The sequence below is a fragment of the Electrophorus electricus genome, chromosome 21 (genome assembly GCF_013358815.1).
Source record: "Electrophorus electricus isolate fEleEle1 chromosome 21, fEleEle1.pri, whole genome shotgun sequence".
Classification (NCBI taxonomy): domain Eukaryota; kingdom Metazoa; phylum Chordata; class Actinopteri; order Gymnotiformes; family Gymnotidae; genus Electrophorus; species Electrophorus electricus.
Window position 1 is genome coordinate 3,751,851 of NC_049555.1, and position 60,517 is coordinate 3,812,367.

The 60,517-nt window shown below is 46.1% G+C and overlaps 3 protein-coding genes across 7 annotated transcripts; 2 read left to right on the forward strand and 1 right to left on the reverse strand.

Moving 5' to 3' along the window:
* The first annotated feature begins 261 nt into the window (after positions 1–261).
* gtpbp2b (GTP binding protein 2b) lies at positions 262–7,929 on the forward strand. The gene is made up of 12 exons (XM_027027702.2): positions 262–670; positions 1,292–1,318; positions 1,572–1,756; positions 2,366–2,477; positions 2,821–3,018; positions 3,218–3,392; positions 3,707–3,926; positions 4,063–4,198; positions 4,683–4,741; positions 5,219–5,390; positions 5,766–5,930; positions 6,029–7,929. Exons 1-12 carry the CDS (start codon positions 491–493, stop codon positions 6,212–6,214), a joined length of 1,815 nt encoding a protein of 604 aa, XP_026883503.1. The 5' UTR covers positions 262–490; the 3' UTR covers positions 6,215–7,929.
* Positions 7,510–28,711, reverse strand: tp53bp2b (tumor protein p53 binding protein, 2b). 3 transcript variants are annotated; one of them, XM_027027699.2, is made up of 19 exons: positions 28,058–28,711; positions 27,630–27,677; positions 21,116–21,263; positions 20,830–20,943; positions 18,823–18,893; positions 18,544–18,645; positions 18,078–18,255; positions 17,333–17,514; positions 16,730–16,894; positions 16,392–16,563; positions 15,935–16,072; positions 15,357–15,436; positions 14,569–14,959; positions 12,305–12,996; positions 10,945–11,082; positions 10,384–10,517; positions 10,015–10,181; positions 9,271–9,470; positions 7,510–9,146 (listed from the first exon to the last, which is right to left on the reverse strand). In XM_027027699.2, the coding sequence occupies exons 1-19, from the start codon at positions 28,064–28,066 to the stop codon at positions 9,105–9,107; spliced, it is 3,171 nt and encodes a 1,056-aa protein (XP_026883500.2). In that variant the 5' UTR covers positions 28,067–28,711; the 3' UTR covers positions 7,510–9,104. The 3 variants fall into 3 exon arrangements, with proteins under 3 accessions (XP_026883500.2, XP_026883499.2, XP_026883502.2); XM_027027698.2 differs by having other exon boundaries at positions 20,830–20,946; XM_027027701.2 differs by lacking the exon at positions 27,630–27,677 and having other exon boundaries at positions 20,830–20,946.
* A 15,927-nt stretch (positions 28,712–44,638) lies between these two features.
* On the forward strand, positions 44,639–60,232 carry si:dkeyp-34c12.1 (uncharacterized protein LOC570187 homolog). 3 transcript variants are annotated; one of them, XM_035520712.1, is made up of 12 exons: positions 44,639–45,083; positions 45,476–45,581; positions 46,040–46,161; positions 47,160–47,258; positions 47,515–47,756; positions 48,215–48,278; positions 48,374–48,436; positions 48,985–49,119; positions 49,733–49,819; positions 50,006–50,164; positions 50,323–50,551; positions 59,809–60,232. In XM_035520712.1, the coding sequence occupies exons 1-11, from the start codon at positions 44,862–44,864 to the stop codon at positions 50,509–50,511; spliced, it is 1,488 nt and encodes a 495-aa protein (XP_035376605.1). In that variant the 5' UTR covers positions 44,639–44,861; the 3' UTR covers positions 50,512–50,551; positions 59,809–60,232. The 3 variants fall into 3 exon arrangements, with proteins under 3 accessions (XP_035376605.1, XP_035376606.1, XP_035376607.1); XM_035520713.1 differs by having other exon boundaries at positions 49,733–49,792; XM_035520714.1 differs by having other exon boundaries at positions 44,999–45,083; positions 45,480–45,581.
* Positions 60,233–60,517: the final 285 nt, after the last annotated feature.

The following is a 60,517-nucleotide window of genomic DNA, read 5'->3' on the forward strand; positions in this document are numbered from 1 at the left end:
AACATAATAACATTGTCTATGACGTCATAATTCTCCATGGCGGGCATGTAATCAATACCGTTAAAGTAAATGTTATTTTTCTTTAAATTCTATTTAAACATATGTGAAATGCGTGTTATTCATGAATAACATTTTACAGTAAAATGTGAACGAAGTCAATTTCAGTGTCGTCATGAATTTCTCCACGGCAGCGGGTTGTCCCGTGTTTTTGTTGTGAGCAGCTGTGCTTGTCGACACGAATCCATAATAAAGGGGGAGGGTTAGTTGTCACTTCTAGGAGCCGCAACTGAGCGGCTGGCATGGCTGCTTGAGGTGCGTTGATGTCTCTTCCTCCCTTCTGAAAAGGCTTGAGAAACAAAACAAACAAACAAAAATAAACCAAACCGTCAGACGTCATTACAGGTTTTTATCTGAACTGGTTTTGGTTTCGCTGCTAACCGTAGGAGAAATAGGACAGCTATTTGCCTGGTTGGCTTGCCAGCGGCTGTGGATGGATATGCAGATTGCAGACCGTTGCAGCGCTAAGCCTGAACCGAAAACAAACACGCAACGACCTGGGTGTGCTTTGCAAAATGGAAAGAAGAAAAAATCTCGCTCTAGAAGAGGGAGAAGAGGGAAAAGACGAAGAAGCAAAAAAGCAAATGAACCGCCACCGTTTTTGCCGCCAGAGGTAGCTAGCTCGCTGACTGTATTACACCGTGTTTATTATCTAGCTAGCCAGTTAGCCGACCTTCGATTGCAGTTTTGAATGTAGACATTAGATTTATCCATTATGCTAACTAGTCATGTCAGAAGTGTTCATACAGACCTTGCAGTTAGTAACTTTTGTAGGTCTAAAATTGACTGGTAAAACTATTTTAAAACAAACGAGTCTTGAGATAATTAGCTAGCTAATTGGCCAACATGGCTAGTTAGCTAGCAAGCAAGATGCATCATCTCGCGCATCTTTTGCCGTTAATAGTGGGTTGTCAACTTTCAACTCGGTGAACAAGTTAACTACATGGTGGTTGCTTAGCCCGTTTCCTAATCTTTAGATTAGTCGCGTTGTGGTTGCACAATAGCACACAACCCTAACTATGGTTTGCATTAGTTTTAGCTAAGGACGATAGGGGTTAGCTCACTTTGAAGGGGGCGTTGAGCCTGATGAACTACCCTGGATAGCTAACCTAGTCACTTTGTGTATTTGCTTTGCATTCGTCAAGAGATGGTTTGTAAAGACAGTATTATAACAGCCACTCTCTTTGTGTGACGGATTGGTCTATTATAAATGACGCCTTTCATCCCGTTTCAGGCGGAGGAGGGAAACATTGAGTACAAGGTAATGTATTAACACTATGATCGTTTGAGTTTTGTATTGTATTGCATTAACCTGCGGATTAACGCACACGCGGTAATTCACGTATATTTAATAACTAATTGCATGTAATAAACATAAACATAACTCGAATCTTAAGTTCAGTTAGCCTGTTTTGCTGGTAATTTTCATTCTAAGTTTGTCTGGATAATGTACACACACACACACACACACACACACACACACTCACTCACTCTCATGTCTGTTCTGCACTCAGCTGAAGCTGGTGAACCCAACGCAGTATCGTTTTGAGCACCTGGCCACGCAGCTGAAGTGGCGTCTTCAAGAGGGCCGTGGCGAGGCCGTCTATCAGATTGGCGTGGAGGACAATGGTCTGCTGGTGGGCCTTACTGAGGAGGACATGACGGCATCGCTCAACACCCTACGCAGGATGGCAGAGAAGTACAAAGATGATGCATCTCATGGGCCATTTCCACAGAAACCACAAAAGTTATTTGTTTGGTTCATCTGTACTGAAGCAGGCTAGGAACTTCAGAATTTGTTAAATGTGAGATGTGCATTACAGAAGTCTAACTTCTGCAAAAGCCATTTGTAGAAAGTAATGGCAGTTTGTGGAAGACTGTCATGATAGGGAAGCAAATCAAGTGTTGGCAAAAAAAAAACATCTGTTTTTTTTTGTTTTTTTTCTGTATACATAACTTGAAGTAAGGCAAGTCTGAAGAATTGAAGAGATGTTATGGACATTATGGTAAAAAACAAGGTCACAGAGAAATGGTGTACTTGGCTTGTACACAAATTCCACAAAGGTTTATGTGCAGTAGGCCACACAAAACTATAAATGTACTTCACATAGGCATACCTAGTGTGGTTTATATAACTTTGGTCACATTTCTATACTATCTACCTCACAAAAATGTTGATCTTTGTTTACAGTGCTGTCTGCCATATATCTTTCAGAAAGAGAAGCGGCTGATTTCTGAGCAATGGTTTGTGTGTGTGTGTGTGTGTGTGTGTGTGTGTGTGTGTGTGAGTGATTGTGATTACGTTCAGAGTTGGTGCCGATATCACACTCTTGAGGGAAAGGGAGGTCGACTATGAGTCAGACCGTGCCCGTCGGAAAATTGCGGAAGTTCTCGTCCGAAAAGTTCCAGACGACCAGCAGGTTAGATGGGAATATCTGCTTGTATAGCCATGTCAGCATGGATTTAATCTATAGATAAAACTGCTGTTTTTGCTTATGACAGTTGGTATTTTACAGTCTGATTAATAGTGTGGGTCTGTATGTGTCTGACACTTATTTCTTAATAATCAGTATTGCAGTGTGATCTCTAATAAAAACTGGTGAAAAGTCAGAGGAAGTGTGTTCTGTGTAGCAGTAAGAGCAAAGTTGCTGAAACAGTTGCTTTTGCCTTCTGTGCAGTACTACACAGGTCAGCATGACTGTTGGCATATTTACCTTTTCCCCCCATTCCTCCTCACATGGCGTTTCCTTGCACGTCTTTTAGTTCCTTGACCTGCGCGTGGCTGTACTGGGAAACGTGGACTCGGGCAAGTCCACGCTGCTGGGCGTGCTCACCCAGGGCGAGCTGGACAACGGGCGAGGGCGCGCCCGCCTCAACCTATTCCGCCACCTGCATGAGATCCAAACGGGCCGCACGTCCAGCATCAGCTTTGAGATCCTTGGCTTCAACAGCAAAGGGGAGGTGTGGTCACGTGCATGCTTTCGCAATCTAGTCGTACTATGGGACATTTTAAGGAATAAGTGATTAATCAATCAGTCTTTGATATTTGATCTCTTTGGGAGACACTGAAATATGGTCCTCACACTGATCTGCAATGACCGTCACAAGCAGGCTCATGTGGCGCCGTTTGGACAGTTGTTCTTGCTTTGCTGGTTTCCAGGTGGTCAACTACAGCGAGTCACGAACAGCTGAGGAGATCTGCGAGAGCTCGTCCAAGATGATCACTTTCATCGACCTGGCTGGCCACTACAAGTACCTGAAGACCACCATCTTCGGCCTGACCAGCTACTGCCCCGACTTCGCCATGCTGGTGGTGGGAGCCAACACTGGTATTGGTGAGTGGCCAGCCTGGTATGATGGCACCATCATGGAAACTAAACCAGGCCTTACCATACTGTCGCTACACGCTAAAAAAGTCACTGCTTCAAGGACATGGACTTGCTTGATTTGTCTGACATGCCCTGTTTTATTTGTATCTTTAGGAGTAATTAACTTAGGAAAACAAATTAGTTTTGGACAAGCTCATCTTATCCAGGGCAGTCTCTGTTTCTATAATTAGGCTTTCTCATCTCCATGGCACCACAGTACATTTTACTGCTCAAACGTGCCCTGCTTCTTTTGACCCCTTCCTCATTCTCTTCTTCCTCAGCTGGAACCACGCGGGAGCACCTGGGCCTGGCCATGGCACTGAAGGTGCCCATCTTCATCGTGGTTAGCAAGGTGGACCTGTGCGGCACCGTCACCGTGGAGAAGACCGTGCGGCAGCTGGAGAAGGTGTTGAAGCAGCCGGGCTGCAACAAGGTTCCCATGCTGGTGGCCAGCGCAGACGACGCTGTCACCGCTGCCCAGCGCTTCGCCCAGTCTGCCAGGTACCACCGCGAAGCACCTCCGGGTGGTGCTTTGGGAACGACGTGTTTCAGAAGCCATGTGTGTCTGAGAGGTTATGTATATGCTAAGTACGTGCTGCTGGCACAAGTGTGAACCTGGTTCCTGCATTGTGTGCAGTATCACCCCCATCTTCACACTGTCCAGCGTGTCTGGGGAGAATCTGGACCTGCTCAAAGTCTTCTTCAACATCCTACCCCCACTGAGTAACAGCAAGGAGCAGGAGGAACTCATGCAGCAGCTAACCGAGTTTCAGGTACACGCACACACTCCGTCTTAATAGGAATGGAGCATATTACCCCAATGGTTGCTTTTCTTCAGTGGTTACCAGTGAGTTTTAGGATTGATTTTTAAAATCGTGGTGTTAACCCAAGCATTGCATGAGGCCTCTGGGTGTGTTTCAGACTTACTGTTCACATATATGAATAGGAGCACCCTTAGATTGTTGAACCTGGAGCTGTACTTTGTCCCAAGAAAAAAATTTAATCATAAGGATCCTGTGCTTTTGTTTTGTATGCACCTAAAGAATTTGCCATAAAAACTGTATTCTGTATGAGTCTTTACACATTTGGTGAAATTATTTAATATGATTTTATTACCTTGATTTATGTTATTCCTGATTCTTGATGTTTTGCACATTAATACATGGGCAGCCAGTGGTGTAGCCCGAATGCTGTTTTTGGACGTGACTGTGTAATGCAGGTTGATGAGGTCTAACGAGACTCTGTAATTCCTTTCAGGTTGATGAGATCTACAGTGTACCAGATGTGGGAACGGTGGTTGGAGGGACGCTCTACAGGCAAGTCCACCACCTCCCGCTCTACCCAAACACATGGCACCTCCACTTCACCCCGTCCCCTGCTCTGCCACTAACACTCTCTTCACTCCTGCTCCCACTTCATCCCATTACACATCACCATTATTGCACTGCTCCTAATTTTTTTAATTACGCTGTAATAATCATGCCAGTCCTTGAACCACGTTGAGCCACTAACTTGGATTACGTGCTGTTGGGAGCTGAGTTAGGGCAGATGAGGGTAAATATGCTGGACCATATGGAGGGGCCGTGAGGACTTGGGAGAGGAGCACAGCACTAATATGCTGCCCCTAATCCATTGTAACCTAGTCTTTAGCCTACTGGCTACTAATCCCAAATATCTTAGGCTGTATTAGGCTAAGTCATTTCAATTAAACAAGTGAATAAGTCTGCGTGGTAATAATGATGTGTGTTGTTGTATTTGTGCGTCTTTGTTTGTGTGTGCGTGCGTGTGAGCAGCGGTGTGTGTCGCGAGGGCGACCGTCTGGTGGTGGGCCCCACAGATGAGGGCCAGTTCCTGCGGCTGAAGGTGTGCAGCATGCAGAGGAACCGCTCAGCATGCCGCGTCCTGCGGGCGGGCCAGGCCGCCACACTCGCCCTTGGAACCTTCGACCGCTCGCTGCTGCGCAAGGTGACGCCTCTTGCCCTGCTCCCTCACCAGCCCCTGCCTCTCTGTAGTTATGAACAGGTGTAACTACAACAGTCCCACTTCTGCAGTGAACTCTTATAGTCCCACCTCAGCTGCTACAGCTTCGATAACAAATTATAACCGCCCAACTCACTCTAGCTAACGTGTTGATACTTGTTATAACATCATACTTTGAATCTCACTAATTTGAATCTCTTAAGAATGTCACTGTTGTGCAACAGGTTTTAGGTTTAATAGCTAACTGAATGTGATCAGTGAAGACACGTGAGTCATAACCAAAAAGTAAACTTGACCTCGCCCCCCCACCCCCCCACTGAGCACTCGATGTGAACCGCACGGTTCTGTTGTGCGGGTCAGGGCATGGTGATGGTGAGTCCGAAAATGAACCCTACCATCTGCTGGCGCTTTGAGGCGGCCATCGTCCTGCTGTTCCATGCCAAGACGTTCCGCTGCGGCTTCCAGGTGACAGTGCACGTGGGGAACGTGCGGCAGACCGCCACTGTGGATGGCCTGCTCGGGAAGGTGTGTGCGCCTACCGACCAGTATAGCGATAAGCAGGCATACATCTTTGTGCTTGTTGATCTATGTTTGTGTCTGGGTGTGTGTATGTGTGCATGCAGGAGGAACTGCGTACAGGTGAGAGGGCTGTGGTGTGTTTCCGCTTCCTGAAGCACCCCGAGTATCTGCGCGTGGGGGCCAAGCTGCTGTTCCGCGAGGGTGTTACCAAAGGAATCGGTCATGTGACCCACCTCCTGCCCTCCCAGAACAACGACCAGAATCACAAAGCCCACCAGAACCACAACTAGATGAGAGTGAGCGGGAGACGTATAGAGTGACTGACTGACTGTGAGAGAGATGTGGGTGTGTGTGTGTGGGTGTGTGGTGTCCACCTCACACAGATGAAAAAGTAGAAAGATCTATGCTTTAATCCCTAGATCTAGTGGCATTAATTTGTCTGTTGGCTTAATGGTTAAGACAGCGATTGAACTATAATGGTGCAAGCGTGTGTGTGAAGCTTGAATGAAGGGTTCTCTCTCACATAGTCAACTGCATGTGGTAATTCTGAAACACTAAGCTTTCCTGTCTAAATTTTGATTCTGTAAGAGTCTTTCTCTCCCTCTTTTTTTAATCTCACGTATGCCTACAGTGTATTGACGTATTAACATGCCTGTCTTTAGTTCCTGTGGCTCTTTTATATTCTAGTTCGTCTTAGACCTATAGAGCACTGGGAATAACAACAGTATTTAACATGCTCTTTATGCGAGTAGCAGCACAAGCATGATGCTCAATACTGCAGAGTCTTGTAGGTGATGGATTCTTCTACTGGACCGATTTAAATGCTTCAGGGTTCTGCTAGGGGTGGGCAATGCGGCCTAGAAATGATATCATGATATTCTCATCGTATCGTGATATTTTGATGCTATTCATAAGAGTTTACGTAGGGCTTAGAACGGTTGTGTGTGGGGCTACAGGTCCTTTGTTAGGAGCAGGAGGTGTGGGTGGCTGTAATACTTTAAACATTAGATCTGGGTTCGTTGTGTTCTTCGCTCTGCTGCTAGTTTTCAGCAGGGCTAATGGGACTAGCTAGATTCTAGAATAGCAGAGAAGCCAGCACCATCACTTCCAGCAGCACGGAGGGGAGGCGTGCTGACTCAGCATGTCCTTATTTCAGTCTTGATGGAAGAAATTATATCTGCACTGCTGGAGCAGACGTTGTTCGGGCTGCGTTGCAATATTAAGACTCAAAAGAAAATCCCATTTCTCTGTGATTGCATATAAGAACGGTGACGTGGGAGCGGAGCAGAGTCCAAACAACCGCGCTCGAGGACGTTCCGGAGTCGGCTTTGGGAGTTGCTGCCCGAATAACAAATCGGCATGACCGCCCATATATGTTGTTTGCTAGTTTGTGCCAAGCAAGGGCCGTGAGTTGTTTGCGTTGAAACCCTCCGGATGACCGGCCCACGTGCTCAGCAGACCAGTGTGCCTTCTGAGTAGGCGGCTGGGCAAGGATGGAACAGCAGCTGTTCCTTGGCTGGGGGCCAGTCTTGAGATTCTGTGCATGCGCAAAAAGTTCAAACGATGCTGTGCATTTGTGTTTTTGTCCCTCTCCCCGATCCTTGAGAATTCGTGCAATTAAACAGCGAAAAGAATGAATTAATGTATCGTACACTCACGTAAATGTGCATTTTAAATCACTTAACCTTTAACTTCTGGTTCTAACACTTGCCTTCTGGTTTTTGCACTGGTTAATGTGTTTAGAAGCTTCATCTCATCCCAGTAAGTAACCTTTTGTCTTGCAATTCTTGGCACAGCAAAACGCCTTCGTACTGCATGCTGTGGGTGTTTACTCTGTAAAAGGCCTCGAGTGGAAGTGCCCACGAGGCACTGGATGCATTTGCTTTTCACCAGAGGATGAAGACTTAGATTTGAGGTTTTTGTTTTTTGGAAGCAATGTCAGTGTACTGCATCATACTTCAACGCGCTGCAACTAGTTTAAGTAATAAAGAGATGTTTTATCGTGCACTGCTGTTTTGAGTGCATCTTTTTGTTTTTTGTTCACTATCACAGAGACATGTGGCAGGCTACGAAATAACTAAGAAGCCAGCTGCCCCTTTTTTTTTTTTGTCATCTCAAGGGGGAGTTTCATGGATGAAGAGGACTGTGATGTACTATACTTTGTGGTTCAGCCACAATGCTTGAAAATATTCTCCATTTTAACAGTTGGCACTTTAACCTCACTGTGCTGTTTCAAATCCAGTGTGCTGACAGACAGCCCGAACATTAACAAAATATGTCATTGTCTAAATGGTCCAAACAGCACTGTGTATAAGAAGCAAGAATGGTGTGATTTCAGTATAATTTTAATTGTAATGTTGTCATGAACAGGGATGGTGGTATTGGAACGTGGTATTGTAGTGGCAAGCACCCTAGTGATAAATCATTGTGATAAATTGCTTCAATTTGCTTTCTGAGGACATAACAGGTAAACAGATGTCTATTATTGTTAAGACAAAATGCTGGATGCCCGTTTAACCCCACGTACGAACTGGAGAGCGCTAGCTGTAGATACTCCTGGGGCATTGGGACCAGCTATGGCTACTGTTGGCAGTGCGTTTTGCAGGCAGAAAAACACTGAACCAGATCTCATTGCTTTAAAGACCTTCTCTGTCGCAGTGTGTGGGTCTCTCTCAACAACCTGTGAGAAGGCTACATTTGTCCAAAGGAACAGTGAGGTTACACATCAACATAAAACCTGATAGGTGCTTCATGGTGAACAAAGCAACCAAAAAGTGATCAGTTCTGTACATTCATACAAATGACATTTTTGTCAATCACCCTAATAGACACAGATCCCATTGTTCACACTAGCCCAGTCTTTCTGCGTCAAAGTAGGAAAGGCCTTGAAGGGCAATATCAAACACTTAAAATCCTCCTTCTACAAAACAGGTGAACAAACCTCCAAAGAAAACATCCACCCTCAGCTTGTATTATCTAAAAAAAATTCAGTGTGGGCAAGAAAACATACAGCAAAGAGAAGCTTGTACACGCACCAGCATGTATAGACTCAACACTTCAAAGTGATATTTGTTAGATTGTTTTCTGCCCTTTAGCTGTTACTTCCACTGTGAAGCGAGCACTACTGTTCAGGGCACATTGGTTTGGGGACTAAATTGGGGAAAATCCTGGAGGGCAGCTTCAGGCCAAGCTCCTCTGTCTGGGCTTGATCCGCAGATACAGCTGCAAAGGAAAGAAAAGCACTAGTAAACAATATCAAATGATGAAATTATCTTGGTCAAAAGGCCGTTTAAGGTTGGTGCGCTCCAACCCCGCCCCCCGAAGTCTACACCGGTGGTTGTCTCACCCCGAGCAGATTGCGGGGGATGTAGCCCTCGTTGTCGCCGCAGCGCGCCCACCACCACTCAGTTTCCTCTCCATCTTCACGCCTCAGGACCGTCATACAGTCGCCCTCGCGGAACGACAGCTCGTCGGCGCTCTCCGCCTCGTAGTCCCACAGCGCGTACACCACACCCCTGTTCATCACGCCCATCTTCTCTTGCACGCCTGTGTGCGATTCACAGCCATGCACACAGAAAGAAATTAAACCACAGCAGCTCAGAACATGACAGAAAAACACCCATGTATCTAAGTAATCATCGCCTTTCATTAAAGTTTTTTTCAAATGTTATTTTTATACATTACATAGTTATGTACATATGACACGGCATGCATCGTAAGCCCTTTAGTCATTTTGTTTACAGATGAGAGGATTTGGGCACCATCATGCGCGGTTCTCATGTACTCCATCCCCCTGCTCACATCCCCAGGTAAGCAAGAGAGGACTGCATGCTGAGCACCTCAAGCTCAGGTGTGATTTAGGGAACAGCAACAGGACAAATTTGTGCACTGACTGGCAGTGGAACAGAACAAGAAGCTTTAATCAACCAAGTAGCTAAATGTCATCTGCATAACCAGGTGGTGACCAGGTGCTGTTCTGACAGCTATATAATGAATTAAACACTTTGCAAAGTGAATTCTTGTGTGTTTTTTTTTGTTATGTTTTGTTTTTCTTCCCACAGATGCACTTCTGAAGGGACAGGCTCCTCACCGTAGAGGAACTGCGAGCACTGAGCGTAGCCTTCCTCCAGCTCCTCACACTTGTCCGCTGCCGTCTGCATGTCGCTGTGGGTGGTGGCGAAGACGGCGGCGCCGCACTCCACCAGGAACTTGCACACCTGCACACTGTTACAGGAGGCTGCACAGTGCAGGGGGGTCCTAGAGAGAGTTAGTTATTGGTTAGTTATTCAGTGTTATTCACTTAGGCTGTTATACTGCAGTTAGCAATGTTTGCTTTGTGGCTCTAGATTAATAATCCACCGACCAAGATGATGAATTCTAGGTTAATTAGCCACACTCGGTGGAACTACGCCTTTGACCTGGTGCTGAGAGGGCGTGCACTTTCATCACTTCCTCTCACCAGCCATCACTGTCAGCAGCGTTGACATTTACGCCAAACTGCACCAGGAACTTGACAATCTCAGTGTGTCCAGCACACACTGCGTTGTGGAGGGCGGTGATGCCCTCATCGTTGGGCATGCTGGGGTCTTCCACCTGCCCAGTAACAACACACACACACACATTCCCAGGAAGGCGCACACACATTCATCTGAACAAAACTATTCACCACCTAAAAATACTCCACCACTCCATTGTCCATAGCACCAGATGACCCTTAGAAACTACCTGAACACCTGCAAGGTGATTATTTTTGAGTGAAGTTTCTACAGTGGTTGGTTAATGTATATCTAAAGATTTACATTACTGTTACCCCATTATTAGAAGGAATCCTGTTAAGCTTCTATAGGGGCTGATGTACAAAGATAAAGGTTTATTGACGTTAAACTAATATCCCGTACAGCTCATTTAGTTAAGCGTTAAGTCAAGTGCTTTTCCCCCCACAGACGAATGTGATGAGATTCGGATGGGTTCAGTGCCACCCCTCTGAGCCAATCATTCTCTTCTTCCTAGTCTTCCTCACCTCATATATGATCCTCTGCACCAGGTCGTACTCTCCCTCCAGCGAGGAGTCAAGCAGCAGGGCCAGGGGGTTGAAGCGCACACGCATGCCATGCTTGATCCGCTCTGAGCCCGCCTTCCGCAGGTTCGTCCTCTTCCCCTGCGGGGGGTGGGGGGAAATAGAGAAAAGGGGAGGGAGATAATTTTACAGTTTTAGAAGGAGAAGGGGAAGCATTATGGGGGGGGGAGAGAGAGAGAGAGAGAGAGAGAGAGAGAGAGAGAGAGAGAGAGAGAATGGCAAGCAAGGAGAGAGAAAAAGGATAAAGAAGCTTGGCTAGGCGGGTGGATGATTTTTCTGTAGAGAGAGATGCTCTAGATATGCTGAATCAATCATGATCTCGAGCGCATTTTTGTGAATTCAAACCGTTTTGATTAAACCACTGCTTGCCTATCAACTGCTGTAGCCCCGCAATTAACCACAGGTTGATTAAAGTTTGATGTATGATCATTATAGCATGTGAATCCATAAACCAGCCCCACGCGCAGACCCTGCACATACACAGCAATAAGCTGAGATTGTGCAATACATCTGGGAACAAATGGATGATAATGAGGCACCCTTTTAACTAGAGTATTAAAATTGGCCTCATGAGTCACCATTTCTGCACCACTTCAACGTTTAACAAGTCCAAGAGCAGTGATTAGGTTCTTAGGGTGGCCAGTTGCTAAGCAACGGGCTTGGAAGGAGCAGGAATGAGTTTGTTTGAGTCAGGGCTGAACTGACTCTCTCGCTCTGTCATTTCCTAGTTTACTCTCTGGTCTTCACCAACGAGAATGCAGAGCGGCCTGCATCAGCGTCGTGTGAAAATTCACTTGTACATTAAGGATGTCCAATAAATGCTCAGTGAATTCAAACAATGCCATAATGTCACTTGAACCACTGCACTGCTGTTACGAGAAACCTGGAACACGAGAAAATTCCATTATGTTGAAAGCCTTGTGCGGCCAATCAGCTTAGTCATAAAGCCATGGTTCCCTGGGCTCTGTCTGGGCTCCTTTCCCAGGGGTAGGGACTGGAGTGATAGACCCCTGTCAACAACATACAACTGTTACAGAAAAGTTCTAAAATTCATATGAGTGTTGCACAACTGTGGTTTCAATCTTACAATGAAACTGCAATGGTGTGGGTCGGAGTAGGGAAAACCCTAAACTGCTGTGCTCTGCCCCAGAGCAGGGTGTTCAGATTCAATCTTAGGGATGTTTAGACAGCTCACATCCCTGCTCTCATCTGCTCTGAGCCTGTCAGTGGGTACTGCTCTGTTAGTGCAGGAGAAGTTAGTGGAGGATAACTCTGGAGGAACAGCGTGGGAAACCGTACATACCGGAGGCAGCGTGACCTGGCCGGTGATCTCTGGTGCCTTCATGGTGCTGCCCTCCTCACCAAGCCCATCCTGGTCAGCTGTGGTGGGGTACGGTGGTGGGGGGTAAGGCGGGTATTCATCGACGTATGATTCGGGTGGGGGGGGGTCAGTTGCCTCCTTCTCACGCTCCTCCACCCTCTGCCTCCCGCTGTCGTCCGGGGCAGGCCTGCGTGGTCTGAGCGGAGGTGGAGTGTGCTCTTCCTCCTCCTCTTCCTCCTCCCCCCCACAGTCCCTCCCGATAGGTAGGTCATTTGGGGCCCCGCCCCTTGCCCGCCCCTCTGCCTCCTCGCCTGTCTCCATGGCAGCCAGCGTGGTCTTCTGGTAGAGCAGTTTCTGGATGTTGGGGCCTGCAGGGCCCTCGGGCTCAGTGATGGAACTGCGCTTCTTGAGCGGGCGGGGTGCATGGTGCAGACGCTTGCGCAGGGCCTCCAGCTCCGCGTCGCTCTGCAGGCGGTGCATGTGCGACAGGAACGGCAGCAGCTTGGTGGGGCTGAGGGGGCGGGGTGTGCGCTCCGCCTCCGGACCCTCCCCCCTGCTGCCGCTAGTTGGGGCCACGGCTGCACCCTGGTCCACCTGGTCGGCCTCGGTTTGGCTACCGTCCTGCGAATGGGAGTGGTGCCCTGCAGTAGATGGGATGACTGGCTTTCCATACACTGTAAATGAACGAGCGAGAGTGTTACGAGCATGAGTGGCACACATGTATTTGTGGTTGTGGTTTTTGTTCTCTCTTCACCTATCCATCATTACTTTTATAACAAGCCACGCTCTGACCAATAGCTGTGTCGCTGGTGTTAGGTGGATGAGCGCAGCAGCCAATCAGCCTCACAGAGGATGGGGTTTTGAGCATAACGCCACCCAACCAGAAGTGTTTTGTTAATTGCGGGAGCCATGCGCATGAGGCTCTTTAAATTATGTACGGTTTGTTTGGTGGATGTTAGATAACATGCTGGTATCACTGCTCTGTATAGATGCATGTATATGTCAGTTAACCTTCTTTGGCAATAACAGGAACATAATCCCTTCAGACGTTTCATGAACCAAAAGAACCATGTAGCCCATTACAGACTTAAGCTATTGACAGCATTTCTTACACTTTATACTCATTTGTATTTATGTCATAATCTAGTACATATAGAATTAATCATAGTAAATCATTAATAGTGATACTTCAGTTGTATGTGTCCTTCTATCCATTGTCCTTGTTCAGTGCCACGCCCCCTTTTATCCATGACACACCTCGGGGGAGGGGGGACATGATGAGCAAGAGGTAGAAACCAACAGCACGCTAATAAACAGCGTCCCATGCTGTATATGCACATCTCTAACAAATGCCAATTAAATTTCAGCTTCATTCAGAGTAAATACTGGCAAATGTCTGTTCGCATACAACAGAATGCATATTATATCGATGCATACTGCTATATGCGTACATTAGTATGCAAAAAGACATGGTTATGATGTGTTGTAGATGTAATATGTAATATAACGGTGTCAGAGTGTGTTAGAGCTGGAGGATTGAGTTTGCATAATGCTTCCCATTGTGTTAGTGTCCACATGCTTTTGTTTGTGCTTTTATCCCTGTGCTATCCATCTCATCATTTTAATATTATGCAAACCAGAGATCATGTAGTCTTCATAAGAGGACAGTCAGTGCTGTCGTTCTCTCCCTGTCTACATATTGCTTCCCCCTCCCCTCCCAGTCTCGGTCATTCTGTTTCTTCTTCTGTTTTGCTTACTCTGCCACCGTTTCCACCCTCTCTGCAACTCTGGGCTGTGAGGTTGAGCACAAGTTACACTAATGATTTTATGTTGTGACATTACCGCAGCCTCGATGGGAATATCCAGCCTGCTTCTCAAACTATTTTGGCAGCCACTGAAATGTTGCTGTGTCTGCCATAATGTATGAAACTACAGCAGCCATAGCAGTATGGTTTCATGGGAGTATAACTGCAGTACTAAATGTATCTTTACTTTTATGTTTAACTATATGGTATAGTTACTAATAGATGTTTAACACTGCTTGAGCATGACTTGTAACAGCAGATATTGTAACTGAGTTAAAGATGAAAGCAGCAGTCAGTATGTCTAGTCTATGCATACGTGTGTTATATAACAGCACTTATTACTGATCATATCTAAGTCTCTGTCACTGACTGTATCTTTAACTGTGAATGTAGCAGCCCTTATTAGATCTTTAAGCAAGTAGTGATGGTGGCAGTACTCACAGCGGGGCTGAGAACGGGTGAGTGTGCTTTGGCCCTGGTAGCCTTTGGCCAACGAGCTGTGCTGTGTGTACATAGAGTAGATGGAGCTGGCTGCAAGCGTCTGCGGCTTGTGGAGGGTGGGGGGTGTGGCTGCTCCTTTCCCTGTGCCGCTCTCCACACTGAAAGGGCGCACGGTAGCAGCCGGCAGGGTGTCAGCCTTGGGGGCATTGCCATGGTGGGGGGCGGGCATTGGTGGCCTCTGGCTGCGGGCTGGGGGCGGAGGAAGCTGGGGGGCAGGTCTGGCCTTGCCCGGGAAGGTGCCCGTGGAAAAGGAGGGTTTACCATAGCCAGACTGAGATGCCATGACTGGTTTGGGTTTGCTCGGGACTGGAGGAGGCACCTTGCCTGCACACTGGATGGAGATATACACACTTGTAACTATACATGAAAACCAACTGCTTTCACTCTTACTGTTCCCTTGTTTTCAGTAAGATCACTTACTAGGGATATGTCAGCAATTGAGGAGCTATAATGGCCCGCTATATAAACTGCAAGGAGTGAATATCTGAGATATGTTTTACTGAGCCGAGTGGTTACATTTTGCTTGAATGCAGGGTAAAAAAACGAACAATTACTCAGAAATCATTAGAAATGCTAACTAACTAGCTAACTAACTAGCTAACTAACTAGCTAACTTCTGGAACCAAAATTAACTCATTTAAGATTCACTCAATTCTCAGAATATTTTTTTACACCAAAACTAGGTAGATGTGTGTGTGTGTGTGCGCGCGCGCACGCGCATGCAGTACCTGGCCATCCCTCAAGAGGTCATCGCTGCTCTGGTTCTTCCGTAAAGGAAGAGGTGGCTGCATCGAATCTGCCTGCGGGTCTAAAGCAGACGGTGGAAACCCCGTTAGCCTCACAGACAACCGACCCGCGCACGCACCAACGTTCCGGCTGCACTAACAGGAGCGTGCCCACTTCAGGCCAACATCTCAGCATGACAGCGGTGCACAGAGTGGACTCGATCCGTAAGCAGATGGGTCCGGGTGTGGTCTAGGGACTCTCTTCATGTCCTACTGCAACATTGTGCTCGCATGCCAACATGGGCCTGAGCTCTAGGCTCAGCGGAGGGAGGAGGAGGGCAAAGATAGAAACAGCAGTGCAGCGTTTGGTTATAGAAATGCATGGAGGAGTGTTTTATGAAACAAGATCACTTTGTTGATATAAAGAGAATTTTAAAAAGGTCAGTCGAAAGAGGTGAAAGAGGCATTGGATACTCGACCTCAGTCATACATTCAGCTGAAGAAAATTTGTTTTGTGAAGACTCCTGTGAGAATGCTAAAATTATGTTTTGGAGTGTGTGTGAGTGACCACAAGGAGGCACCTTTCTCTGTTGATCCATGGGTGCTCATACGTGGAAGAGTAGAGGAGTGGCCATGCTGGGACCCACCCACAGTGCTGACTTCAACACCGGGGCACCAATCAGATGTCTTGGAGATTTTACCTGCCTGGAGACCAAGACCTGGGGGGTGGAGGATTGGGAGGGGCTGTAGGTAAATGAGGGAGGGGTCTGATTTACTGTAGTACCACTCACTCTCACACGGTTGTGGCAAATAACTCATACAGATGGATACACTAACTATTAAATTCTCTGCATGACTGTCCTTCATTTAGAGTCCTGCAGCATGGCTTACGGTTATACCTGAATCAGAGCAAACACTGGCACAAAGGCCATATTGTCAGCTTATTTGGCATATCTTACAGAACAGCATTGTGTGTGTGTGTGTGTGTGTGTGTGTGTGTGTGTAAAAAACTAAGGGAGAAGAGAGCTGCTCGAGTACCAGAGGGCTTGGCGAGTGGTTTGGGCAGAGTGGCAGTCCCATCCGGGTAGGCTGGCTTCACCACCACCTCTTGCCTCGGAGGAAGAGGTGGGGCAGTCTGGATGTATGGACCAACAGCGGCAACCCGGGCTGGGATGATGGGAGGGTGTGAACCTTGACCCTCTGCTGGCTGCTGAAGGTGGGATGTGAGAGAGAGAAAGAAGATATGTGAATTTACGCTCAACATTATGCGATCACAGCCAGTCAGGACAGAGCTTCCCCTGCACCAACTCCTCCCCCTTTACCCCTTCCTGTGCTGGGCAGTAGAACATAGTGGCAGGCGAGGGGTCATCACTTACGGGCAGGTTCTCTTTCTGCTGGAGCGCAGCCTTCTTCCTGCAGAGGCGTTCACGGAGCTCAGCCACGCGGCGCTCCATGCTGGCCACCTCCTGTGTGCGCTGACCCAGGTTCTCCCTCTGCTGCTGCAGCCGCACGCTCTGCTCCTCGTTCAGCTTGTTCCTCAGCTGCGGGATGTATGGAGGGAAGGGGAGCCACTGTTACTGGCCCTGCGTGCGTGCGTGCATACGTTTGTGCGTGCGGGGGTGCGTTCATTTAGCTGTTTGTGGGGCCCCAGTGTAAGAAAACATTAAGATTTTAATGACTGTGGGGAACAAAACACAAAATGTTTTAGATTTATTTTCAAAAATGTAAAAAGCCAAAAGATTTCCTTTGGGTTACTGAAGTGAAGGTTGTGGTTTGGTTTTGGTGCATTATTTGTCTATTAGTATACATAGGTTACCAGAAATGGCTCCCCGAAGAAGAGGAAGGATTTCAGCTGGGATGAAGGAGGATGAGAACACAGGTGCTAGTGAGGAAGTAAATAAGTGGATGGACAGCGTGGGTGGAGAATGGCCGAGGCTCTTCGATAGGGTGGGCGGAGAAGGGGTGGGGAAAGACAGCACCTGTAGCTCTTTGTAGAGGTGCTCGAGCTCCCCGGCCGAGCTGTGTGAGGCGTCGTTGTCTAGACGTGCTGCCCCGCGCAGCAGCTCCAACTGTCTGCTCAGCTCCTCCACCCGTGACACGGCCCCCAACAGTTCCCGCTGTTTCTGCTGGAACAGGCCGTTCATCTGCTCTATCTCTTCCACTGCACCAACCAACCAGGGAACGGACACACAGACACACACACACAGAGAGAGAGAGAGAGAGAGAGAGAGAGAGAGAGAGAGAGAGAGAGAGAGAGAGAGAGAGAGAGAGAGAGAGAGAGAGAGAGAGAGAGAGAGAGAGAGAGAGAGAGAGAGAGAGAGAGAGAGAGAGAGAGAGAGAGAGAGAGAGAGAGAGAGAGAGAGAGAGAGAGAGTAAAAAGTAAAATGAGGAAGTGAAAAAGATGAGAGAGCGCGAGCGAGAAGTAAAATGAGGAAGTGAAAAAGCGCGTGAGTGTGTGTGTGTTGGAGGAAACTTTCTCTCTTCAGTTCATTAGCTCTGAACTCCATTTCCGTGATCATTTGCTGTGGCTTATTAGCTGCTCATCAGTCCTATTACTATAGCCATTACTGCTGTATCAGTGCAGTGAAAATAGAGCCATCAAGTGTTTTGCATCAAGCCAGTCCTGCATACTAAAGTACCCGATAAAAAGACTGCTTCTCCTGAATCTGGATGTAACAGGTAAGCTCCCCCACCCCCTCCCGCCGAAGTGCTGCAGGTTCTGACCCAGCTTGCTGTTGCCCAGTCGCTTCTGCTCCACCTGGCCCTTGAGGGCGCGCACCCGCCTCAGCTTGGCCTCCTGGGCCTCCGCGTTGTCCCGCAGCGCACGCAGGCGTTCCTGCTCGCAGGCCTGCCGTTGACGCTGCCGCTCATCCTGCTGCTGCAGGAACCGCAGCCGCTGCTCCTGCAATATGAACAAACCAACTAACTTAAAAAAACAAAAACAAAACAGTAGTGAGGTTGCGACGAGAAAGGTGCAATAAGCAATATTTTTCAACCTGGCACAGGAGTTCCAGCACTGAAGGGGCAATTGAAATTGTTCCGTTAAAGTTTAGAGACAAAGTGAACTTAAAGTACGAAATTTCATGCAACACTTTCAGCAGAGTGACTAAACCATCTCAAAACCCAAGTACACATTTCAGAAATGATATTTTTAGTAAAATTGTGGAACATTTTAAGACAGGAAGAGCACCTTAGAAGCCAGCAACTGCTGCTGGGCATTTATCTGCTGCTGTTGCCGTGACGCCATCTCCTGGAGTTCCGTCAGTGTGATGTCCATGCGAGGCAGAACCATCTGAACAAACAAGCCAACAAAGTGTCTTGAAGAAAGCCTTTCCTGGTCACGGGAGTCACACAACACTAGGCAGTAGGTGCTGAATTCCAATGGGATGTCATTTACGGCAGGGCTACATGGACCTCAGCATTAACTGTTCACTCCCACCGTCAGTGGCCTGTGTGGTTTCAGACTCACTCCATTCTCAAGGTGCCTCTCGGCGCTCACTTTCACTGTATTCCTGTTCACCAAAAGGTCTCTGGGTCCCCCTAGACACACACAGAGTTTCATAAATGACGACAGTAATGACTCTCAGAATGAGCTTGCTGTTACTTGATATGTCAGAAACTCTTTCCCACAGCGCATGAACTGGCAATGATTCCATAATGCAGTGTTAGAAAGAGAGACGGACGCAAACATAAGAGGTCAGAGATTGTGTTGGTAAGGAAATTTGTCACCAGTTTGTTGGATTAATAACAACTGACAGGACACATACTATAAATGGAGTTATGGAATAAATAATATTCGGGGGAAAGACCACACCTGAACCTCCACCCATTCCTACCCATTTATACTCCCACACTTGCCCGTTTTTCTCTGTAACAAATCTTGCACTCCTCCTGCTCGCTGGTTACATCTCCACCTACGGAGGAGAACTCCAGCCCAAAGTTTACTGGAGTCCCCCCATACAGTCTCACAATCACCTCTGCTCCAGCCCTGGGAAAAGGCATGGTTTAAACTCGCAAACATATACAGGATACGACTGGTCGCATCTTCTTAAAATGAGCTTTTTGTCCCGTCGTTGGTCGTGCCCCTCGTTTTCCCCGCTCACTGCACCTGCAGGAGCCTACACTACTCAAACTACACCACCGCCACTGCCGGTGCGGGTCAGGCCCTGTGGATTTTCCATAACTCCCCCGCCAGCATGGTTAGCGCACCTGCTAATTTGGGTTGCTACATAAACCGACTACAAAAGGGCACGGACATTAATAAATAAATCCTGACACGGTCGTTACTGCTCAGTGGCTCACAGGCTAATCAGAGATTTACTGGTTACACAATACCGAAGATTAGCGCAGCGCCTGAATGTATGCAGAGGCTAGAGCAGGAGCCACGGTTACTGTAATTGTTTATAGTTGTGTATATAAGGGGGAAAAAAAAGCAACTGAAGTGCATGTCTTAGTGCCACATGAGTGGTAGCGCTTTTGCTGTTGTGTAACAGCAGGGCTTTGTCTTGTGGAAACCTAACACTGCGCTCACGCGTGCACAAGGTCGTCCCAGAGCTGGAGTGCGGGCCTTTAAACTTTGCACAGCAAGGCATTCACATTTTTAATTAGTGAAACTGCAAAGGTTGGCCATTAAAAACTTTGCTGTATGAATCTCAGCCATTTATGACCTGAGCTAAAGTTAAGGCCACTGAACCACAAGGTGTACGATAACTGTAGTGGTTTTTGGATTTAGGTTTCAAAAGGGCCATTCTTTATCTTTAAAGCCTAAAAAACCCAGAGGCCTTCATCTGTATTCAGAATTTTCGGAATATGGTGTGAGCTGACACGCGCGCGCACACACACACACGTGCTGGGCCTGCGTTGGGCCTCAGATACTGGGTAGTATGAGGACATGACTTTTAAGTGAGTGTGTGTGTGTGTGTGTGTGTGTGTGTCTGCGTGCGCGCAAATATGTATTAGTCTACATGGGTTCATGTTTGTTTGTTTGTTTGTCATATGGATGCTGTAGTATACACAGAGAAAGACACAGTCCTGAAGTTCTCAAGTCTCCACCTGTCTACTGCATCGCCCTACCAGCACACCCACCTCCCAGCCACCCTTGTCCTCTTCCGACCTCCACCCTCAGCACCTCGAGTGCCAACACAATCACAACCAGCCCGTATTTGTGGTCTGCGTGGTAGATGAGACCTCACTGAATGGGTGACTAACCTGCCATTGAGAAATGTCCAGTGATGCTCGCTGAGAGCCTTGCTTTTCATGTGTCAGTCAGTCACTCTTACAATGAAACATGCCCATGACACAGACAGATGAAAGCAAGCTACTATTATGGGCATTGACTAATCCCAGCCATTGCCAAAAGGGCACAGTCAGTAAAGATTCTTTGGCAGTCTGTTGAAGCGTAAAGTTGGATTTAATACATTTCTCTCTCTCTCTCTCTCACTCTCTCTCACTCTCTCTCACTCTCTCTCACTCTCACCTGTCTCATGGCTGGGCTCTTGGTCGTGGCGGATGAAGAATCGAACCTCAGCCCTCTGCTGCCCCCAGCGCTGCAGCACCTCAATCATCCTCTCGCTGTCGCCAATCACACGCTCTGCTGGAGGAAGCGGCAACCAATCAGAGAAGAGGTACAGTCCCGCAGCAATTGCTACAGCTCTGCAGGGACTATGCCCTTTAACACCTGCCCTGTGGGGCACTCAGCTTAGTGGCTAACGCCAGCAGTCTCATCCCGAGACCTGCGCGGGCACAGTCGTGCTGTCCCTCACCCGAGCCCCTCCAGGTCTCCGCCAAGTAGCAGTCCACCTCTCCAGGCTCCTTGCACAGGTCCACTACGTCCCGACACAGTGTCTCCGGGGTAACAGGCACCTCCGTGAAGTGCTTGTCATTGTTGCTGAGGTACACGGTCAGAAACATCTGTTGCAACCGCATCCACACACAAGCACACACACAAAGAAAGAAAAGTGTATAACCCAGACATTCTTCCAAACATCTTATTTCCATTGTACATATTCTCTACCAGTTCAGCTGTGAGCGTTGGTTTGAGATGGCTGGCTGCCAGTGTGCGGATGCCAAGCCAATGCCCTCTCACAAGTTAAGCCCCTCCTCTCCCTACAGGGGTGGGGACAGGATGCAGATTGCCAGGATCAAATCCCTTACCTTTTGGTTTCACAGCAAAGTTCTTCAGCTGCTGGGTAAATGCCGTTAAAGCCAGAGAAAAATTAATTAATCGCTATCTGTGTGAGGGCCAGAGTGGGACACCAAAGAGCGGGACAGAGCAGGATCCACGAGCTGATGAAATGCATGTGAAAATGGTACCCAAAGGCGGTGGACGAGGTCATGCTGCGTTTCTCAAAGCAGTACCGCTCAGGCTGAGAACAAGGTGCGTCTCTCGCTTGGCCACGAGAAGCTTGAGGTCCGAAAATAAAAATCTAGACCGGCGTTTGTTGGGGGGGATCTGTCACCCGAGGCAAGGCTGAGCTTGTTGTTGATCCCGTACAGTGAGGGCAGGTGGCAACTATGACACAGCAATTCAATGAAGTGTGGAGCAGGTTCAGGGCATCTTAGAATTCCCTTTGTGATTCGTAATGATCTAACTGGACAGGATTTTGTTTGCTTGTTTGGTTGAGGGGGCATTTATTCTTGGGCTTTGAAAAAATACCTCAATAATTTCCTGTAAAATCAATTTATGTGAAATGCTGTGCAGTGGAGGCAAAAGCTGTTGCCGGGCGACAAAGATATCAGCGCGTCGTGCTTCCCGTTGGCTCGCGCGAGCGCTGCAGGCAGAGTTATTATCGCCACTGATTGGGTGCGAAGGAAGCGAGCTGAAGCAGATGGGCCGAGGCAGAGTGTACTGCTCCATACTGCTTTACCTGAGTGATACACAGAACAAGAGCATGGGAAAGAGAGAGAGAGCGGGGGGGGGGGGGGGGTGTAAGGGAGAGGTGAGACGAAGACAAAGACACCAAAATAGATATGACGGGGGGGGAGAGAGACGAAGACAAAGACACCAAAATAGATATGATAGAGAGACAGAAAGAGAGAGAGGGGAAGAGTGAGAGAGAATGAATGTGTGGGAGAAAAAGAAAGAGAGTGTCTTTCTTTATTCCTCCTCTGCATAAATGTAGGACTACCTGTCCATCGCACATTTCCCTGGACAAGCAAGAGACATTTTGCTCCATTCTGTTAGTTAGCCTGGCCAGAACAGCTTTGACTGAACAAACGCATAAAGCCTTTCAGACGAAACGGTCAACACAGAGCTTTAAGCCTTCTCACACTGAGAACAGATAACAGACCAGTCAGCGGAGCAGAGATACCATCAGCTTCAACATTAGAGAGAGTGTTGAAAGTGATGCTGGCTCTACCAATAAAAGTGCAGCGTTTAGGCTGGGGGGGGGGGGGGGGAGGCTTCAGTAATTAAGCGTTTGGGACAACAATGGGTCCAATACACTATCAAAACTTCACATCATCTTTAAATGCAGTTGAAGTGTTCTGAAACAAAGTGACCCAACCTCTATGACCTCCCACAGAGGACATTAGCTGGTTCGCATGGGCAGCTATGGATCTAAGGGGCTTTTTGTTGTTACACACAGGCACGCACACACGTACGCGCCTACCCCTGGGCCCTGGCCATGGCTCCATATACAAATACCCTCTTGTACTGCAGACACTGGGCTTAGGGGTATGTTGCATGCTGTAGTGATGTCTGCATCTAGCAGAATCAAAAACAGAAAACAACAATAACAACGTATGGTCATACAAATACACGCCGTCGATGGGCTAGTGTACTGAAACAGGACATGAGGAGTTGAATGTGCTTTGGTGGTTGACCTGTAGTACATGAGCCAAATGGCTGGTCTAGTTCTAAACCCACAATGCCTCTGCCTGGTCAGTGTTTCCGGAACACTCTCAGTCACCGAAGTGCAGCAGACAGAGAAAAAAAAAAAGACCATTTGAGAAACAGAGGGAGAAGGTTCAGCTTTCATCCCCACACTTTAGCTCTCGGGCTCTGTGCTTTAGAATACAAGCGGCAGTGTACCTTAAACAATCTTTGGCAGCATTCCCAAAATTCCGCTGAGCTCCGCTGATATTCATAATTGAGGGAGGGAATACTGGCATGCCACATCAAGGAGACAAATTTTCCTTTGACTGTACCGGTCCACACAAGTGTGTGTGTGTGTGTGCCTAGTTTAGTTTGCACACATCCTCCTGACTGACAGGTGTAAGTAGGACATGGCCATAGAGACCACGTGGATCTCCCCGGCACCTCAGAACCTAGCCAAGACTTCCAGTGCTGCATGAAGTTCCAGGAATGCAGAAAGCGAGCCAGGACGAACTGCCTGGCAGGCGAGAGGCCTGAGGGGCATTCTGCTGTGCCCACGAGGTCTTTCCTCCAATAGGCCTGTAACAAGAACTGAAGCTGCAGGGAACGCAGTGGGGGAGCGAAAGGAAGCAGTGAGTCAACGAAACATCAAAGCAGAGAGCACCGGTGGTGTACAGGAACTACAATAACTGGGAATAAGGACTCTCAAGCTCTGTCTTTCTAATTCAGCTTAGATCTGCATCCTTTCTAAATGTAGCAATAGTAGATTTTTTCATTACATGAAAAATAAACCTGCTGCTATGGCTCGTTTTCTTGTGAAACAGGCACGGACATGGGACGTTCAAACCACATGGCAACAGGACATTGCACTAAGCCAGGACACAGGTGTTACAGGACACTGTTGACACAGTGACCCCTGGTAAATTAGGAGACAAGGCGTGTTTGAATAGTCAAAGCTCAAGCATGGGTCCTTCCTTGAGGAAGTCGGCCGTCAGGCCCTGTGACTTACTGTGAATATTTACAGGAAGAGTTTATCTACAAACATACTATGAAAGTATGTTCAAGATGTTCTTTTCCTTCTCTGCTTAATTTAAGTTAAAGGGCCCTGTTTCTACTTTAAGGTCACTGTTTATTAGCATTTGTTTGAGACAACATGGACACACACACACACACACACAGATAAACACTTGCTCACTTATACACATGCACACGCAGATTCTGTGGACCGTTATGGAACCCTAAAGTTGCACGGCAAAATGTCCATTCAGATGCAACACGACCAATGGCTGACGATAGTCTCTTTGCTGTCAAGCAAATTTGGGATTAGGAACCAGGATATGAGGTCATTAGCTCCAAGGGAACATTTGCACCAATTAACCATAAAAGGCAAAACCGGGTAGGGGTAGAAAAACAAACCCTTTACTGCCAAAGGCCATTAGTAGTAATCTGCACTCACCCACACATCAGATTACAATCCACTTTCTTAATCAGGCTTTGATTAATCTCACTCAGTTCGCCATCGCAGCCCAAAGCAGTTTAGTTTATTGAAGAGAAAGAAATCGCACTGATTAGGTGTACCCAGTATACAAACTGTTTAATCACCACTGCATTATTGGACTTCAGCAATATAGCAGAAGGTCACAGTCCTCACTGTCCACTGGGTAATGTGAAGAAAATATTCCAAAGTTCTCTCACGTTGCCTCTGGTGGGTCCATTTGAAAAGTTCCTTATGGAAACTGGGAATCTTTTTCGAGAGAGTGGTAAAGCAGTCTACTATGAGAACGAAGCTGCACACTACAGCTACATGAATAGTAACCAAACACGTAAGCCATCAATAATTCAGCCTAATAACAAATGAGTGTCTGTCATACAGGCTTCAAAAGAACAATTGCTCTGGCAGGTGCAGCATTTCTTTCTGGGTTTTTAGAAGAGGGTGTCTAGCTGGCCATTTTGGTTATGCCACACATGAGTGTTACTTTGAGTTCATTTAAATCACTGAAGAGGCAGAGCTGGATTGAGTAGAATGTCTGCAGTTGGTTTGTGTGTCACCACAGACCTGAACATATGGTGTACCACACTGAACGGATGCACAGTGTGAGTCACGTGACGTAAGGCTGGGGGCTTACCCTTGTATACCGCTGACCTTAAGGTCTACCCTCAGAGAGAGAGAGAGAGAGAGAGAGAGAGAGACAGAGACAGAGACAGAGAGACAGACAGACCGAAAACATTGTGAGACATACCCAGTTCTAGAATGTTCCGGCAGTCTAGAATGATTCTGGATCTTATTTGGAGAACAGCCACGTTACCGCTCATAAGAGTTCTAGAACTCCATTCAGATGGAGCAAAAACCTTCATTCTACGCGTGACACGTGAACTAGAGCTAACAATTTATTCCACGTCTAGGCGTGAGAGCCACAGCAGCACAAAAAGACTGCCCCGCACACTGTCAGTGTTGTTGTGTCAGTCGTGATCTTGGCAACAGTAACTATGGTAACCTGTTTGCCGCAGTAGCTTGACTAGCAGAAGCCTCAGCTGGCAGCGCGTGAAATGAACGGTTCCTGATCACTAGGCTGCGAGCCAAAGTGGCTTCGAGAACTAAGTTACGACAGACTAATGCCGTTTCACCAGTCTTCCGCGCGACACATCCATTCACCGGACAGCTCGAGCTTATTGAATTAAACGATTTAGGGTCGCACTGAGCGCGCCCATCTCGCGGGGAGCCGCCCGGGATAACGAAAGGGCAAGCGACATCTCTCCTTGACCAGCAAAGCCCCAGCTGTTCTGTTCCTCTAGGGAACTACAAATAATGCATCGACACCGCAAAAGCATTTTAAAACAATGTCTTCCGTTTAAACAATAGCACGTAGTCTTCTAATGTCAAACTCGGGCGGGGGAAACCCCCAGTTCTGCTTTCTCGTGACATCATGACTTTGGTCACAAAGACTAATTTCAAGATTAAACAATGTTTTCCTCTTCCCGGATGAACGTAAACACTGGCTCGGTACAACAGCACAGTGGGAAAGGAGCACACCATACACCAGCTAAATACCGCTGACCGATGCAGTCTTGAAATGACAACATATCAAATGCAAGCTGACTCTCTGCACCCCCTCCCAATGTTTTAACTATAGTCCGTTGTGGTTCATAGCGCGTTTCCATTTTGGGAGCAGTCTAACTTCTACATCCCGACTGTCAATCCCGATACTTGATTTCCAGCCCAGACTGCGAGATCACGGCCACACATGTCCCCGCGTGTCGGCCTGGCTAATTATGGAAAGTCATTGTACCCGTGGCAGGAATTCGACAACCTTTTAAAAACAGCAAGGCGTTGAAGTTAAAAAAGAAAACCGTGGACAATACACAGTACTCGTGTATTGCCTTAATGGCAAATTCAGCAAAGTTACACGCATACGAGTACAGCGTAAAACAAGCAGATTTCTGCGGTACATCCCGCGCAGGCCTGCTATATCGAGACTAATGCCTCTATTTGCATTTTGGTGAGGGGTTATTTGAACGCTGGAATTTAGCTGAGCTGCCCCCCCACCGCCGCCATCCTCCCCGTGTTGCTCCGCAGTACAGGGCGTTATTGCAAAGTTTTGGGTCCTAGGAGTTAATCTGGCGCAATGTTTATAACTACATTATGATGTTATGTCACATACATATGCCGATACTGATTACACATGACAGTTTTAATGCGTCAGAATTGTCGTGATCAGGTATTCATACAAGCAATGATATTCAGTCTAACGCTTCTGGCTCGTGTTTGCTCGTGCTCACACGCACCCGACTCAGCGCAGGGTGGTATTAGTAACTTGATTCGAATCGGATGTGCTAAAGCAGGGAAATTGCGCAAATGCACAGTGCGGGTGTCCTTAAAACTACTAATTTAAGCTATTACAGGTGGCGCTTACTATAGGCTAGGGCCTTAAGGGTAGTCGAACCACTCTCTAAAAACGCTTTACCAACACAGGAATGAAAAGCAAAGATAATGCACGAACTAATGTATATTTTCTACAAATATAAACTACACTGTGCTGTGGAGGTTTCCCCGTTATTGGAACCAATCTCGATGAAGTGCAGACCGCTGTGTACCCAATGGCTTCGGCTTGACAGCGCGAGGGTCTATTATGACACACTTCGGGGGCGTTCCGCACGAGGCGTTACCATGCAGCTATGCAGACGACCATATATCGCAAACACGAGGCTTCTCGGATGAGGCATGCCGTCTATTCAGCCCGCGCAGCCACGGAAAATGGAAAGCTAAAATTGGTTATACAACAAAACTAAATACTGCCAGTTGCTGTAGCAACAGCAAATACGTGAGCAAATGTTTTCTTGTCCCCATCACGCTTTTCCCGTGCGTTTCATCAGTGTCTCGCCGAGCAATAAGGAATCGGTGTTTTTGCACACACAATTAAAGGTGTAAACATTTGTTGCTAGGGGTTGCTTGGTTTATTTACCTGTGCAGCACGCACCATGGCATCCTCCAACACCGACCATATGGCACTCTGCATAAATTTGAATCAACATGCACGGCGACCTTTAGTATTTAGTTTTCCGCACTGCCTAGTCCATAAGTGGCCATCGAATCTGGATGAACACATTGTACCACAATGTATCCCTTCTCGACTTCCGTTTACCATCGTGTCAAGAATGGTGGGACCACAATTTTACGCACGCGTTACTTGGTGCAGGTAATGGCAACAGCACACTGGGAAAACTTACATGACACAAGAACTCGCTTATTTCAGCTACATTTATTAGTCCAACGTATATTGTTTATCTAACTATAAGAAATAATGCAAAAATCATACTTTAATTGCGGGAAAAATCGTCTCACATACAGATACTTGCGTATTTCGCATATGCGCTCGTAGCATGGACTTACCGGCATCATGTTGGCAGTGTGTGATAGAACTTGTCCAATATATTTCAGGATCCAAAGAGCAGAACTGAACCGCAATGTATTATTAGCAATATTCCAAACGCTGTGTGTGTGTCGGTGTGTCTTGCAATCCAAGCGAAGTGATCGTGTTCTCTGCTGCCTGTCCGTGTGTCTGATGTCGGCTCCTTTTTCTGGGTTCTCCTTTGACGCCCTGATCTCGGTTAATAGATATTCTTCACAGACCTGTTGCAAGATCACGGCGGCGAAGGCACTTTCTCAAAAGCTCTTAAAGTTGTAATCAAGCATCACCTGAAACGCACGAGGCACCGACGCTACCTGATCGACATGACCAGTTGGTTAAATAACCCCTGTGCGCGCAAATCCACGACCGCGAGCTACCAAGATAGAGAAAGAGGCAGAATATTCGTATACGAACGCTTACAGACTACTGTGCACGCTGAGCTGATTATAGCTGCACACTTGGACACGGTATCTTTATTGCCTCCAGCGAGGTTTTTCCCCGGATCAACCACGGCGAGCCATCCCGCGGTGACGTAGAGCGAGGTTCCTACTCCCCCGTGGATGCGAGGCTCCTCCTCGCGCTGGGCTGGGCTGCGTCCTTCACCGCGAGGGGGAGATATTGTGGGACCCCCATTCTGAAGGCTTGTCTGAAGGTGATTCCTAAGGACAGATATACTTTATTGTTCTCATATAACAAGCGGTGTGTGTGTGTGTGTGTGTGTGCGTGTGCGTGTGTGCACGCGCGCGTGCGTGCCGCGCGTTCTAATGATAAGATGAAAACGCACGAGCGAACCATGTCATTTAATTAGCGGGTGAAAAAAGATTCATAGGTGCAGAACGTGTTCTGTGGCGCACGCCTTATGCTGATATTCGCTTCTCTCTGTCCTGAATCATTGCTTAAAATACTCTCGTTTATTTTGTAATCGTGTTTATCAGGTAGTTACTAATTTTATTTGTACGGCTCTCTAGGTTTCCTGGGGTCCAAATGCAGATTACCCAGGGTTAGCGAAACAGAAATTATCCCTTGGACCAGGGTCGTGAAAACATCATTGATAAGAAAAATCATATCAGGAGTCCGGAAGGCAGATTCAGATGGTAGATTCTGACCTAATGACAGATTCAGTTCTGATTTTTAAATTAAGCCCTGAACAAATAGATTACAGCAACAACATTAATAATTTTTATTTTGTATATATTGCATGTTTTAAAGGCCCATCCCATAGTAACTAAAAGTGCTAATATAATAATAATAATAATAATAATAATAATAATAATACATTTTATTTATATGTGCCTTTCAAAACACTCAAGGACACCTTAAAAAAAACAATCTGCACTAGGCTTTTAGTTCAGAAATCAGAAAGATAGTTCAGAGATCAGAAAGATATGGAGGTGCTAGAGCATAGATGAGACTTGAAGGTAAGAGCAAAATCTTAAAATCAACACGGTATTTAACAGGGAGTCAGCAAAACCGCTGAAGGACAAGTGTGATATGTTCTGTGGCGGGGGTTCGGGTAATTATGAGGACAGCTGAGTTCTAGACCAGATCAAGTTTATGGAGGTGCGTAAGAGAAAGATGTGAGAGTTACAGAAATCGATATGGGATGTAATGAGGGCACATATGAGGATAGCAGCGATATGTAAGTGACTGACAGATAATTAACATTACATAGATGGAAATATACCGACAGAGTGATATTATTGATTTGCGATTCAAAGGATAAGATGACACACAGAATCTTAACCTGAGGGGAAGGACTAAATATGGAATTATCAATTGTCAAAAAATAACTGTCAGGTTTAGCCAAAGTAGTCTTAGTACCTACAAAGAGGACATCCGTTTTATGACAAATAAGTTTGAGAAAATTATAAGAAAGCCAGAATTTCCAGTAAACAATGAAAAAAGGAAGTGGGTGTATGAGTGGAATTAGGCTTGGTAGACAGGTAAATCTTGTATCGTTTGTGTAGCAGTGGAACTACATACCATTAAATACCAATTTCCTGAAAATATGCCCAAGGGTTAAAAGGTACATAACAAAATGAAAGGGGCCCAAAACCTGGGGAACCTGCAAAACATTATTAGGTGCCTCCTGACATCTACAGTGATTACTTTGATATGGTACCTATGTAAAATAGTCCATGCAACAACTTGAGGGAGAAAGAAAATATTCTCTTTAAGACAGGATTTCATCGTACTTTAGGGTGACTGCTGTTAGATATATGAAAGAGAATCTGATACTGGGTATTCTATTAATGTGTTCTATCACAGTGGTGTGTGTATGTGTGTGTGTGTGTGTGTGTGTGTGTGTGTGTGTGTGTGTGTGTGTGTGTGTGTGTGCGTGTGTGTGTGCGTGTGTGCGTGTGTGTGTGTGTGTGTGTGTTAGCCTGTGGTCAGAGCATTCAGTCAGATAAGGAAGGAATACAGAAATTCAGACATTTATTTGACATCATTTATATATTTATTTATCAGACATAATTTCACTAGACATCATGTCCATGTCTGAAATCTTTAAAATATCAATGAACCAGTCAATCCATCAGGCCATCAATATGGCAAATACATAGCATAATTAAATTTAATGTGGCAATCAAAGATGGACTGTCTGGCGTCTTTTATTTAATGGGTTCACACTGTCGCGTAGGAGTAGAAATGTCCCCACAGTATACTCTGCTCTACTCTACTTCCTCACCTTCAGTTCAGTCTTTCCTCATTCTCCTGTCTTTTCCCTTCCTCCCTGCTGCTTCTCTTCTGACCTTGGAGACCCCCGATTGATTAATTGGAAAGAAATACTTGGCAATTCCAGCATTCTCTTCATCCATTGCTGTTTAGATGATCGGAGTGTAAACACCCGTCGTAAACTCAGGCAAAATGATGGACATAGATTCAACATCTATTAACTAAATAAAGTCAAACAATTATCCAACAGCAGAGCAATTTCTGGGTTTGTCATTTTTTGTGGTCAGAAAAGTAATACAGTAAATAGGCTATTCAATTAAACCGTCTATGAGTATAGCAGGATTAACTTGTAATGGCTGCCCTCTTGTGGTCATCAGTGGTTACTGCAGGTAATTAAAGGGGATTTCCCCCATCTTCAGTCATATCCCATCTTGTTTTCAGCTCAGAGTAAGGGTTTATCTTGGGTCAGTTTTTCTTGGTTCAGTAGCCAAGTCCAAAATATCTCAGATTTGGGCACAGCAACAGAGGACCCCCAGATGCTAGTTTTACTGCCAGCCCCAGACCGTTGTGACCGTTGGACTGATCTGAGCTTAGCAGGAGGGTGCGTTATTGACTGGCACCAGATGATGTCAGGCTTGGAAGACTGGGCTAAGGCTATAAACAGTCACTACACACACACACACACACACACACACACACACACACACACACACACACACACACACACACACACACACAGAGAGAGCTGTGTCTAACTCTGTCTGCGTATGTTTGTTACAATATTTTGCTTAACCAGCACAAATCTGTCTATATGGTCAAAATTGCAGTGAAGCAAGCAAAGCTCTGCCTGCACAGCTGATAGCGGACCTCTGTCTGAAATGACTCATTTCCATGTGGGATGTCCCAGTACACTGCAGTTCCTCCTTGCATTCTTATACAGATATATGTTGTGTCTATATATAAACAGGTCCTTCATGTGCTGAGTCAGGCGTGTTAGAGCACAAAAAAACCTAAAGAGCTACAGGTGTGCACCACAAACATGGCCAAACGAGTGAGTGTGGAACATAAGCGCAGTGAAATGACCTCTACGTGAAAATTTTGTCACCAGTTCATCAGACTATTTGAAAAACACAAAATGCCAGTATATTCTACTCATATATCCGTCCAAGTTACTTTGGTATCATATTAGCTGTATACAAGTTGTATGTTCTTTGTCCATTAGATGGCGATGTTAAGAAGCAGTTAAACATGAATGTGGACGTACGTTTTCCAGTTAGGTCAACAGAGTCACTGAAGTCAAAAAACTCTTGCTAGTGTGAATTATGTATCACATGTATTTATTTATTTATTTATTTATTGATATGTAGTTTTGTTCACAACATACGATTCAATGGGGAGGCCCTCTTAAAGAGTGTGCGTATTTGTGCACGTGCGTCTGTGTACGTGCGTCTGTGTACGTGCGTCTGTGTGTGTGTGTCTGTGTGTATGTGTGTGTGTGTTTGTTTTAGCAGACGGGAGTGCCTACATCTTCAAATGAGCCAATCTTGCCTTTTTGAATGGGCTATCAGCCCAAGGAATGAAAGAGAGGAGACAGGGAGGAGACAGAGAGGAGACAGGGAGGAGACAGAGAGGAGACAGGGAGGTTTGGCTATCTCCAGTCGCCATGCCGCTGAACAAACAGGCGAGGGCGGACAGGAGCTGGCCAGCTCCTCCAGTTTGTCCCTCCGGGGGGGAGGGGTCGTGTCTAATTTAGGGTGGGGGAAGCCTCGTCCCCTCTCGACGCTAACATGTCCTGGGTCACCCCTCCCCCCTCGCTTCCCCACCCCATGTGCTCCAGCTTTATGGCAGATGGTGCAGGCAAGCCTCCACCCATCCACCCCCCACCCCCCCAAAACTATTGTACCCTGCTCCATGTGCAGTGTTAGGGGGCCATAAACACCGCCTCCTGCTTGCTCTCCCTCTCTCTCACCCCCCCCAGCTCCCTCTCTCTCTCTCTCTCTCTCTCTCCCTCTCTCACTTCCCTCTTTCTACTGTATTGTTCTACATAATGCACTACACACCTTCTTTTCTTTTTCTTCTCTCACAGAATCATTGTAAAAGAGACTCTTGCCTGCTGCCAGGAATCTAAAGAAAATCGCTTTAGCCCTGCACGTCTGGTAGGATAGCCTTGCTTAAAGGCTTCACCCAGTTCTCCTGGAACATCCTTGCTCCCAGTAAACTGAAAATTTGGGAAAGGTAGAGGACATCCCAGTTGAGGTATCCCCACCATGACTAAGACATAGTTGACACCTTTTCCCTTTTGCTCGAGTCAATCGGAACCTGCCCGATTCTCCTCCATCCTGGCGAGGCACGGGGCACGGATCTCACCACGTGCAAGGTGCCTTTGAGCGGGGTTTAATTTAGGCCTTTGAAAGAAAAGCTGTTCTGCTGCGTGGCACTAGCACGGCTGTCCACTTCTGTGTCACCTTCACAATAACACATTGAAATCTCGCACTCGACGACTCTCCCGTTCCTGAAGCAGAGGGGTTCTGTAACCCAGGCAAGACGGGGAAGAGCCCATTAACCTCCACTCTTCACAACAGTTGCCACCTTTTTGCAATCCAGGGAACGGTCCAATTTTCCTGAAGTAGTATTATCTAGAAAGCCTTTAAGTGTCAGAGTCCACTTTCAGAGATGCAGACTGTGGGCCTAGGATTGGTTGAGTTTATTTTGCAGTTTTTCTTTTATTCGGTCTTCAGGTTCATAGGTTTAGGATGTGGGTTGTTGCCTTGGCTGTGTTTGTCACCACGCTCTCAGGAAACTCTGATCAAAACAAAGATGGCAGCACATTGTGACTCTGATTGGCCTGGTGTGTTATATAACAGCTCAGAGACTTCCTTTTCCCTCATGTCATCTCCATAACAACGGGTTCCGGCTCTCCTGAGACCTGCGGCACACGCCACAGCTCCGGGGGTCAGGACCTCCCCCGGGGACCCTTGGGCGGGGGGAGGTCAGAGGTCGCCGGACGCCGTGGCCGTTCTGAGAGAGGACAGGGAAGGGTCGGGCAACCATGGGCCGAGGTCGTTCGGGAAAGGGCTGCTCATTAGCATATCACTGACGCAGGGGTCAGCGAGCAAAAGCGACCCATCTTTTGAGCCCTGAAACGGTGAGGTGACCCCCAGAACGCCTGGCACACGCCAGCGTAACAATCACCACACTCCTGCTCGGCTTCACACCAACTCGGGGGTCTGTTTCTGCTCTGCGTACAGGCGGCTCCCTGATAAGACCATTAGGTGTTGAGCTTATTCTCTTTTCCACTGTGAGTGGCCAATAACATAAGGCCAGTCACTGTCCAAAGTTCGCAGGTTTCCACTCCGGGGCCTTGTTTAGAACGCAGAAGCCTCCTTCTTGCAGCTTTGCCGCTAGTTTGCCAGGGTCTTTCTTTCCTTTAGTTTTCTGCTTTCTTCACAGCGTTATGTGTGTGAGCAGAGAATAAAGGGTTGGAAGGAAGGAAAAAAAAAATCAATAGTTGTCCTGTATGAGGAATGGAAGAAGGAGAGAGAGAGAGAGAGAGAGAGAGAGAGAGAGAGAGAACAGGCAGAACGCAGCAGTGAAAAGAGAAAAGGAGGTTTTTTGTTTCCTATTTTAAAAATGGCCCCCTCCCTTTCCTCTTCTTTACATTTTTTCTCTTTTTTGTGATGCCGTAATCTGGATTCAAGTCAGCTTTGTAACTGCATGACAGCCAGTTCACGCTTTCTCTCACTCGCCATCTCTTTCACACCTCTCTCTCTCTCATACACCCCCCCCCCTCCACACACACACACACACACACCATCACACACGTGTACTTTGAGTATCACATTGTATGGATGTTGTTTATTTGTTTTAGGTTAGAGAACACATGGGACAGAGAGAGAGAGAGAGAGAAAGGCGCTGAGAGTGTAAAAAAAAGTGGGTGGGGGTAAATGAGGAGGGGTGATTCTGGGGCAGTGGTCACTCCCCAAACTCCTCTCCCACCTGCCCTGCTGCTCCATCTCTCAGCGGGGGTGCAAGTGCAGGAGAGGAGCGAGGGAGCACTGTCTCTCTTTCGCTCCGCTAACTTGGCCTGACAGGCGAGAGCTCAGACTGCAGAGAGGGGGAGGAGGAAGGGGAGGGGCCTCGGCCCCCCACCCACCAATCAGACCCTGCCCTTGCTCTCGGCCAGTGGGAGGAGGGCGAAAGCAGTAGCAGGGCTGAAGCCAGTGGTCCTCTGCTCTCCTCTCCTTTTTCATCCCTCCTTCCCTCTCATCCTCTGCTCCTCCGGGCGTGAGTAGCGTCTCTCCTCCTTTCTTGGCTGCCACACCTCTGCTCTCTTCCGCGACTGACCACTGCAATGGATGCACGAGGTACTCTCTCTCTCTCTCTCTCTCTCTCTCTCTGTGTCTCCCTCCATCTGCTCGTGTTCTCCCATTTTACGCTTTTTTTTCCTCCTGCAACTTTCTGCCCTCGGAGATCGCGTGTGTGCCGTGGGTGTGCGCGACCGTGCTCCCGTGTCCATGCCGTTCCGTTCACAGCTAGCGCCGGGGCAAGGGAGCGCACCCAGGATTGGCGGTGAGAGCTACTGCCGACCGCGTCCCTTTAACTGGAACGTTACTAAACCCAAGCAATGGCTCGAGATCCTCCTCCTGTCTGACTCCAAGATTACCGCCTGCCTCTAGATTATGACCTGCCTCTAGATTATAAACCGCACTCTGTAGTCAAGATTGGGGATGAGATCTCCTCCACGCCGTAAGACCCAGGTGTTGTAGAGCCACATGGTGCACTTTATGCGACAGCCTATGAGCAACAATGCCAGGCTAGACCACACAAAACCGGCTAAAGCGCACAAAAATTGTCTAATTTCTAGTTTTGTGAGGTTCTTTTTTTGTTGTTGCCCAGGTTCCTATCCATCTGAATTTAAACTGATGGCAGCTGGATTGTCCGGCTGGATTGTCCTGTGCCTAATCCCAGCTCAACAGCTCCTGACTTATTATTATTATTATTATTATTATTTCATAAAGGCATCAGTTTTGGGCCAGATGTATCAAGACTGCTTTACAGGTCTGCGCTGGGTTTTTCTGTTTTAGATTTTAAAATCGCTTGAGGCGAAGAGAACCAGGGTGCGGTGGAAGGGGAACATGGGGTTTGGGGGGGGGTCGAGCTCATATTTCATACACACACATGACATCGGCACTCCCTGCTTCTGATAACGGGTCTCCTGGCCTGGTGGGCGCTGGCGAGCTGTTATAAAGTGAAGCCTCAGACTTGCTGTAGTAGCTACGGCTGCGTTTATCCGCCACGTGTTCTACTCTTGGAGCTGTGGGCTGAGATGGCGCGTAGCCGTGACTGGGATGGACCTGTGTTCGGGATAGGATGAGTGTGCACAAGTGTGTGTGTGTGTGTGTGTGTGTGTGTGTGTGTGTGTGTGTGTGTGCGTGTGCGTGTGCGTGTGCGCGTGCACGTGTGCGTGAAGCAGAGAGCCTAGAGGATACGTGGTGAAGCGTGTGGCACATGTCTCCCTCTTTTCAAATGGAAAACGTGAGCTCAACCCTCAACCCTGCCTTCAATACTCGTCTGAGTATTGATTACTTAATAGTATTATTTGCAGAGTGTGTCTTGTGAGGCCTGAGCTGGGGTTTTTTTTTGGGGGGGGGGGGGGGGGTCCATGTATGTGTGTGTGTGCGTGCATGTGTTTGTGTATGTGTGTGTGTGGTCAGCAGAAGGCCTGAGCGGCGGTCATCTTTCACTGTTACTTCCTTTTGCTTTAAGGATTGAGAGAGGTCACAAGAGGTCAGAGGTTAATAGGTTCTACCCCGAGAAGGAGCAAGGTCACACTGGAGGAGATCGGAGAGAGAGGCGCTCGATCAATTGGACCAAAATGAGCTTATTCCTTATCAAACATCTCATCTCTGCCCTTCCCTCCTTTTATTTAGGTAACTTCAGTGGTGTTTGGAATAGAAAAGGAAAATCAATTTATCAAGATGGTGTGATTTTCCGTGAATGTATAAAATACTGAATCAAGATTTTTTAGCACTGATTAAGGTTAGCTTTGTACAGGAAATAAAAAAAAAATCCTCATTACATTATTGACTTCACACTGAGAATTGATGTGTTTTAAAAAATAGACCTAGATGTTGGCATTAATTTCTTTCAGAATAAATTTATGTCCTTTTAAGGAAAGATGCATACGTCTGCATACGTACTGGGTCTGGTGTGTGTGTGTGTGTGTGTGTGTGTGTGTGTGTGTGTGTGTGTGTGCATGCGTATTTGTGTGAGGTGGTAGAGAAATTCAGAAAGATAATCCAATCAAAAAACAAACAACCAATAAAGCAGAAGTCTAATTTAAATGCTTAGTTTCAATCCGTATATCCAGGCAGCTCCCACCAGTTGTCATTGCTGTAGTTAATCTGAGGATTAGATTAAAAAAAAGAATTAAAACACCCTACGAAGGGTTTACAGTCCTGTAAGGCACAGTCCCTGAGAGGCACTTTGTGCTCACACTGTAACTCTTCGTGTTTCTAAAGCCTGGGGTCGAGGGCTTCAGAAACATTAACTTAGAAACATTTTAACCATTTTTTTAAAGTTAATTTTGATGCGTTTCTTTCAGCGTTGCTCTGTCTGTTGCCAGCGACTTCCATAGCCAGTAACTTTGCAGCTATTCATTACTGATTTACTCCTTATCTGAAATATACAGCCCTTCCACAATGATTACTAAATTATTCAATTATAAAGTTATTGCTGTTGTATGGGGTGGCCGATCACAGAACCGAACTGAACCAGGGCTCACATAGAAAAGGACCCAGATCACTGTTTTTCAGTAGACCTGGGCCAGCTGTTTAGCACACACCCGTGTGGTGTGTTCACACCTGTCAGAATTAACTGAGCTGCAGAAAAAAGTTCACAGAGAGGAAAAGACAAAGATCCACACCAAATAGCAGCGTGAAAGCACCCTAAGACTGTACTTTTGATGTCACTCCCGCCTACTTCATTAGTGCAGTAGCATGTGCAGAGTCTTCGCTCAAGTTCTGGCCTGGTTTTGGTTCCATTACATCATCTTCGGTTACGTTCCGATACGTCCGAGTTCAGAACGTCACACTGATGTTCATCGTAAACGTCAGCGTATAGTTATCCCACTTTGAGTGTCCATAATCTTGTGACATGTTACATGACACTAATTCATCCAGCAGGTCAGTTCTATCTTTAAAAGGGAGTGCTGTCTTCAGATGGGGACACTGATAGGGACTGGCCCAGTTTACACAGGATAGTGACTCATGTATGACTGAGAGGAACATTATTGCAAGCTAAAATCGGGAGTAAGTGGGCATATTTTGGACTCAGCTAGTCCACTTTAACACGGGATTATCTGAAACAAAGAGCCAAATTATCTCACTAGCTCACATCCACCTCGGCGGAGCAGGCTGGCTTCCTCTCCTCTGTCATGTTGTCATTCAACCTGTCCTCTCCACTCCGTTCGGACCTGTTGCCCCCATCAGGTTCAAACGTTCAAGCCATCCTGGCAATTCCAGAATTAAGCAGTTTTGGTCTGAGTCAGTAGGCCGGACTCTGCGGCTACTTTGCTACACTGAACAGCAGACAACCCGGTCCCTGTGTAGGTGAGACCCTTCGTTTTCCGACCTTGCTGCGGATGAGCTCCACTGTGGCAGCTTGACAGTGGATATATTTAAGGATTGATAGGGTAGTGGAACAGTGTTGATGAAAAGTATAGACCCCTGCTGCTCTGTTCTTGCCCTTCCACCCAAACCCGGTCCAGGTTTTGGTCAACGCCGCACAATTAATTTAACTAATTGGCCAGTATGTTGCCACACCCAGTTTAAGGCAGGCTGGAGAATCTGCCAAAAGCAGCCCCGGTGGAACAAGGACTGGGTTGTGTACCAGGTTGGTGAGAACGAAGCCTGGGTATGTGACCGAGGGAACCCAGCAGGTGTGTGAGTGTGTGTGGAGCCAGCCAGACATTCGAAGGCACAAGGGCAGCTGTGTGGGAAGGTCTCCATCTGGAGCAGGTCTCAGCGATAAAGGCGCCCGTCTTTACCAAGCCAGCCATTACGCTGTTAATTAGTGACCAAAGGAGCTAACCGCACTCCCCTCATCACCCACACACGCATTTGGAGAAAGAGCTCAGTTACAGTTTCTCTTCCACATTTTTACAAGCCACATGCTGTGTATGAGTACCCTGAGCAGGGGACCGCCTTACAATATACCCAAACTATTAACAAAAATTCCAGCAATGCGATTTTAGAATTTTCAGAGCAGAAAAGTGCGTAAAAATGGCATTATCGGCGCGCTGGCACGTCGTGAGCCACCTTCTTCTGCCTGGCCCCTCTGCGGCACAGCCGACGTCAGGGAGCTTTCAAGGAGCGCCACGCCCGCAGAAACCCGTAATGTGTGTGCCTTTTTCTCCCCACGAGCACATGGCGGGTCTGTTTCACCCCTGCTGACTTCCTAATATGAGCCCTGGCGCATTCACCCACCAGCCAGCTGCATTTTAAAAGCCCAACCGACAAACTCACAGGTTGAACGGGTTCGAGTGTCGCTTCCCTAAACGTGACGCGACTGGAACGTCGGGACACACAGACGCACACTGCGGACCAGAGTTCAGGAGGTGGCTCTAGTGCAGCCACAAACAAACAAACAAAAACAAACAAAAAACAGCAACCACACCTGAAGCGTAATGTAGTGTTCATTAACGTAATGAAGTGGTTAATCTAATGCTGTGCTGCATATACTGCAAACCAGTGGTGGATTTTCTTCTTCCCACCACCATGTCTACTGACAGCTTCTGTGCTTCTATAGCTCCCCAGGTATAAATATCACCGCACTAATAAATGTATGCAAGTTGCTCTGGATAAGAGACTGTCTTTTGATCACATACACACAAAGCCTTCACAAGTTTTCAAATATGCTCATCTTCCCCCCCCTCCAGATCTCTTTCTCTCTCTCTCTCTCTCTCTGAGAAAGCCATAATTTTATAGCTAACCAGAGGACAGCAGGATACTGTAGCTGCTCCAACACAAGGCAGGCCAGTGGTGTACCTTTCCAGCCTGGCCTAGATCACGCTCAGGATCTCTGCAGAGCCATGCGTGTGTGTGTGTGTGTGTGTGTGTGTGTGTGTGTGTGTGCGGGCACGCCCAGGCAAATTTAGCCACGGGAGACCACCGGCCCCACCTGGAATTCACCCGGGACGACGGTTGCGCCGATGTCATCCCAACATGCGCCGTGTCCCACGTGCGGACCCACCAGCTGTATCCCACACTCAGCCAGTGTGTGCCTGGACGATTTGCGGTCAGATGACCAGCGTTCCAGAGGGTCTGGCTGTGCCACACAGGGGTGACATATGAGGCAGAATAGGACGTTCGGTGGATCTCAAAGGCCACATCAGCAAGCTCTACATTAGGGGTGACCGACTTGGTGATACTTTATACCTCTCCATATGCCCGTATGCATTAGCTCAAGCCATGCATTTTTTTCTTGAAGTTACTGCAGACCGATTTGATGAAACGTTATCCTGTTAACCGATCAGGCTCGGAGAAAATGACTGCAACAGAACAGATGCATATTCTGACAATAATATAAGATGAGTGTCCCGAAAGGCATGCAGTTGTTGAAATGGGCAGATGCGGTAATCTTAACATTTGATGACATTCGGATGATTTTTGAAAGCCAGGTGTGGTCATGCTTTGAGTCTGAAGAGCTGGCACGCCACAACAAAAAAAGAAAAAAAAAGTAAGTGGTGTGTGTGTGTGTGTGTGTGAGCAACTGATTGACTATTAGTCCAATGACAAAGAAACTCTAAACTTCTGGAGAGTTCAGGGAAGGTGGTTAGCAGTTCTCCTCTTGACTGGGCCAGGACTCTTATTGTCTCCCAGACAATGTGTCGGCAGGGAGGGGGTCCAGTACAGAAGCCCTCGAGGACGAATCTGTTCCACAGTTCCCATTGTCTTGCCCGCCGCTCCCCCGCTGAGAAAAGCATCCCCAACTTCAGTGCCACCACAAAGGGGAGCGTCAACTCCGTTTAAGTCCAGAGGGTGGCTGCCGCCGGCCGGGGGCGTGGCCTGTCGAGGAAAGGGCGGTTTGGAAAAGTCCCCCAAGCAGCTCCAGCCTCGGAGCAGCCCTGTTGGTTCGGCCCTGCTGGCTTAGCCCTAACAATGGCCCCGCCCTCCACCCGCTCGGCTACCCAGGGGGCGTCGCCATCCTAAACTCTCCCACAGACCTCATGGTTGGGATACAGAAAGGTATTCGCTCCCAGCAGCCGCACCGAGCGATGCCCCGCCTCCTGTTTTCCAAGCACAAGAACACTGGCATGAGGAGAACGACATGGAAAATAATAGAAGAGGGAGGGAAGCTGGTGTGTGTGTGTGTGTGTGTGTGTGTGTGTGTGCGCATGGGTACATTAAACGTGACCTTGAGCTTTGTAGGATTCCCTCAGTGCAAAGGTCACTTTTTATTTTAACTGTGTTAATTTTTAAATTACACAACAGCTGTAGGAAAGGTTTCTGCCAGGTACTGCTGATACTTTTATAAAATATACGATGTTAATTTTATATATTCAGGTCTATACTTACACAGTATTAGTGGTCAATGATTTATACAGTAAACCCATTTTCCAAAACATTTTCCAAAACTTTGTTTTTATATGGCTGGATTTAAAAAACATCCAATTTAACAGATGTTTTGAGAATTGGTTTTACCATTATTTTAAAAGTCAAGGATGCTTGTATGACACTAGTACATCACATAGCCAAAAACAACTTTTCAGGAAAACAAATGATCAAATTTTATATATATATATATATATATATATATATATATATATATATATATATATATATATAGTATTAAAAATGGGTATAAAATTATAATGAACACATCTGAATAAATAAAACCAATAAATAAATAAACAGTTGCATATATTTATTCATCATAAAAAATCCATACTTCCAATTATTCCATCCTGCTAAAATTAAACAAAGCTCAGATAAACTTTAAAAGAGGCTTTTAAACTTACTGTCAAAAAACATGTGATTGAGTTTTTACATAATTATCTTGTAACGCCACTATATAAATTCATCACTGCTAGAGCACTAGACGTCAGTTATTGAAATAAATGCAGTGAAATGGTTGAATATATGATCAGAGAAAGCCCATTGGTTGATTTCTTTGGTTTTTCTCTCTTTGTGGCCAAACTCATGCACCTGAACCTCATTACACTTTGTGTGTTCACACTCTGACGGTTACGGCTCCTCACACGTTAGTGATTTTGGCTTTAGCTAAAGCCTTTAAATTCTTCTGCTTTCTGTACTGCCTTTGACCTGGCCAGCCCTCTGAACACTCATGCATAGTTTAGTCTGACAAACTCTTTTTCTCCCCATCCCTCTTTCTCTTCACTCCTCTCTCGAACTTCCTCTCCTCTATCTTCTCTCTTCTGTTGTCCTCTCACTCTCTCATTCTGATATTCTCTCTTCCTCTCCCATATCTTTCCGTTACCCCCCCCCCCCACCCTGCTGTGTCCGGAGGTGTGCAGGGTATGGGAGCGCAGAGGAGGGACAGAGGAGGGACAATCACAGCGGACGCTTGGACAATACAACCACGAGTTCTTCTGTGTTTGCCATGGCAACTAGTGGGTGGAGGATCAGAGTCTGGCTCTCTGTGTGTGTGTGTGTGTGTGTGTGTGTATATGTGTGTGCGTGTTCGTGCATGAGTGTGTGCACACTTTGGAAGCATCGTAGGGAGGGGGACACACGCCAGATGCCTTGGGGAGACGCCCTATAGCTTAGCAGCTGGGTGATACTAAAGCACCTCATACACACTCATTACTGGGGTGACCAGATTAGAGCTGGGCTTGTTTACAGCACACTCCACTGTTATTGGGTTTTTTTTTCTCTCTCTTTCTGTCTCTCTCTCTCTCTCTCTCTCTCTCTCTCTCTCACACACACACACACACACACACACACACACACACACACACACACACACACACACACAGACATTGTTCAGCACAACTCAACCGTAAACTGAACTAATAAACATGACATTGTGCTGGGGTAACATGCGCGCACACACACATGTACAAGCTGAACTAGACACTGCTGGTTGGTTGAAATGACATGGACACACTTTCTGTCTCTCACACATACCAACTAGACCCACATACCAAAGTATTCACTTAATGATACATTTATACACATTTTTTCTCTTTCTCTCATTTTCTCTCTCTCTGAAACACACACACACACACACACACTGCATTTTAACTCTAGCAGTCTGGCACCTTGGCTGTGTCCTGGGCTTCCTCAGAGCACAGTGGCACGGTGATGCAGGCAGCATGTGTCCGGACACAACTAGGACCGCCTGCCTAATCTCTGCAGGCAACTGTGACGCGGTTACAGCGGCTCACATTCACTTGTAGGGGTTGAGCGGTTGGTCTTTCTTGCCCAAGATACTCCAGCAGCACTAACTCCACTTGACCAGGACATCGTGCTAAATAAGGCAAAGCCGTCACTCCCTTCGGTAGTCGAGCTCGGTACTGCGAGGCTGAGTGATGGCATAATCTCAGCTGGCAACTGTGAGTGCATGGGCCATCATCTCACAGGTGCTGCTGGGGTTGCGCCAAACTCGGCGTCTTCACCCACCACACTCAGACTCCATGTGCTTCAAGCAGAGAGGATGCTGGGATGGTAGGCGGGGCTTCAGCATCTGTCTGAAAAGTGCTTTTCTTTTTACTGTCAGTAAAATGGGCCTTTTCATTGCAATTCCACTTATCGATAATTTTTTTCCCCCCGGTTTATTCTTAATTCATTGACTAGTTATTGATGTAAAAACGAATTCATTCATTTCTGAATTAATTCATATGTCTATTGCTTATGGTTCGTTCTGTCCATCTTTTGCAGTGTCTGGTTTAAACAGTGCTGGGTGGCCTCGCTGAGGTCACACGTCACCGTCTGTATTGCAGCTGTCTCGCCTCGTCGTCACTGCTGTCTCCGTCATCATTCGGTTAGGCCAGTCTGCCGGCCCACTTGAGTTTCGCGCCGAGCTTTCTCATGTTGACGATACTGCATCAGGAACTGATTGGATGATATTTTGGAGCCACCGGTTCCTGATGCAACCCCTTCAGCATCGAAACATACACGTGACCCACCCCCACGTGCCTTTAATGGCACCTCCACCACACAAGGGACCTTCTATACAGTGCAGAGGCTGTGCTATCCATCTGCAGACTACAGTTGTTATCATATCAGATTTCATCCGTTTCACTTACGTAATAAATCATTTGAATAAACTGAAGAATCGTGTTATATGTTGGCTGCAGGGTGTACATTTTGTGTAATGTATAATTATAAAATGTTTCTACAAAATGTGGGGCTTAAATGCGAAGCACCCACTACTCTTTTTATTTATAGCTTAGTTTAGGTTAGTGAGCCGCCAGTGAACAGGTATTGCGAGAGAGGATATTATGGACCTGGGGCCATCTAGTGGAAGAATTGATAAAAAATTGGATGAAGAAGGAATTTATAAAGATTTAAAATTGATAAAGATTTAAATTCATAAAAATGTATACATTTGTAGAAAAATTGGATGTAGAACAAGAATTCTTCATCCATTTATAAATAATATTTAAAAAATGTATTTACATTTAAAACATTTATTTACTCTTTATTCTCTATAAATTAATTCTAAACTTTTTGGCTGTTTCCTCTTTTTTCAGATTCATTTATAAATTAATTACAGCAATAAAAATGCCTACGTATCTAAGACTTCTTTTGTCTGTCCATCAACTGATGACCACAGAAATAAAAAGAGAATTCATTTGTTAATTTGACCTACGCAGAAATAATATAAACTTAGATGGAATAACGTGATTCAACAGGGTTAATTTTTGCTACTGATAACCACTGTACTGGTCTTTCGGTTAAACCGAATGAAAAACGGAGTCCTGCGCTGCTTTACACCGTTACAGCTTTCGTGACTCTCAGGTCAAAACGGCGTTCATTTGAACGTAGCTTGTAAGCTTAAATGTCGTGTCAGTAACCGTCGTACCAAACGTTAAAAATACTGTAACTCGAAGTTTAAATCCAAAACATTTAACAAACTGGCGACATGGCTTCGAAGAGTACAGGGAAATTCTTCACACAGGTGACTGTTTCGGGATCCAGTGTACCACTTTCGCCGCAACTACAGAATAAACGTTTAAACAGAATTCCGGATGGACGACAACTACAGCGAACTCCGCCATCGAAGAATGCGAACACACCGATAAGTCATAAATCAGAGCAGCCAAGTAACACAGCGGCGAAAGTTTTAATCAGGACCGACGCAGAGGTAGGCCTAATTAGGTCAATCAGTTAATTTATCTGCACCAGATTAACTTTTTGATGGCGAATATACCAGCAAACATTTTCCACACAACATTCGGAGACTGCAGTAAAATTAAATGATGCAATGAAATTTTAAAAGAGGGAGGGTGAGTTCAGTTTGAGGCCAGTTTCCCTCATAATAATATTATCATTAAGAACATAGAGTACATAACAAAAATTGTGTCTTTATTTTTTGCGAACAATGTCAAAATGTTCCCGTGGTGAATATTCTGAAATGCGGCATTAACGAGTGATAACCGTGTGAATCAGGCTGGCAGGCTGTGAATGTCATGGCTGTGGTCTTCTTCTTAAAGATGGATGTATCAAGCTTTCCCTTCTCTGGTTTTTTAATGTAAGCCAGGTCCAGTCGGCAACATCTCCCGTGGGTCAGTTGAAGCGCCTTGTCCCTCCGTGAAGGAGGAGAGGAAGTCATTCCTCAGGTCCAGTACTACACCGATGTCAGGTGCTTCCTCAACCCACTGTGTGTGTGTGCATATGTATCCGTGCATGTAAGATGGAGCTCCTATCCAAGCAAACATGCTTTTGTGGTTTAACTATGGCCAAGCCTTCTTTTAACACTTTGAATTCTCAGGGTCACAGCATTGCAGCACTCAAAAGTCTAGTGGTTTTCCTGCTCCAACATGCCTGTTTTGACTTCATGTATGAGGAGATGTGGTAAAACAAGTACTCTAGAGTGCAGGAAACATTAAGTTGTCCACTGCTGCAGTGTGAAACGTAATGTGACGTGATCTCATAAATGGATAATGTTCTGAGCGACTGCCTTGACCTTGGAGCCTTCAGCCCTTTAGATGACATGTCTGGTCAGGTCCAGATAATGCTGATATTCGCTGCAGATTGTTGGAGGTTTTAAATGAAATGTTCAGTGGGTGGACTAACAGTGCTGCGTTGTTGGGTGTCCAGCCAAGATGGGGGACGCAGACGCTGAGGTCTTCATCCAAGGAATGCAGGGCTATCAGTGGACGGAATCGGATCTGGAGTTTGTCCACCAGGCCAGGCAGCGGCAACGAGTTCAGCAGCTGCAGGTAAATGCCCGACGGCTTGGACACTGGGCTAGGCTGTGGCTTAGAGATGGAAAGGGCCAAGAAGCGGTTGCAAACTTTGTAATGTTTCCGGCTGACTAGAATGTTTGGTGGATTCAAGCGCAGATTGAAGACGTATCTATTTGTGGAATATTTAAAATGACCATTGATCCTGCACCTATGAAATTTCATACTACTGTTGAGTAACTGAAACACTAGCACATATTGTTTTGTATTGTTTGTTATTGCGCTTATCGTTGTCTGATATAGAGCTTATGCTTATTTTGCACTTCTAGACATCAGCATTGATTCCTGTATTTCAGTGGTTCAATGGTATCTTGAACTCTAACCTAGTGTACTGGCTAGGACACATTTTGTGAGCAGATGACAAAGCACTTTTTTAAATCATTCTAGATATGAGCGTCTGCTAAATGCCAAAAAGGTAAATGTAGAATGTGACCTTCTTATATAGGAATAAGATGCATTTTCATAGAAATATGACTTTGTTGCAACTACACTGTTTAGTGTTTTAGCTAGAACATCTTGATATTTCTACACACAGCCTGAATAAGCAATATTAAACAGGGCAGTGCTATGTCCTTTTTTCCAGTTTAAATGCAGCTTCTTTAAAAAAAAAAAATAAATAAATAAATAAATTTGTGTGGATCTATTAGCATTTTTTAAGGAAATAGTAAAAAAAAAAAGCACCAAATATTCATTAAGCTAAATTGGAATCCTTAGCCATAAGTTGTACATTTTGTTTAAATAATTTTGTTTAGGCTTCTCATTTGAGCAATCACTTTGCTGTGTCAGCTAGAAAGATCTTAATTATCACCAGATTAATTACATTTGGTGTATTGGAGCAAAGAACACTTGTGGTGTTTAGGAATTTGCTGACAACCAATGGGCTAATGCATTGCAGCTGCTAAACAACCAATCAGCATGAGGCTTCACCCACAACAGGGGCTTCCGGAAAGATTAAGATACTGTTCTGTTTCCAGCATGAGCTGGGTGAGGTTCAGAAGACTCTGAAGGATGAGACTCAGAGGCTGGAGCTAGCTAAGGCTTCCCGAGACAAGCTCCAGAGAGAGCTCTCTGAGGTGAGATGGCGTCACGGTGTTCTGCCCTGCCCTGACCCATCCCCTACTTACCAGAGAGTGCGTTTAGGGCAATCGCACGGCTTAGGGCAGTCCCCTTTCCTGTATTTTTTAATCTTGGATATATAATCTTAGATTAACAGCTATAAACTAGTACATCTGGTAACATTACGATTTCCTTGCTGTTTAAGGTAATGACTTCTTGGCTGCGTTATGCTCCTGAAACGTTGATCGGTGTGTAATGTTGCTTTTGTCTCAGACTCCGTCCTGTAAGCTGCTGTTTCAGCTCTGTCAAGATCTCCTCTCGCAATCCCAGCCAGCCCCTGAGCTGCACGCGCCAGGGGACGGAGCGCCAGGGGACGGAGCGCCAAGCCGCAGTGTGCTGGAGGACAGGAAGCTACTGTCACAGCTGCAGTTGGCCGACGTGCAGCAGGCCGTCTACCGTGAGGTCGCGGAGGTCGCACGTCTCCAGCGAGAGCTGGCCAAAGCCCAGGAGCTAAGGTATAGCAGCATCTTTCTGTCTTGGGAGTCTCTGTAACCAGTGGGATTTTTTATAGGGATTAGAAACACACTTCAGTCATGGAATGACACAGCACAGTCTTCAAGCACTTTAAAAGAGTATTGTGGGGGGTGGGGGGTTCAAATGCATTGGTGTACATAAGTTGCTGTGATGCGAATGACCCCACTGAATCATGACTGAAATAGCCTCAAACATCACTCCAAGCAGGTAGGTCGAAAACATTTGTAAATCTGATTGTTCACGTTCAAGTTGAGTCTGGTGCATCAGAGGAGAGAAAGCAGAAAACCGTGCAGTGCATCCGAGACTGACAGCTAAGGGAAACCCCATTCCAGCTTCCTGCCACCAGTCCCATTCCCATATTTAAAGCCAGTCGGTGCATTTCTTGAAGCACCTAGAATCCACTGTTTTGGAAAAGCACATTTCATCTGCTTTCTTCCAGAGCAAAGGAGGAGCAGGCCATGAAGGAGATGGATAACTGCCAAAGGAGAATTACCACCGTCAAGGTGATGGCTGGCCCCCGAACTGTGCTCTAAAACGGCTAGAAATTTACATTGCACTGAGAAAAATAATTGTAACTTTACTTTTCTCTTCCTCTCAGGAAAACATAAAGGCCCTGAAACTTGCACTGACAGAGTTAAAGTCCCAGCTGTCTGAGAAGGAGGTCTGTCCAGTCCTGTTTCTTATAAGATTTGCTGGTGGGGACTGTTTGTTTCTCTGAAGGATATCTGGGACTTTCAGCAATCCTGAGGGGAAGCAGAGAAATCTCTCAATGGGCTAAAACCTCACACGCACGCATGCACATGTACACGCACCATCTTGGTTTCGAAATAATTTAAGTCAAGCAAAAAATGAAAATTTAATCAACGTTCCTAGTTTTTCTGGGAATGTTTTCCAAGGTTTTAAATGTGGCTTGGTGTGTCCATAGCTTTTAGTAGTTGTACTCGGAGATATTTTTTTAAGCACCCTCCTAGGCTGCACCTCCTGGGAGACTAGGGGCTAATTCATACTGATTCTGACTGGAGTCAAGGTGGAGTCCACACTGCTGTGTCCTCTTATAAAATACTTCTGTATATTAGACGTTAGCTGATTGATAGAGATCATCTATAAGGGCGTGGGAGTCGATTTATCAAAGTTGCTCTACATAATTCCAGGTTTCAGAGATGTATTGTGCCAGTAAAAACAAATGGTGACAAACAATATGTCCTGTAGAAAGCCTCTAAAGCAGTTCCACTACAGGAGAAAGCCTGCAGGGCCCATAGAACAGTTAAAGCCCAAGCAACATCTGATGGCCCAAAAGCCCAAAAGGAAAAGAAACCAAAGGAGAAAACACAGAAGGAAATGAAGGCAAGTGAGGGGAAGCTACTCGTACATACTCACTCAGACTGACACGTACTCACACATACTCATACATATAAATACTGACACATACTCGTGCATACTCACACAGACTGACACGTACTCACACATACTCATACATATAAATACTGACACATACTCGTGCATACTGACACGGACTCTCACGTACTGACATACTCGTACAGACTGGCGCGTACTCGCACGTAGTCATACATACTCGTACGGACTGGCACGTAGTCATACAGACTGGCGTGTACTCGTACAGACTGGCACGTACTTGTACATACTCACGTACTGACACGTACTCACACATAGTCATACATACTCGTACAGACTGGCACATACTCGCACGGACTGGCGAGTAGTCGTAGATACTGGCACGGACTGGCGCATGGTCATACACACACACACACACACCATTTATGTTCACTATACACACATGCTGACACATTTAGGTTCACGTATACGCACAGACTGAAGCACATGCTACATTTGGGTTCACGTACACGCACAGACTGACGCGCGCACACACGCTACCTTTGGGTTCACGTACATGCACAGACTGACATGCGTGCACACGCTACATTTATTTTCTCCTCAGATATGTCCAGATGGTATGAAGGAAGCTAAAAAGCAAAATCTACAACCTGCAGAGACGGAGGTCATTGCTCGCTCTCTCATTTTTACAGTGTGTTACTACTGTTTATTGTTTTCTTCTAAATAATATGAATGAATGATTTTGTTGCATTAGTAACCCTGTAGGTATCACTGTCTTCAGTTTAGTGAAAATAATTACTTTAAATATCTATATAAGATCTCACATATATGGCTGTTTTCTTTGCTGGACATTTTGCTGTGATATCTACTCTGACAGGAGGCCTTGCCGGCAGCACGAGGACTGGAAAAAGCCCCAAAGGCGCCCAAAATGTCTAAATCCCCTGCTGTTGCCGCTATCCTTAAGGCCCCAAAGGAAAAGGCCCTGAAGGACGAAGCCTCAAAGGAGAAAATCCCAAAGGACATTACCCCCATCAAGGTGGGGTTATGTGTAAGACTTTTAAAACAGTATGAAATTCTGACACGCTGTGGTTTGCCCCATTGCTGTGAATCTGTTCAAGGCATCCTTCACAGTACCAGACTAGCCGCCATGCAGAAGCCAAGCAAGAATCCTTAAATTCTGTTGTATTCTCTCAGGAATCCCCAACAGTGCCTCGAGGATCAGGAAATTCCCACACAGCAGCCAAACCCTTGAAAGCTCTGCTCTCCCCAAAGGCCTCAGAGGGGGATGCAAGACCCCTTCGGCGGTCAAAAAGGATCGCCATGCAGAACCAGAGCCTGTGTGCTGCGGAGCCTCAGAAAACGGCCTGCTCCCGGCGGAGATGAGCACCAAAGTACAGAATACCACCGTCACCTCTTCGCATAGGTCAGGGTTTCAGTAGCATGCGCTCCAGGGTAGAATGACTGTAATAAATGGTGATAATCCACAAGTCTGAACAATTGCTGCCTTTAACGGTCAGTTAAAAATGAATGTCCAGAAACCGGGTGATACTTCCACCCAACTCTGTTCATTGACCGCCCTCTTGTGGCTGTATAAGGTTCCACACCCAAAAGTCCATGCTGTATGTTCAATGATTCGAGGGTTTATTGTGTTGCATGCGGTTTAATCTCAGATGTTGGGCCCTGTCCTTGTTGTTTCCACCGCTTTTCTTGGCTCACGCAGGCTGGTGGTTGGTGTTGCCGCTGTCTCCCCGTTTACGGCTCAGCCTGAGTAAATGTTGTTGCTCAGCGGCTATGCGGTCGTGCCCCTTACGGTCCGTGGAGAGGTGCTTTCAAAAGACACCGTGAATCGACGTGCATCTAAACATGAGTTTGGAGTGGTGCCGGTGTCATAAACATCCCCGAGACCCCTCTGAACTGCGCATGTCACCACCGACCAAACCCACCTCCTTTGCTCGGTCTGGGTTATGAGGTTCCTGGGCCTGCACCAAGCCCTGAAGGATTTATCGTGTGCTCTGGTTTCTGTATCTAGAAATTACTCCAGTCCTTCTTTCATAATAATGTGTGTGTGTGTGTGTGTGTGTGTGTGTGTGTGTGTGTGAACTGTGCCTGTTGGAGAGCTGCTGCCTGTTGGTGTGGTTGCTTTGGCCTGCACGTGCTTGTCCAAGCGCTTCACTGTCTCCACTTCCTTCTGCGTTTGATAGATAATGCACAACAGAAGTGGTTCGTGCGCACGCACACACACTGCTCAGACGGCTCGTCCAGTGCCTGCGTTAAACATCGGCAGAGGCGTGACAATGGAGAGAACGAGCCAAAGTTTTACAGAGACAGAGATCAGAGAGATGCGATCTCTCAGATGCTAAACATATAATCAAGTCCTCTGTGATTTTTATTAGGTGAGTGGATACAGCTTAAGTAAACATTTCTGCTGCATGTGGAAAGATTGTTGGTGAAATGGGTAACACTTTCAAAATGACCCCAAAATCCAGTTTCAAGTTCCCGACAGTAATGTTTTCCAGACTTGTTCTTGCTCAGTGGTGTCAGGAGAGATACTGCACGTCCACATAGTGTGAATACCAGCTTTTAAATCCACGGAGACCCCCTTTCCCCCGCCCAATACTGAATTCCTGCAACCCCACATTGACTCGTTAGGCTCCAGTAATCACACATATCTTAACATTATTCAACATTGTACACATATACGTAAGTTTATATGCTGAAAACATTTGCCCTCTGAGATGTGGTTGAGAAGAAATGCCTGGCATGTCGACGTCTTGACGGCCCATGTGTGACTTTTTGCCTTGGCCACTTTTAACAACGTTTGAAAGAGCACGGACTGTCGAGTGTTTACCCGCTTTGCACGTGCCCTTCCCAGCCTACCAGGCCAGCGAGCCATACAGATCAGATTGCCAGGCGGCTGCCGAAGGGCTCAGCCGTGCCATCGGTCCTGTTTCCTGTGTGGCTGAGGGTGTCTAGTCTGCCAGCCACCAACGTTGCACCAATGTGAGAAACGTGAGGTGTCGCGTGTGCGTGCGCCGTGAAGTCTCGGTCAAGGACGAGCTCGGACGCAGGTCCGTTGACCTATCTTGGAAGGGTTTATTTATTTTTGGTCTTTTCTGCATGCGTGGACATCTGGTGACCAGACAGACTTCATTACTGGAGGGAGAAATGGTCTGTAAAGGGAAGTGTGTGAATTCGTCCGAGTTCCTCAACATACGGCGTATCTGAGCATCGAGCTGAAACAGAAATTCGTGCTTCTGTTTTAAGGTGCATGGTAGTTCACAGCGCACTCGATTTGGAATGCAATCATGGCTTCATTGAAGTGTCTTGGCTCACAGTGCACTGTGCTTTCAGGCTTGTCAGTTCCTCAGTGGTATATGTAAACAACATTTTTGCTCAGTGGGTGTTACTGTAAGGAGGTGGGTTATATTCCTGACAAAAAAAAATTAATATAATTTGATGACCACTGTATATTAACTATACATTTGCATCATGTGTGGTTTAATATGCTGAGTCAGGGTATGGCGTATGTACAGTTATGCAAAATAATAAGTGTGTTTAAAACAGCTGAGAAAAAGCTCAGTCCTCATAATGGCATTTATTTCCATATACACAAAGGCACTGGAAGCACTGCACATTCAATTCCAAATGAAAACATGAACGAAATATCAATTTTTAAACTGAAAATGAAGAAAAAGAATAATGGGCAGTTAAAAAAAGTGTCTTCACTTTCATTTACAGTATAAACTGAAAGTTGTTTACAGATTTAGCTTTTCTGTTGACCACTGAACTAAGATTTAGTTGTATAACCTTTATTTCTGAGAACTGCTTTACATCTGTGTGGCATGGAGTCAACTAATATCTGACACCTGCGAACAGATATTCCAGCCCAAGCTGACTGGACTACATTGCACAGTTCTTCTGCATTCTTAGGTTTTACATCAAAAAAAGCATTTTTGATGTCACTCCACAAATTCTCAATGTGATTGAGGTCTGGGGATTGGGCTGGCCACTTCATAACATCAGTGTTGTTGGTCTGGAACCAGGATGTTGCCCACTTGCTGGTGTGTTTGGGGTTATTGTCCTGCTGAAACACCCATTTCAAGGGCATTTCTTCTTCAGCATAAAGCAACATGACTTCCAGTATTTTGATATATTCAAACTGGTCCATGGTGCCTGGTATGTGACAAATGGGTCCGACACCAAAGTATGAGAAACATCCCCAAACCATTATGCTTGCACTTCCATGTTTTACAGTCTTCACATTTGTACTGTGGCTTGAATTCAGTGTTTATGGGTCGTCTCACAAACTGTCTGTGGCCTTTAGACCCATTAAGAACAATCTTGCTCTCATCTATCCATAGAATGTTGTGCCACTTCTCTTTAGGCCAGTCTGTGTTCTTTGGCAAACTAACCTTTTCAACACGTCTTTTCAGTAATGGTACTTTTACAAGGGTTTCTTGGAAATAGTTTGGCTTCATGTAGGCGTCTTCTGATTGTTGCAGTACTCACAGGTAACAAGATCATCTTTGATTTCCCTGGAGCTGATTATTGGATGCTTCTTTACCATTCTTGTTATTCTATGATCTATGCGGATGGTAGTATTTCTTTTCCTACCATGTGTTTTTGGGTTTTATTTGCCATTTTAAAGCATTTGAGATCATTTTAGCTGAGCAGCCAATTATTTTCTGCACTTCCCCTCTCCAATCAACTTCTTGATCAAAGTTCTTTCTCCTTCGGTACAATGTCTGGAACGACCCATTTTACTCACTGAGGAAGAGCTAAAACCAGCAGGTACAACATTTGCTGCCCTCCTTCTTTAAATAAGGGCCATAATTGACACCCGTTTCTTCATAGAATGAATGACCTCACTAATTGAACTCCACACTGCTATTAATTTGAACATGCCCCTTTCATTAAATGAGTCAATTACACCCAATTAGCAGCATGCATGTCATGACTGTTGATTCTGTTGGTTGCCCATTACTCGGCTACACCTAGTCATGCATTTTTTCCCAATGTTGCATTATCTTTTCTGCCAAAATCAGTAATTAAATACATTAATGATGTTAGACTGCTATTATTTTGCACATAAGTCTGTGTTGTTTATATATATATATATATATATATATATATATATATATATATATATATATTGTGTGTGTGTGTGTGTGATTCCAGGTGAGTAACTGCAGTGTACTGTTGTAAGAGATGTAGAGAGATACAAAATTGAGTGTAACCTTGTGTGCTTCACTAGTTTTGAGTTTACATATACAATGTAAATTTTATATATAATGTAACATTACACAGACTTTTTTTATATGTAACACAAGGTTTCTTCTCTTTCTCTCCATCATCCATGGCTGTTGATAATAAGCTTACTGTGTTAATATTTACATCTGTTCATTAGCCTTAAAAAGGCAGAGGTGTTTGCAGCAGCATGCATGTACACACACACACCTGGGGCACTTTCGAGGAATTCACAAGTGGTGCCAGCTAGTTGGTAAGCCGGAAAGGGCTACTTCGGCACCACTGTGGATGCCGGTTAGCACACGATTTAGGACGAGCTCCTAACAGATCACGAGGGCTGTCTGTGTACGAAAAGCCCAGGCATAAGACTCAATTGGCGAGCTGGTGTTATGGCAGCAGTAGCAGTGTTTGTCGCTGATTCGTGTGGATGGGGTGTTGATGGGCTGCTTCTGTAGCAGAGTGGCTGAATGCATCCTGGGAGATCCTCTCCTGGCTGGTCTTGACAGGGCCAAAAATCACTAAAGAGACCGTAGACAGACGAGGGAAATGGAAAAGGATGATTTGGCTCCTTTTTGTGTGCTAGGCCTGATCTGTCTGGCCTTGGTTTTTGGACCGACGCTCAAGAGGGGAAGTCTGTGTGGGCTGAACCATCGCCTCCTGCGGCCTTGAAGGTTCTGGTGTTTGTGGACCTTGGAGGTGTTTTAAAAAGGCTTTTGTTTCTGCACGAAGTAGTCTGACCCAGTTGAGAGCCAAACCTTTTTATTGGTTGGGATCATAAAGAGAACCTGATAGAAAATTTGTTTGAGTTCAGACCTTTCGAGGCTAATAAACAAATCCTTTCCTGATGTCATTAGTGTCAGGATATCTGCTGCTTGCCACAATGCTAGTCTCAAAATGAGTCTTAAACCTGATCTCAGGTCAGTTGGCTTTTCCCTTATGAATGTGCACTATGGGAGACTCCCTCTCCCACATGAATATTTGACTGTTTTTAGGTGTGTGTGTGCACGTGCGCTGATGTGCTGTGACCCAGGGTACATACCAACTCCCATCCGCAATTGGTATTACAATGTAGATGGACTCTGTCCACTCAGAGCTTGTGGAAGGAACAATGTTTACTGCCCTGACCAGGATGACCTGGGACATTTCCACCCTCAGCAACTGCGGAAAGCATGTCATGTGATTGTTGTGTGTCCCACAGACCAGAAGACTTGTTTAATCCCATCTGGATCTGCTCTGTACCTGAGAAGAACATGTCCGAGCAAACAACTACTTCTGAGAGACTGTGCTAGCAGTGTCGAAGCTTATCATTCTGTCTGGTGGTACGGTTGGAGGAAAAAGAAAGTGTCGAAAGAAGGTCACGGTTGTGGAGTGCCGTTTCTGCGGTGGCATTAAAAGCACCCGGAAGCCTGGCAGGGATTCGCGTTCGACGGTCTCCTCCCCAGCCTGGTCCCCCTGTTGGGGCTTCACTCTGAAAGGCTGTTATTATCGCTGACTGATGGGCAGACGAGGGAGCGGAGTACATTTGCGTAGGAGATTAGCTTCTGTTTTCCTACCATTAGCAGTCAGCATCAGACAGGTCCTTGGGTAAGCGCATGCCGGCCCTGGCAGGCGTAGCTTGATCTGGGGCTGGTTTCTGCTGATTCCTCGTTCTGGGGCGATTCCTCGTACAAACGGCTGGGTGACGGACCTTCAGGGTCGAGCTGTGTTCGCCTAACTGCCAGGGTTTTGTGTTTATTATTGACTGGAAGTTATTTCCTTCCAGTCACAATTATATGGATGGCCGCAGGCCATGGTGTGAAACCAAACCTACATCAGAATTCAACCTCAGCCTATTCAGAACTATTAAATAACATCAACCACAGCCACACTTGTGCCTTTATTGTTGCGTTGTTCAAGGACTTTAATGGAAATTTAGGGGGAACCGCAGTTGTTCATACACCCCCTCTCTGGTGCTCGGCCAGTTGTGACCACTAGGGGTCAGTGTAATGTCTTTCTAGGACATCCTGAAGGTTCGCCATGCAGGGTGTAAACCTGAGACAACCAGCAAGGCAAGACGAGCATGGTGGTATGTGTCAGAGAGGGTCCTCAAGAAGGCCATCTGTCCTCTCTGCTGACGTTGGCCTGTTTTGCGGGATGGGTGCCTGCAGCCAAAGAAAACACCATAAAAGTATGCTAGCAAAAGCAACTCAACTCCAGTATGTCAGTACTGTGGCACAAGTGATTGTGAGCACGCCAACCCTAACCAGGCTTCGCGTAGAAACAGCCAGCTGCCTCAGCGTGAGAGCGGGGTGGGACACCAGCTTGGGTTCCAGCTGTCTGCAAAGCTCCCCTGCTGGATTCAGCCCCAAATGTGAAAGAGAAGGCCTGGGCCCCAAGAGCTGACCTGACAGTATTATTTGATGTTCTGCTTAAATCTCACCGCCAAATGACAGAAATGTTACTGCGGAGCCTAGCTGAGACCACATCAGAGTGCCTGAGCACTGTCGGTGTGACCGTGGATCGGGGGTGATGAAGAAGAGTGCATGCGGTCGTGTTTCGTTTGTACTCGCTTCGTTCTGAACACGCAGGGCACTGGTTTGTTTGCCTTTTGAAGCAGTGTGAGCCCTCCCACCCCCCCTCATAAAACTGCTGGGACTTGTGGGAATATTAATGTTACACCAAGAACTCTGGCCAACAGGCCACAGAGATCTAATACTGGCTCCAGTGAGCAAGACTGATGTCTGCCTTGTGTGAAATTTCCTCAGGTATACGAAATATGAAAGTAGACACTTGTTACCATAGCTAAAAAAAATGGTTGTTTAATGTCCCTCTTCCCTGTTTAATACCTTTCGTAAAGGAAAAGATCTGTGAAAAGACTAATTTAGCACAGACAAATGGATATCCACGTCCACACATCATACTCTCAAACAGTACCTTTTGTCCTTCAGGCAAAAGTGTGATTTATTTTGGCATTGAGTTTGGGTATTGTTAATTGGTGAGGACAAGGTTCACGTACAAGTTATCTATTTGAAACTTAGTGCTGCACAGCCCATGAAGCAAAATTCAGACAAGCATTCCACGACTTCATTTTGGGTAAGGGCAAAATTATGGAAATCCTTCGATCTTTCACTTAACCATCCTGCTAAAATTTGATCTACATCGATATACTGAACTATAATGCCAAGTGATTGTGGAAGTAGAAGTGCCATTAGAAGCGGCATTTCTCAGTTGTGAGCTTTGCGTGCAGCTTGTGCCCAACTGCTGTTGTTAAGCTTTGGCGATAGACATGCAGCAGTAGAAGCTGAAGTCATTTGTTTTTGCTTCTCCACAAGAAAATGCCTCCAGGAAGCTCGAGGCTCCGAAGCTGAGTGAGTATTTGATTTGGCACTGACTCCATGGAGAAGTATTAGAGCGAAATGTGTGAGACTAAACATTTAGAAACTGTCTGAGTACCCCCACGGTCTCTGTTCCCTGGGACACCGTTGGTGTGGTGATGGGTTACACCCCCCCCCCCCCCCCCCACCCACCTCAGGCCTGTGGCCCTATCTATGTATGTTCGTTTGGAACCGTCGGGATGGTCATCTTGCCCATTATTTTGAAGAGGATTGCAATTTTTGCATCGTTTCAGCTCATTGAACAGGCCTTGCTTCTACGCACTGCTGAATTAAATTTCCTATCAGACTAAACATTTTGAATGCTGGCCTTTTTGGCTGTAAACTAGTGTCTGAAGGAGAAGGTTCATCACTGTATCTCGTAGGGGAAATTGTTCTTTTTTTTTTTTTTTTTTTTTTTTTTTTTTTTCGGGTAAGAATTTTGATGAGACCATGGTGCCTATGAGTGAAAATATTTTATGGTTATGGTAGTATCTTCAGAAGCATTTCTGTTAAGTTTTTTAATAAATTTTGGGCAATGTCACAGCACCATGTCTGCTACTTGCCCACTAAAGGATACGAACAAACATGGCTGACAGCCCCTTGGGATTTTCGAGCTGTTGGGAAGCTTGTAAATCCGAGGTACCCGTGTCTGGGGCCATAGGGCCACTCAGGGCATTTGCTTGGCTTTGGAGTTATTGTAGGTATTTCTAAGAGTAAAGGTTCTCCTCAGGCAATGAAGTGGAGACATCATAGGAGCAGACAGTCTCTTTAGAGGTGAAGATGAGTATTTGTTTTCGTTGTTAACATAAGGGGTCTTATAATGGTTTGACTTCTGTATCTTAACTGGAACTGCAGATGCAGCTTCACAGCAGCTGTGTGTGTTGTCACTAAGTATCTGATCATTTTTAGAATGTAAAACTGGATGCTGATGGTGTTTTTCTAGTTTTTTTTTCATGACGGCACACATGGGACTTGAAGGCAACGGCATTCAGTTGTAGTCAAAGCAGCATGGAATGAGCCAGAATAGCTGAGATGCGCATGAAGCATGCACAGCCCGAGGGTCATTAGCTGGGTCACTTCACGCCTCGAATGGTGGTGCTCAATGAATGACTGTGGGCGGGCCTCCACAGAAATGCCCTTTCCAGTGCAGGCCAAAGGGGTTTTTGATCACCCCAAATCTCTGCTCCTGTGGCTGATCAGAAGGAGGTAGCTGGGTGCTGTACCCAGGATCTCGACGAATATTTGTCCAAAATGTGCCCAAAATATTTGCAGAGTTAACACTCGAGCACTGTCTGAGGCACTCATCCCTTTGGTATTCTAAAATAAACCTTTTAGAAAGAGCTTGGCAGTGGGGTGTACCATTGAGCCATACCAGAGGGGTGCCAGGCACTGATGGGGCTTGAATTGCATGAATGTTTGTTTAGAGATTAACCTTCTGGCTGCTACACTTGGAACATTCTCAGCCTTGATTGTTCCACCACTTTTATGTCAATTGATTAATGTGGGATGTGCTGAAGTGTGCGCAGGTTGGTCCTGGGCTTTTTTTTTTTTTTTTTTTTTTTTTTTTTTGGTGTCGCATACTGCAGCATTTTCTGGTTCACAGTGCATGCAGAAGTTGTCCAACAATACTGGCATAAGAACAGTCCTCTGAAGCATCTCTGTCCCACCCCACCAATGGCCAATAGCCACTGGCTATTCAGTTTGGCTTCTGAGTACAAACATGTCCTACTACAGAGCAGTTTCAGCCAATCCCCACCTTTTGAGTGAGCAGAGGAATCCTACCGTCTGCCCCACCCAGCAACAGTGTGGATTCTTGACCTCTTGGCTAGAGACGGGCGGTGGTACAGCCGTTACTGGACTTCAGGGGTGGTGCCAAACTCTGGCTTTTCAGAAACGCTTAGCTGGACGGATTTCTTGGTTTGTCTTGATTCAGAGATGCTGATGTTGCTAAGTCAACAAAACTGTCAAACAAAACTCCCTTTATTGTTTCCCTTTGCTATGCTCTAACTACTAAACATCGCTACAGGCGATTATCTTTGTAAATGTCTGCTGTTGATGGTGCATGTGTGTGTAATTTCAGGCTGGAGGTGTGTTCCTGTGCTGGTTACACACACTCAAGCTGTGCCAGAATAAACATGGTATGCCAAGAGACTGAAGAGACAGCTTCTGCTGTTCATGAGGGACTGAAGACTGTCCACTGAGAGACTGAAGACAGCCCCTCCTGCTATTTGCACTCAGCGAAAGACCTAAAACCGCGTGTGAGGGTGAATCATAAACTTCTATATGCGCTCCAGTATAGTTATTTTTATTTAGTTATATATACTTTTTTTTTTTTTGGTGTTGTTTGTTTTTGTTTGTTTGGGTTTTTTTTGTAACTTGTCATACTTTTTTTTTTTTTTTTTGTCCTCAAAGATATGATTGTGTTTGGCCTGCGTTGGTTTTATGACATATTTTGTAAAAAGTGTGCTATAAGAATTGCATAGAAATAAATGACTATCCCTTAACAGATGTGGACAATGTTCTAATGTAGGACTGTTTATACATACCTTATAATGCGTAGTGTGCTGGTTGTGCATGGTGCTGGGTTCCTTTCCCATGTACTGTTGTTGTTGTTGTTGTTGTTTTGTTTTTTGTTTTTTTTATATATATATATATAATACACACATTTACTGCATTTGCCAGATTATATATGTCTTTCTCTCCTAGCAGTGCTGCTCTATGTAGTATAATGTTGAAGGATCTGTAGTAGAGTGCTTTTAATAGGACTCATTGGCCTCTGAAGTGGCAGT

Excerpts from the sequence above, each read along its gene's own strand:
- gtpbp2b (XM_027027702.2), top strand. The coding sequence starts at position 491 with ATGGATATGCAGATTGCAGACCGTTGCAGCGCTAAGCCTGAACCGAAA. Across the intron at positions 3,393-3,706 it reads GGGAGCCAACACTGGTATTG|CTGGAACCACGCGGGAGCAC; the intron begins GTGAGTGGCCAG and ends CTTCTTCCTCAG. Across the intron at positions 4,199-4,682 it reads AGCAGCTAACCGAGTTTCAG|GTTGATGAGATCTACAGTGT; the intron begins GTACACGCACAC and ends AATTCCTTTCAG.
- tp53bp2b (XM_027027698.2), bottom strand. Across the intron at positions 21,264-27,629 it reads CCATGGTGCGTGCTGCACAG|ATGTTTCTGACCGTGTACCT; the intron begins GTAAATAAACCA and ends CGGTTGCAACAG. Across the intron at positions 10,518-10,944 it reads TGCAGAGGATCATATATGAG|GTGGAAGACCCCAGCATGCC; the intron begins GTGAGGAAGACT and ends GTTACTGGGCAG.
- si:dkeyp-34c12.1 (XM_035520712.1), top strand. The coding sequence starts at position 44,862 with ATGGCTTCGAAGAGTACAGGGAAATTCTTCACACAGGTGACTGTTTCG. Across the intron at positions 49,120-49,732 it reads AAACACAGAAGGAAATGAAG|ATATGTCCAGATGGTATGAA; the intron begins GCAAGTGAGGGG and ends TTTTCTCCTCAG. Across the intron at positions 50,165-50,322 it reads AGGACATTACCCCCATCAAG|GAATCCCCAACAGTGCCTCG; the intron begins GTGGGGTTATGT and ends GTATTCTCTCAG.